Source organism: Anoplopoma fimbria, chromosome 9, assembly GCF_027596085.1.
Source record: "Anoplopoma fimbria isolate UVic2021 breed Golden Eagle Sablefish chromosome 9, Afim_UVic_2022, whole genome shotgun sequence".
Classification (NCBI taxonomy): Eukaryota; Metazoa; Chordata; class Actinopteri; order Perciformes; family Anoplopomatidae; genus Anoplopoma; species Anoplopoma fimbria.
Genome location: NC_072457.1, coordinates 25,555,215 through 25,624,643, shown reverse-complemented (window position 1 = coordinate 25,624,643; position 69,429 = coordinate 25,555,215). Strand labels below are relative to the sequence as shown.

Below are 69,429 nucleotides of genomic sequence, written 5' to 3'. Positions count from 1 at the left end.
CGCTGCTTCACGTCACACTCTCTTGGCTGTACTGCTCTCCTGCAGCTTCCTCAGCAACATGTTCACACCTATGATGTGAGAAATAGAAATAACCACCCACATCTCACACCTCATTTTCTTTATTTACCCATTCTTCTGGTATATAAGGAACATTCATTTACATGTTTATATGGTACCTTTCCCTTACTGTTTGTCTTAATTTCACAATAGCAGTGATTCAGGATGAAGTTATCTGAATTTTGTTATTTTGACATCGTTCCCTTAGTACAATGCAATATCCTTTCCGGTTGATATTTCGGATGTTAAACATAGATTTCAAAGTGTTGGTGTTTTTTTTAATATGTGCTACTAGAATATCATGGATACACAGTATTTTGGAGTTTATGCCAGCGGTATTATAGAACAATTTAGTCGTTTGTATTGAGGAGAGTGAATGTGAATATCCATTTTGTAACTTGACACATTTTTATGTCATTGCATCAGCCAGCAAAAAAAATGAAAGAAACAACTAACATGTAAAAACAAGAATTCAAGAAGACATAATGATCTACATTATGTGTCATGAGTTCAGTTGTCCTTCACACTTTTACATGTTATGTTTTTATGTACCTCCCTCGTATAAAGTTATCATTCATATAATCTGCACTCAAAGTATATCTGCTAACATTAAATGTGAACCACGCTGACCTCAAAGTCAGTTGGTTAAAAGAACTGCCAGCACGTCAGTGAGGCTGGGGTGATATGGACACCTCCTCCCTCTGGACCTGGAGCTGCCAGCAGAGAGCAGATCTGTTGCTCTGCCAGATATTAACAACCCTGCACACAATCCGTCGCCAAGTCAGCTGACGGATGAAAGATCAGCCATATTCTAGTAACTCATCTCCTACAAGTTTTAATTCCCTTTCATCTATCTGTCTTCTCTCATATGTGTAAAATGTGAATCCAAAAGGTGCTGTCGTATCTTTCATGCGACAGTGCTGTTGAAGTGATGAGGAAGGATGCTCCGCGGACACTGTTCTTGCTGGTATAATGAAGTTTATTACAAACAAGCAACACATGTCATGACGGACGTCTAGAGCGCCCGGAGGTCTCGAGTCGAATGTGAGAATCCTAAACTTTTGTGCTCCCACCCCACCTTATATGGGGTACATGTTATTTACATTTGGGCTGAAGTCCAGATCATGTATGGGGCCCTGGTGTCCTGCACATCTACTTCTTATCTAAAACAAAGAGACATGGGGCCTTCACTGTATTGTGTAAGACCTGAAAATATACCACAGTGCAAAAGAGCTCATCTTTTTTTTCATTTTTTCCCGTTTGTTGGTTTTGTTGGTAAATGGTAAATGGACTGTACTTGTATAGCGCTTTTCTAGTCTTCCGACCACTCAAAGCGCTTTTACATTACTAATCATTCACCCTTTCAAACCCATTCATACACCGATGGCACAGCCTTCGGGAGCAACTCAGGGTTAAGTGTCTTGCCCAAGGACACATCAACATGGACTGCCGGAGCCAGGGATCGAACCGCCGATCCTCTGATTGGAGGACGACCCTGCTCTCCACTGAGCCAGAGCCGCCGTTATCTTAATAGACAAGAAAGTTTTTTTGCACCATTTGTGGGGGACAGTTCATCCCATAAAATTAAGTTCTGCCCAGACATGCAGAATACAGTGGTGGAGGGGTGACGTGTATTTGTAGGCCAACTCCGGAAGTTAGCATCACAGTGGTTTCCCACTGCCAGAAGCCAACTGGATTTTTCAATGGGGTGTTGGATTATTGCAACAAATAAGCTCTGTGGCAAACACACGTTTATGATAGTTATACGTTTAGTTCAGCAACATAATCTTCACAAATTAAGCAACCGCCTTTTTTAAGACACGTAAAGCTTACAAATTCAGAGAGGGCTATCTACTGACATATTTTATATATCGTAGAAAAAAACATTGAAATATCTTAATAACCAAGCATTTCAGGCATCTAAACGAAAGCCATTAAAAAAAACAACTGACTTAAGTAAGAAAAGTGAAAAAATGATAATTTGTTGCCGTGTTTTAGGACTCATTCCAGCACTGCTGTATACCAGGACCTGAATCCGAAACAGCTAAATGGAATCCAGCCGGGATTAGTGTTAATATTTACACCTGTGCTTTTCCTACTGGGACACGTCAAAATATCTTCTGGCCCTTTGAAGCTTATTTAGAGACAAATCGATTGTGTTACATTTAAGCTACTTACCTTCTTAGCTTTGGCTAGTAAAATAGGTAGTTAGTCAAACTAGCTAAACCATCTTTGTGAACTAACATTACCTGGCTATCCGTATGAATTCCAACATAATGCTGTAGGTTTGCTATTCACATTAAATTAAAGTGTGTTGGGCCCATCGTAGCTATATTTGTAAGTTCCTCTGTAGTAACTATTTAAATGTGGATAATTGTTACTATATAGGCTTAAATATAAGTTGATAACCTTTTTACACATCTGTCCTTTTGCTAATCACATATCCAGTTAAGCTAAATTACACCAAAACATATACTGTACATGCCGTTCTTCAACCATCGCATGAAATCTGTTAATGTAAATGGGTTTGTAAGTTTTGCTTTTTAACGATGACACCTCTTCTCGCCCATATAATATTTCCTCCGCTGCGTAATGTACCCCTCCCACCTTGGCACCCCTTCTTCCCTCCATACTCGGACAATAAACACCATGTCTTTTCAAACATCCACTCGCCCTTCTGCCCTCTGGTATCAGAAGGAGGAGCACAGTACATGAACAGTTAATACTTGCTCCAGTAATCAAGCTCCTTATCATAAAAAACAGGCATAAAACTGTCGTGTTTTTTACGGTCAACAACTTAATTTGTTGTCTAACAGGTGCCTATTAACTGCTGTGGAGGGAGGAGGAGGAGGAGGAGGAGGGAGGAGGGTGCCCTGTGAACAGACTCTGGCTCTGTCCTTGCACTTCATGGTGGTCCATCTGCTGTGCAGGCCCGACCGCCTGACTGACTGTCTCTTCTTTTACTGCTCCAAAGTCATCTCCATGGCCGTCTGTTTTATCTGCCTGTCAGATGATCAGTGTGTCTGTCATCCGTCTGCTTGTCTCACCGCCTATCACAGACATGTGACTCTGGTCAAACATGTTACTGTCCCAAATGTCTGAGCTGGAGGCCCAAAGTGGTGGTGACTGATGGGTTAAAGGCTGTGAAGCAAAGGATCACTGAGGAGAGTGGTGGTTAAATGGGTATTTTTAAAAACATAATCTCATTCATAAAGTTCTACCTCAATAAGGAGTCTTTCTGACTGGTTGAATTGTATTGGCTTGCAGTGGTGGTATGTGTATATATGTTCAGCAGGTGGAGGTGACATAATAGACCCCTCAGCAAATAACAATACTCTGCAATGTAAGTGTCCCAGTTTTTGGTGTTTCCGTGAACACAGCATCACTCTTCCGTTGCCTGAACTTCTAGAATCTTCTGTTAGGATCCGTTATGACGCATCTCTAGGCAACAAACTGAACTCCACAGTTATCATGCGGGAGAAATTGCCAAATATCCCCACTTTGTTGTAATTTCCTACTTTTTAACTTTTTATTTCTATTAGTTATGAAGAATGAAAGCTTTCATAGGCTGTGTGTGCAGCAGGTTGTGTGCTGCATATTTCCTCATCACTACCCCTTAAAGGTGCGAGATTGGGAGCGTTTTGATTGCCTCTAAATGGCTCTCAACATGTCGACAGACAGTTTTCCTTTAACTTTAAATTGTGTATTTATCATCACAATCAAAGGTGTGAATAGATTTATTGCAAATTCTACAAAAGAAAATGTGAATGAATGCGCTTTCTCACATATTGCTCTTATTGATACACAAACCGTTCGAACCTCAGCCAAGCGTAATATTATTTTGCTGTATTTCAAGATTTTTTTAAAAATTATTTTTGGATGACTAGTAAGTATTGAAGTGGCAGCCATGACCAAGTGGAATTCTTTAAATGCTAATGAAAAGCCCTTTAATGCCTCCTTTGTTATGTAATTTAGCATATAGTAGACTGGACCATCCTTTACAAAAGAAAAGGAGATAATGTTCCACAATTCACTACAGCAGCAACATTTAAAGCGATGGCGTACCCACATCAATAAACTCTGCCCTAGTGATGGAGCCTAGTGCGAGTGCAGTTGGATTCTTTAGCACTTAGGTTTTATTTTCCTAAATCCCGTTCAAGAATATGCTTGCTAGTTATACACAATAGCCATTTAGGCCTGTGACTGTTGGGGTAAAGTATTTGGATAGACTTTTGACCCTCCAAGATTATTAGATTTCTCACAATGTGTTCAAAATAAGCATGAAGCTTATAATGAACATGCATGTAATTCAAAAGGATAGAAGAAATGCAGAGTAGGATTAAAATAAAAGAACAATACTATTGTTGACTCCAGGGGTCCTCTCAGGGTAATGTTTATTTAGCTGACAGCAATCTGCCTGGCAGAGGGACGGACATTAACCCCTGCTGGTCTGCCGTTGAGCTGCTGGAGCCCTGCAGGAGGCCCTGGCTCAGACTGTGTGGAACCAAAGGTCACCAGCCGATCTGGCCCCTGATTTTAAAACATGGCCCAAGCTGCTGGCCTGAGGCAAAGTGTGATACACTCAAGATAGATCAGTGTTGTTTTGATAAATTATTATGTCATCTACATGGGGTTTAACGTTCTCTAATTGAACCTGAATTGCTTGGAAATTTACTTTGACAAAAAAAACAACTGAAAATCTTTAGGCTATATTTACTCATTTCTATAATTTTTCATACACATGGCATACAACATACCACATTGTTGTTGTGTTTTTGCACTTGAAATGAAAAAAAGGCTGATCGTCGCAAGACTTTTGATAAACTAGGAATATGTTGATTAATTAGATAAACTAATATTCAAAAATATAACTTCTAAAGGCTCAAATATCACTGTAAGTGATTTCAAAATGCCTGGTAATAATACCTGTGTGGTTTATAAGTAAACAATTACTACTAGTGTCATTACGACAGAGGTTTTTTTTTCATTACTAGTTGAGTGCATTTTAAAATCAGAATTTCTACTTTCCTTTGCGTATAAGTAGATTTTTGAGGTGAATTTTACTCAGTAAACTTGAAAGGTGAAAATGACAGATAACTTATAGTCACATTGCTTTAATTTGATGATCTAAGTTTGCTGTAAATGTCTTTTCTATGACTCTATTATCTTAAATCAGTGAGGTAGTTCAGAGGCTGTATGTAGAAATGCCTACAGTCAGGATTCCACTTACTGGAAGCAACTGAATTTAAGTCAAGTAATAGTACTTCTACTTCAGTATACTGGTATGATACTCTTTTCATCCCTGACAGGAACTTCACCTGAGTAAGCTGTCTCTACTTGCTTTTGCCCATCAAAGGACAATTAAGGTAATTGTAAGGTAAGTGTGAAGTTGTAAATTCAAACTTTAATTTGTATTTACACGTAAAAGTTAGACGACTACTTTTTTTTACAAGTATCTGTTCAATCTGCTTTACAAGACTTGCCACTTAGTTAAGTCTATGAAATGTGAACGTGTTAACGGACTCCTTCCTAATCTCAGCTGTTTAAAGCTTCTCAGGTCTGGGACTAAATCCATTCTCATGAAAGTCGATGCAGGTTCCACTGTTGGTGTTAGGGTGGTTTAGGTCTATAAAACGTTAACTGTTTATAAACTTCTATTTTTGGCGGTTTGAACCTGGCTTTTTACCCTCTCTGCGCTCTGTAGAGCAAGTCACACACTTGGACGATAGCAACTCTGCATGCTGTGGCACGGCTTTGAGTCACTGTGTAATTTTAGTTCAACAATAAAAAAAATGCAACTGTTGTCAAAGGAATTTACAGGCTGCTGTCAGTGATTGCTGGAGCCTCATTCCTTTTTAAGCCGGTTTTATGAGGTCATATGTTCTGTGGATCCTCGGCCAAATGCTGATAGCTGGTCATAACGTCTCTGAAGTCTGGGCTTACCACATGGAGGCCAGTGTCTATGCTTCCATTGACGAACAAAGAACAAAGATGAACAGTTTTGACTGTGGGTTTGTGTCTTTGTCTTCCTGGTTGTATGCCCGTGCTTGGGTTGCACAGATCTGTAAATTGATCAATTTTCCTCTCTTGATAAAAGTGAAGCTTTGTTTCAAGTCAAGAAGCTTCATGACATAAAAAGCTGCAATGAAATCTGCAAGCCCTTTCATGAGATAGCAAGAACCCTAAGAATTTTCTTGGCATGGCATTCAGAGTGAATTTAAGTTTTCTGCGATTGTTTAAATAAGATAAGATAAGATAGACTTCATTGTCCTGCAGGGAAATTTATCTTGAAATTCTTTGTCAGAGGCTTTTGCAACCAGCAAAGTAAACGCTTCTGAATTCTTTTGAATCCGATGAAATCTTTCTTCTGTTTGACAAAAAAATCTATTATTTAAAAAGACGAGTGCAGTGGCCGGTCATAACGTACCCTTTCAGAACGGACTGAATACATGGTCTGTAGTGATGCTGCTTGCAGCTTTCTAGAGAACCACCCACAAAAAAAAACAGCTTCATACTCAACGCTGCGCTTTCTTGGGTCTTGAGCAATACACCTGCCATGACATAAATATGTCATAAACCAAAGTCACAGCTACTCCCGGTCAGACTCACCGGCGATATTCACTCCGGATCACAGGAAAAAACCACCAGGGGCTGACTTTACTCTTACCCTGAACTAAAAGGGCGAAAAATATTATCTTACTCTTCTGTAACTCAACTTATGTTATTTTTCTTTTTCATTGTTCCCTGAAATACCTTACAAAAGGCCCCAAAGGCACTTAAAAAGTATGGAACTTAACTGTATACTTCTACTTCAAAGGAAAACATTGTAGTACTACATCTAAAAACTCACCTCTTCAAGAAGTACTACCCTGAGCCTTCCACTTAGCACTTATTGTATTCGTATTAGTTTGTTGCACTTATTGTATTCGTAGTTTGTTGCACTTATTGTTTCTATTAGTTTGTTTCTGTACTTTTGCTCTGGTTTATGCTTTAGATGCTTGTTTAAGAAAGGAGATGCACTTATGACTTCTGGTGACTAGTAGTTCTCTTGAATACCTATGTTGAATACACTTATTGTAAGTCGCTTTGGATAAAAGCGTCTGCTAAATGACTGTAATGTAATGTAATGTAATGTATCTACCTGAACTGTACTACAGTAATCAGCCGCAGTCTGCCCGTACCAGACATGCCTTACCTGCCGAGTGTAAAGTAAATTTGAATCAGCGGTTCTCGAGATGAGACAGACGGACACACACACATAGACAGAGATTCTTTGCTTTTTTAGTTAGATATATGTTAAAGTGGTTTAACCCAAAACCAGATAAACACTATAGTATGTGTGTGTACGTTGTTGGTGATAGCTGGTGCGCCTGTAAAAGAGGCCTGCTGAAATAGACACCTTCTCATGCAATGACCATAAGCACTTATGACCTTCAGTGGGTGTGTATGTGTGTGTATGTAAGTGTGTCGCATGTGTTTGGTGAATGAATTTGTTTGCTTTGGTTTGTCACATACGATAGCCTGCTCAGTTCTCAACATAGAGGTCTCAGTCTAATGAGGCTAAAGGTAGAATATTAGAATGGCTTTAATTAACAGACTAAGCCCGCTTAATGGCTTCACACATGTCAGCTTAAACCCGGTGCAGAATAAATATTCCCCTCTTCATGGGAATGCTCAGCTCCACAGCGGCATTCTCAGCTGCACCGGGAGCGTTTTCTGGAAAAACGATCGCCTGGAAAAGGGGGTTGTTCTTACTTAGCACGGTCTCACTTTGGCATTCGGCCAAGGGTATGAATTGTTATGGTTGTCTTTGTTTCACTGAATTATTGTCTCACAATATAATGGAGATACTGATACAGAGAAGTTGTGGTGCCATTACATTTTTCTTCCGACAAGATTAGAACACGGGATAAACCATTTCCCTGTTCCCCTTATCGCCGTAAAACCAGAGACTCTCTAATTACCTCTTAATTTACTGATGATGACTGCATGCATGGTTACATATATATGGGCGGCTGTGGCTCAGTGGAGAGCAGGGTCGTCCCCCAATCAGAGGATCGGCGGTTCGATCCCTGGCTCCGGCAGTCCATGTCGATGTGTCCTTGGGCAAGACACTTAACCCCAAATTGCTCCCGCAGGCTGTTCCTGCGGTGTATGAATGTTAGTTAGGGTCCTGATGGTCAGGTGGCACCTTGCATGGTAGCTCCTGTCATCAGTGTATGAATGGGTGTGATTGGGTGAATGATTAGTAATGTAAAAGTGCTTTGAGTGGTCGGAAGACTAGAAAAGCGCTATACAAGTACAGTCCATTTTCCATTTACCATATACTACTGCTTTCAGATCCACACATACTAACTTGAGGACTCACAGTAAGCTTAAGCACAGACACACACACCCATATTCAAATACAAAATATCCTGTAGTACTGACAGAAATCTTCTCAAAATGAGATTTCTTCAAAAGACTAATTCCCACAACATTTAGAGTTCATGATTCTAAAAGTCTTAAACTTTTTCATCTATATATGCACCAATAAGTGAAAAACTGACACACATTAACAGACAAATAGATATATGTTGATGTATGATGAACAAAGTACAAGGGTAGTAACTTCAGTTAAATGCTTTTGTAGCTGAGGTTTGTGTCTGTAACACCTGGCGTCTCTGAGTGGTGAGAAGTTGTGACACAGACTTCCACACTTTGTCATTTGGTTAGTTCTCTGCAAAGCCTCTCGCTCTCAATCATCAAAAAAAATGACTTTTCATCACTCGGCTTTTCAACCGCAGCTGGCTACGACAACACCCAATATGATGGATCACTTCTCAGCATGTTCTCAGTTCACACAGATGCGCTAATGTTAGATGGCGAGGTGGGAAATGTGGTTTGACGGCAAACTTTTCGTGCAGTGATAACGCTTTAATGATCTTCAGATTGACTACAAATACCATTGTGGTTAAAGCCAGACAGCATTGTTAACATAGACGGCACACAAACGGGCACACACTCACACAGACTCGCTCAGGCCGCATGATTGTGAATTCTTTCACATCGATGTTAAAGGTGGGATTAGTGGAGCAATATCTTATGTGCATGTAAGTGTTCGAGGATGGTGATGTAGGGGAAGGGAACTGGGAAACAGTATGTACAAGAAACATCCTTTCAGAACATTTGTGGAGGTAACTATTGTTTTTTGGATGTGGAGTTTGATGGTTTTGAAAGATTGCAGGAGACTCACTGGACTAACAGCTTTATTTGAATGCTCCACATTGAGTAATTCATGTATATATTTGATGTATATAATCCATCCATCCTTTTTTATTTACCATCTTATTTGGTAACCTTTAAAAGGTGTCGCAATGTTTTGTAAATCCTTAGTCAAACAATCCTTTTTAAGCAAATATCTTGTTTTAAATTATTATTTTTCTACCAGCTTAATTGTAAATCACTACTGTTACCACCAGTCTCCACATTGAGTAATTCAGACTTGCACCATTATAGAAGCTACTTCAGGCTACAGTGGTATCTGCTTTCGCACAGGGCCAAAAATAAGCGGGGGGATTGTTGTGTGGAGTTGTCACATGGATAAATGCACATGCTTGCAAATGCACAATGCATAGCGAGTATTTCTTCGTGGTTGTCAGCAAGAAATCTGTCAGATATGTTTGGACTTTTGTCATTCATTGTTGAAGCGGACAATGTGAAGATGGAGAAAAGCATTCTCCCTCGGTTGATTAGGGAAGTGCCCTCTGTTTTATTATGATTCATGATTCATGATTTATAATTCAGGTCCTTGCGCACCACTGTGAGAGAAGCAGCATGTCGGCTGAGATTTAGGCTGATCAACAATATCCCTCTAAAGACAGCAACTCTAAATAAATGAACACACATTTTAGAAAGACCAAACACTTCAGACAGAATGCAAAGCAAATCTTTTTTCTTGCGTTCTTCGCTCGGAATTTGACTGCTGGACTGTTCGTGTGGTGGGATTTTATTTGCCCCCAATAGCCACTAGCTGTAGCAACATACGCACCAACTATTTGTTAGGTGGAGTCTGTGCAACAGCTCAGACTCCGACTGACCTCAGAAATTCCAGTACTTATCTTTTATTTCCTTTTTTTCCCCCTTTGTATTTAATAAATCATAATGTCTGATCACAAAATGTGAATGCTTGAGTTATGAAAATGATGGTCACTTTAGGGTTCGTAATTGAACATTATGTAAAAATCTGTTCATTGATTTTACACAACTTTTTTAGGTTAAAACAAAGAAGACAAATGTCTTTGTGTTGATAATGTAACTATCCTTGCTTTTATTTATATTTTTAATTTATCATTTTACCTGGTAACCTTTTAAAAGGTATCACAATTAATTGTAAATCCTAAATCCAACAATCTTTTTTTATGCTTGGGGACAGAGTTCCAGTTTCTAGAAATACCAACGCAGACTCTCAGACTGATCTTTTGTGCTCAGTCATAATATTTATCCCTTCGCCAAATTACTATTTCCAATCCAACAAAATGAAATGAATAATTAAATAATCCACCCTGGCAACACCAAGCTAGTCCCTGTCGCTTGCTTTTGAGGTGTGGTATATCCTTCAAGAACTGCTGATGTGCTCTCACTCAGTACTATTCTTCCCCAGTGGTAATTTATTACCAAACACGCCCAACCCTTTGGCTCACAGATGCGAAACCTCAGCCTGTATGACCATTACAAAATGTGAATAATCTGACACGCTGTTCCAGGGGCTGGAGACCAGAGCCCTCTGATGATTCAGCAGCTAAATTGATCCCAACACCTACTGAGTGACTGATTGCATTCCCAGAACCCCAGTGCATCCCTTCACTGGCCAGACTATGTGAGGGTTGCGTGTGTCGGTGGGTGTGTGTTTATGTGTAGAGGTGATAATCAGTTGTGGCAGGAGGGACTTTCTTGTCCCTGTTGTTGTGCCGCGTGGAGCTGTCCCCGGCAGGGACTCCCAGTTGGTCTTTTTACACTTACCCCCCTTCTGCCGTCCCCTGAGCCCACCTCTCCTGTTATTCCCTCTTAAACTTCACTCAGTCAACCTCCTGTTTCCCTTTTGAAGGGTCTGATCTGTTTTCCCCATGGTTTGACACTTATGAGCAGAGGGGAAGTGAAGGAACGTCTTGGAAGTGTACATTGTGAGGTTTTTTAGGGAAAGAGAGAGCTGGAGAGAGGAGGCTATAGGGCGCTTTGCTGCCTTTGCTGCTGTCGATCAGGAGTAGCTGAGTGGAAGAGCCCCTGCTGAAGTGCTTTTTCCTTCCTACTGACCTTTCTGTCATCTGTCCATACAGTAAGGCTAGAGAAAATCAGAGCGTGCTAGAGAGGGTTGACTCATCAGGATTGCTGTCTTGGGACTGTGGTAGATTTTTTTTGAGAGGGGTGTTTGGGGGAAGTTATTGGCGTTAAGGCTGCAGGTGGTGCTAGGGAGTTTTTTTAGCCATGCAGCAAGCTTGGGATCGGACGAGTGGCACTGAGAGTGTCAAAAGAGGCCATACAAAAATGCTGGGAAAAGGACAAAGTGGCGGATACCCAACAACGACAACGAATGAACTCCTGCAGAGGTAAGACAAAGTTATGTCCGCCACAAAATCAGAAAGGTGTTTACAGTACAAGCACGTGACTGCTGCTCACATGGCTGTATGCAAAATGAATTTGTTCCAGTGGGACTTGGGTGATGCCGTTCATAATTACACTGTAACTTCCAAGAGTAGCTGTTGTGGTGGGAAGTAATTCCAGAAGATGAATTGTGCTGGAATGTCCGCTCGCAGGAAATCTCCCTCAGTGTGTCTGGTCTGAATTATATTTCAATAAAACTATTATCTGTAGAACGTCTCAAAACTCAGTATTTGGATATTCCTACATGCAGATGTTTGTGTACAAGTAAAGACTGAGTACTCTTCCATAAAAGTGCAAGACAATTATTGCAGTAATATGTATAATACACTAATATTCATATACATCCTTGCAACTAACATGTGTCGTACAATTCGTTCATTTTATTCCTCTTATTAAGAACCTAAAATTTGTGACTTGCTTTTATGTCAACCCGTTAAATGTTAACTGGCTTTAAATTCTTTGTAAAACAACTTCATCTGCCACTGAATCAAATCGTATAAAATAAAATATAATATACATTTGAAATATAATTACTATGACTATTTTCATGTTACAAGCATATGTTTTTTTTACTCTTATCACATAAGGATTTAAAAAGGTTTGATATTTGTATATTTAAGTCTATTAACTGAACTGTTATCTATCTTAAAATCGGCATCCTTACCCGCAGGGGAAAACACTGGATTTTCTTAAAATAGTGATGTAAATAATTGAATATATATAGCATAGTTAAACTCAGGCCACCTTTTTAGAAGTGAAAACGGTTATCATACAAATCTGTTTCTGTTAGATAAATAGAAATGATTAGATCAAATATGTTTTTAACAATGTATTGCATACATAGAACCACCAAATCCATTTGAACATACCATACCTTTTTGTAAAACAGTTCAAATTTGGCTACCTTTCTTGAAACGTTGTTAATTTGAAATTGGGAAGTTTCTATGTAATGTCTCTAAAACAAAAGTGCATCTGGTGAAGTCATTTAAATCATGCCGCCTGTCTGTCTGCTCTGCTGTAACCTGCTTCTGTGCACTGGGTGAGGTTATAAGACAGTTCACACATCTCACAGCTAAACAGCAATCCAACAAAAACATTTATTTGCATCATTGTGTTTTAAGTGTGGACTGAATGGTTCTTTCTCTTCTTTATGAATAAGTATTGATATCTACATTAGCAAACGGTGATTGGAACAAGCACGTTATTTGCCTTAAATATTGAATATCAGATTTAAGTCCGTTTAGGACTACACTGTCTTAAATCTGTTATTCAGTCAGCCTCACTGTGTTGTATATTGTAAACTGGATGCTCCTTCATCTCCTGGAAGCCGACTCTATTGGTCAAACATTTGTCAAAGACCCAGGAGAAATAATGAATAAGATCAAATATTGCGTGCGTATATTCTGTTACTGTGTTTTTGTGGCAACAGTTAATTAGTTTACTTGCTAAGCCACAAAGTAAAAGGGTTCAGCTGTCCGTACATGGATTTTCAGTCTGCTGCTTATTTTAGATTGTCAACTAATTAGGGATGTACTGCCACACCTGATATCCAGAAGAGTTTTTTAAGATTTTATGTTAGCCAATCAGATTTCCGCTGAGAAATATTTTAGTTTGAAGGTCTTTAAATACACAACTGCTCAAAGCGGTATGCATACATACACCAGGTTACATGTTTATAATTGCAGATCGAAAAATTTAAAAAAGAATAGATCATGAATGCAGCTTAATTATTTTTTTATATTAATTATAATTATAAATTATCCTACTGTAATAATATAATAGGCCTAAACCTGTTTTTTTTCCACTTTCTAATATACTGAAGTTTATTTATATAGCCCAATATTTTTAGGCCCATGTAACAGTAACAATGGTACCTGGCCCAGCCCAAGGTTTCTAAGCAAAAATCACTTCAAAGAATAATGAATTTTGAAATAATAGTTTTATATTTTTAGGGAGAAACAGTGGTCTAGACTACTCAATGAGATATTCCCAACCTTGGACATTCAAGAGTGCTATAGGTGCTGTTTGTAGAAAAAGGCAATTACAAAAGAACTAACAAAAAAACCAACAGAACACAATTAACATAATAGTGTAGTGAGTCAAACAGCAGGATCATAGTAGGTCAAATTCAGATATAACAAAACTAATATAATAAATCTAATCTGCCGAGAGAGAGTAGTTGCATCGAACATAAGAAAGTCCAGTAGCAGTCCGCTTTCTTTTTTCAACACTCTCACTCTTACAGTTTTATTTTGTCCCTTTTTAAGTGAGTAACAAGAACCTTGTTGTGAGTTTTGATGTAATTGGTTGCCATCTAAGCACCTGTCCGGGTCTTTGCAGTGAGAACGATACAGGTTAAAGTTTTGCTCTTAAATTATTTAAAACCTGTCCTTTGTTGGTCATTCTCTGAAAAGGCCATCAAGTATTACATCCAAGGTGTCAGTTGCAGTCATTTCTGTACATATATAACAGATATACATTAATATAATAATTCATAAAATTCATTGTACTATGCAGAATATTAGGAAAATCACGTTATAGGATGTCTCCTAAGAAATACAAGGTAGTCACTTTTAGGCACAACTCCTCATATAGTCCTAACCTGTTGAACAAATTTTGATCAAAAAAAAAATATATATATATATTTATTTTATTCATTATTTTAATATATATATATTATATATATATATATATATATATATATATATATATATATATATATATATATATTGGCCATTGCTTTAGTATGTCCGTTTACACTTTGACGATTTTCTGTCACTGCTGAGAACATGAACAACTGTCTACACTTGAAAAATATCATTGAAAGTCATAAAAATTAAAAAAGACAAAAGCAAAAAAGAATTTAACCCCCTGGCCTTATACTGAAGCTCTGTATTTTGGACCCGGGCAAGCAAGATCTTGAAACTAGTCAGAGAACAATGATATGATGAATAACGACGGGAATGAAAGAAATGGCTTTGTAGAGTTGTAGTTTTTCTTTTGTTTTGGGGATGAATACGCTAATGGATTGTACTAGATTTGTAGTCAAAGAGATTAGTTAAGCAGGGTTAACATGTATTGTCTCATTAATTTCACATGAGCGATCATCCCTTCCCTCTTTTTCCTATTTCACTTTCCTCATCTTACCGCTCTTTCCCACCTGTTGGCTCTATATCACTCTGGCAGCATGTCACAGAAGGGAAAGTTGTCTAAGCAGATTTTACCTTGTACCACAGTCGCTGCAGATCTTCATCAGCACACCGACGTGTGAAAATGTCACAGGAAAGGTAAATCCCACTGAGTGGTGCTTTTCTGTCTTTTATTCAGCTTTATTGAGGTTTCACGCCTTGTGTTTATGGGGTTGAGTTTTATTTTTCTTCTTGAACTGTGGAGTTTACAAAACAGCAGCTACATTAAATGAAATAACCTAAAGGCACCAAACTTTGTTTAATTGCCTTTCTGACACTCAGGATTGTAAAAGGGAACCTTTTGCTGTATAGCACTATAAAATACATCCTTTAGTTGCCTTTTTGTTTTGTGGCTAATGTAAACACTGCAAATTATTTAATGTCACTTCTGTCACCAATGCCAATTACAACAGCATTTGAACAGATAAGTAATGATTGAGTATGGCCTTATATGAAAATATATATTTTTTTCAAATTCTTCATCCCGCCCCCTGGATTTATTTATTTTGCCAAGTTAATATATTTAACCATGCTGACTGAAAGCGAATATTGTGGTGGCATTGTCATTGATTTCATGGAAACAAGCTATTCATTGTGTGCAGTTATTCTATATATTCTTAAGCTAATAATATTTGTTAGTTGAATCTTGCACGTTTTAGGTTTGTTATCATGAAAGAGGATTTCCTGCTGCTTAGAGCAGGACTGTGTGTGTGTGTTTCTTTCTATAACTGATCTATGATCTTTCCATCTGCCTATCTATCTTTGTCTGTCTCACAGGGTATGGGGTTAAATATAAAAAATAATATTAGGACAAATATTGATAGCTAACTTAACCTGGCTGGAGATGTGAGAGTTAAAGTTCTAATCCACCGAAGGTCATTAACAAGAGCTAATCTTATGGGCTTTCCAGCGCCCCATTAGGCTCTGCCCAAATGCTTGTCTGGATGTGGCCATTGATTAGGAAGCCGGCTTTACAGCTCGGTGACACTGTGGGTCTTCTTTCTGAAATCCGTGGAATTTGTTTGAACAAGGCTGAGCAAAAGCAACGCAGTCGGTATTTGGTTCTGTTGTTTCAGAGAAGGACACAGAAGATTTGTTTAATCCTGCACCTCAACAGTGGTTGATAGTTGACCCATAAAGGCTAGTCAGTTGTTCAAAATGTAAAGCAATGGACAATCAATTTGTCTATTGCCTCCTACACAATGTTTTTAAAATTAGGAGGATGTTTGTGAAATAAACATAACATCCTCACAGAGACTAGATGGTGTCTCCTCATCAGCAACAATTCTTTTCAGAACATTTAGCTTCAGACTGCGTAGATTAGTTACGCCCTGGTTTTACTTGTAGGTGAAAATAGTTTTTTCTCCTTTTGCTTAAAGGAATATTATTCATTGTGTCACCTCCTGTAGTCGGACTACCATCAGCCTCCCCCACCACCACCTTAAGCATGTGTTCATTGCTGTGTTGACACGTGGCAGCAACTGTGGCTAATCTTGATGTTAAATGGCTGACAGTTGCATGGCACCAGGCTGGGGCCTCTGAGGCCTCATAGTTACCAGGGCCATGTTGGCATTTTCTTTTGTGGTGACACAAGTCAAGTATAGGGGAATCCTGTTATTGCATCAGTAAATCAGCATTAGATTGTTGTGTTAAAAAACACTCCTGAAATCAACCTAAATCACAACGTTGAACCGTGAGAAGAAGACTGTACCATTCCCTTCAACTTAGACAAAGTGAACTGATCTTATTTGTTCAAATCGTACCATTCCATGATTCCAAACTGTTAAACGCATAGATTTAAACCATTTTTCGTTCCAGTCTGTAAATGATCTCACATTATACCCAGGATTTGTGGAGACACCGCTCCAATGGTGAGAGAAAATATAAGAGAAGGTTGATTTCTTAAATATATATCTTGGCTATCGAGCTGTAAAGGTGCTGTCACTCTTTTGTGTAGATTGCAGGGTTTTCCACAGGATTTTGTGAGACTATGTTGATTAGATCTCAGACCCTCTAGTGGGGTCAGAGGGCGTGCTTCCCAGAAATGTAGTTGTTGTACATTTAAAAATTAAATTCATCAATCTGGTGCACTATGAGAGAAAAAGGGGCTAGATCTATGATGAACTTATGTGCTCTTGTTTAAGAATTGGTGGAATGTATTTTGAGGTAAATGTTTAATTGATTATTTCCATTTTATTTAACTTTATGCTTCTGCTCCACAATATCTCAGAGGGAAATTTGTATTTTTAAATAACTACATTTATTTGTCAATATCAGTTACTAGTTTGACTACTTTGGAGATACAGATTCTTAATATAAATCAATAATAAACTATGATTTATTATTAAGTAGTATATAGCCTAATAATTAAGTATATACAGTAGTGAATATTAGCTCCACATGAATGCATCAATAATTAAAATCCAATAATAAAGGCCTACCATAAATATATTATTTGGAATAGGCCATTCTGCATAATTAGTATACTTTTACTTTTGGTACACTAAGTATATTTTGATGCCAATACTTTTGTAATTTTACTTAAGTACCATTTTGAATACAAATGACAAAGTGGACTTTGGCGGGCAGACACAGTCCAAGTAATTATTAGGAGACAGTGGATTGGTTGATTGGTTTTGGTTGGTTTGTTGTATACATCAAATTTTGTACTTGTCGTTTGGCTTTCTTTTTGCTGTTATAACTTTGTGCAACCTTGTGATGTCAGATTTCCTCCTTAAACTTCCCGAAATATCCACTAGTACTGTAGATTTGTGTCTCTGGTTCCCATCCTGCAGCATACGGTGTTATTATGTCCTAATGGAGAAGGGTTTACAGGCGTTGAGTTGGTAGACTTAGCAGGGCTAACTATCTGGAACAATTGGAGTGGACAGAGTTAAAGAGGCTTAATGTCCTCATACACTGTATCAACATTAAAAGATAGCATTGAGGAAAGAGTGTTGTCAAATATTTCCATCTGGATATATTTACCAATGAGATTTGCACATACCTTGAACAGCCTTGAGTGGGATAAACCATGTAATCCTGAAATCATCACAGTTTTAGGGTTTTGTTCTGGGGGCGCCATAAACAAAGCTGTAATGTGACTCAGTTGCAAAAATGTCCGCTTGTACAATATTAATAAAGCTTTGATGTAATGTCTATAATGGCTACCAGAAAGCCGATAAAGATTAGCAGGTTTATAAAGGGACACAGTTACGGTATTCAGATTGTTACAGTTTTAAAGACTCTAAAAGCCAATAGCTTCAATATCTTTCCATAGAGAGTTTTACTGTATTGCACTGAAATCATCTGTCAGTGCAGTTGTGTCATTTATCATGGTAAATTAACTGTAAACACATGTTCTTTCTATCTCGTTTTAGACTGAAAAAGTATAATTACAGCTTTGGGGACAAAAAGTTAACTGTGACATTTTTACTCCCTGCGAAATCACGCAGGAGTTGACCTTATCTCAAACTAATGAACACGATCAATCAAGTCTGTAGGGATCAGCTCTTCCTCACTACCTTCCCAGTTCTTAATGCTTAAATATATGAGCTGGCAGAGTTTAAAGGTCTCGGTGTAAGCACATCTAAATTTAAAGGGTTGTTCATCTGAAACTAATGAAGTACACTCCCACGTGTGAAATATTAAGCGCCGGCTGCGAGACTCGTATTAAATGAGTCAGGGTGCTATTTCTTTTAGATTAGATTAGAAGATAGATCTTAAATTAATTTGTGTTTCTTTTGTAGGTTTGGTGTTTGCATTTTTTCTATGTGCATTAAATGATATAAGAAAATTCTGTACATTTTACACTTCCAAAATGACATAATGACGGTACGGATAATAGTAACAAAACCTTGTTATTCTTGTATTTAATTTCCAACTGGTTGACTTTTTGGGGGAAATAAAAGGGAAAATGACATCACTGTGGTCCTTCCCCCATCAATTCTCAAGGACATATATAATCCCATATTTTTTGTTCATTAATCATTTCACGGCCACCCCCTTGGACAGTAGTAGCACAAGCAAAAGACAAGGTCTTAGAAATGGCAGGCAATCATTTTGCACACATCCAAACCATATGGCGTAGATGTTCCTCACGCCTCATCCACCACGACACGCATTGTTTGATTAACGGAAACCAGAAGTCATTCTTTCCAGTAGAGGGTGAATGACAGACAGTAACAGACTAGTGTTGCCCATGTGGCCGCATCTTCGATACGTTGGATGACGGTAGCCATGCCTTAAACAAAATATTTTAACGTAATTTAGACAAAAGCAACCGATGTTTTTTACTATACTATGTTACATTCCATCTTTTTTTCAACCCATGATCTCATAAATAATCAATTAATAATCATCAGAACAAAGCTACTTAAACTAAGCTTTGTGGTTTGGCTATGAAATACGTGGTGACAGCAAGTTCTTGGCTGTCCAACTGATTTTTTGACCCTTCTGTCCTAATTTGTCAAGCCGTGAGCAGCTCTGCTGTGCTGCTCCGGGCGCAGGGATATCGTCAACAACTCACTAAAATGGTAGAGTTGTGAATGCAGCGCCAGTGTCAGTTATGACATAGTCAGAATGTAGCTCTTTATATTCTTATCATATAATGTCTTGAATGAATGTATGAATATATTTGTTTAGCTGAAATCAAAACTGAGTCCAAGGTTTGTACATGAAATGCTCCGGTGATGTAGTCTATAGAATTCTTCACCTGGAAACTCCTCCTCTTTCTTCTTTTTTTTTCCCATTTATTTGCAAGGGGGATCATTTTTTTAATTATGTAAATCTTGTATCATTACCCTAAAGCCTTAAAGATCTGTTTGTGAAAGGATAGAGTTGGTAAGCGATGTAGAAGAAGAAAAATATGCTCTCTCATAAAATGTCCATCTGAGTTTCTCACCATTCTGACGATCAGGTAGGCTCTAGGTAGTGTAGGTAGACTGGTACGTGGGCACTTTCTTTGAATTCTGAATGATTAATTCCCGCATAAGGTTCTATGAGTCATCATAAATGAGTCATTCACTGTTTTAAGCACTTGTCAATACTGCCACTGCTGCACTATTTTCGTCTGATGGGGCTAACATAAGTAGGAGGCCTCTTCTACTTGTTGTTGATCAGATGCTTTTGGTATTTGTTTGAGAGATAGTGAAGGGAGGGAAGAAGGAGTATTAAATGCAGCTGCTACTTTGCGTGGCACATAGAGAGTCGCTTTTTTTGACACTTCAGACAGTGTGAAAAAGTCCGTACTGACATTTTGATCGCTTTCCATAAAGGTAACCTTGCTGAGCTGAGGGAACAGTGTTAAAGAATAAAATGAGGAACACAAGACCAACCCACTATTTAGAGCCTTCTCGCTATGCAGAGCTAGTTATTTTTCTAAGCAGGGAGAAGTGTTCTGCATACAGAGACGTGTTCAACAGTTGGCGGGCTTGTCGGTACAGTCAGTGTGGTCACAAATTCAGTCCACCCGGGGCATGTGGGCATATGCAGATGAAAAAATCTCAAGCCCTTTGAGCTGCCAAAAATCTTGTGCCTAGATAGAGGCGAAAGTGTAATTTATTTATCATTTGCTGCAGGAGGGCAACTATGCCGAGTGACCAAATATACTAGAATTTAGATGTTTTATGACGTCCTTTTTTCTTAGCTCTCTTGTTATGTAGCAGTATATATTGCTAGGGTAAATGCCTTTGGAGAATGTATAGAAAGCAGTTGCCCTCCTGGTTTTTACAGTAAGAAAGTAGGGATTTCTAAGTGACACATTAACCCGCCCCCTGTTTTAAGTCTAACGCAGCCGCTCTGCTCTGTTAGGCTGCCACCAACAGCTGAGGCCGGGGGAGATTGTAGCACGTGTGCTCACCCCAAAGGCATTTTGCTTTTGTCCACACGGTGACAGGGACAGAACACAGGAAATCAAATGTACAGTTCCTCTGCCACACAAAGGTGCAGCACACACACATAGCATTGAGCAGCACCATGAATATAGATTTGTTTCTCAGTCTAAAGCTGGATAACTGCTTTATTTTCTCTGCACAAGTAAGTAAGTAAATGCAATAAAAACAATAACACATTAGAGCTTAGCAAATGATGGCAATTATGTGTGTTTATTTGAATATAGAGCGGGGCAGTGAGGTCCGATCACAAGTGGTACCCGAGGCGCATGTGAAGACGCATTCAGATGCCAGGTGTGAACTGAAACACACTTTGAGCTGTTCACTTGTGACCAGATCACCCAAAACTCCTATTAATGCCAGTCCTGAACACGGCCTTGATTTGCTTAATGACCAGTTGGGATGGGTGGCAGAGGAAGTTGATGGTTTGTTCCTGATATTCACCAAAACATGACTTGCCACTGTATGAGCATGGAGATTGTGTATTACTAATATAGCCTTATTTAGGAGTTTTATGTTCATTGACATTAACTAGGCAGGGGAGTGAGTGATATATTTCCCATATACGTTTGGCATATTGAGATAAGATAAGATAAGATATACTTTATTGTACTTCAAGGAAATTTGTCAGATTTTGGAATGAATACATTTTTGTTCCGAATTGTGACCAGATCGCATAGCAAAAGTAATAACGTTGACTGTTAATATAAACAACAACAAAACAAGGCATATACCAGTGATCCACTAGAACATGCCAAATTATACTGAAAACGATGTTTGTTGGTGTAGTGTTGTGTTTAATTGTGATGGTGTTATGTATGCTGGTGCTTGTGTTTGCTGTGTGTGTATGTACTATTGTATATCTGTAGGAGTCTTTGGTTGTAGAGGCAACACATTTTAAACAAATCTCGCACAAACTGGTACGAACAATACATTTGTATCACTGCGTGGTGATGATCTCTGTAAAAACAATCCTATCTCATGGCTAAAGAAATAATGACAGGATCGGAGGCAAAAGATAGAAGACACATGACGTAGATACAGTTTGTTATAAGTTAAGGATTTACTGTTAAGTTTGTGTTTAGGATTTTAAATGAGTTGGTTACATAAATCAAAAGAGCTAGTCTATTAGTGATTATGTTGAATTAGAGCTTAAATTCTACCGCTGTCAGGTGGCCCCCATCCCATCAGCAGGGCTGGCCATGTATAGGACCCTAATAGCAGAGATGCCAGGCTCAGCCTCTCGGCCCTGAAAGAGAGGGAATAACAGGCAGGCAGAAGTATGGCAGGGGTGTTTATTACCTCCCTATAATTATTCATAATCGCCTGATAAATGATCACTTAGTGAAATATGATTCATCCATCCTGACATCAGTAGGGAGGGAGTGGCAGTGCTTTATACCAGGGAGATGTTTATGTGTTTGTTAGGCCACAAAGCTTTTAATTATCCAGCCTTAGAGGAAAAGTCAGCTGGTCCAGGCTTTAGCCGCATCAGATGGTTAATATGATGTCAAGCCTACTAGTAACTTTGTCAAGTGTTAAGATGTTTGATGTGGTAACAGTGTGATGGGCTGCGTGCTAAGAACTTGGACCAAATTCAGTGATAAGGTTTTGCGCTTCCATCTCACACTGAATTGGATATTTCGTAGATACATTTGATAGATACAATGACACACACCTAACAGTACGACAGCCGGAAGTGCTTTTTTTTGGCTTAAGGTAAGCAAGTGATCTGTTTGTGGTCGGCTGGCCTTTAAGTCAAAGGAGTATGTGGCCCAAGGGTGAAGGTGATAAAACATTGTTATGTGACCCTGGTAGTATAATCTGGCCACAAGGTTAACAGTTCTATCCCCAGAACTTTGGCAACTCCTTAAACAGCAAATTCATAAAGGTTACCAAGCCATATTTGCATCAACAAGTTGATCCACTATCACATCGCTGTAAAAGAAAAAGTATTTCAAAGTGTTATGAAGTGAGATCTAAGCCCATTTGACCCCGGTCAATGTCATCCATCCAAAATAGGGTTTTAGAAAGTATTTAATAAATAGTATATCAATATAGTGGCCCCAGACCATGTGTGAATATTCAGGTTTTTTTTTTTTTTGGTTTTTTTTTTTTTACATGTATACCTTGTGTGTAAAGAACCTAAGCATTACCAAACTGACTTGTTTTTTTGTAAGGGCAGTAATGCAACATGTGCTTGTTCTAAAACAAGCTTTTATGTGTTTCGCCTTGCTTGTCTCATAGATCCAGATTTATGGGTCTGGGGTCAGCAGATCCATAGATGTCACAGGGACATATAGATGTTCTTTTCCATCACTATTACCACTGTTAGTCTTACTCCATTTAGTTAGTTGCCTGTATGTTTACACCAGATTATTACACCTTATGTATGAGAATGTCATAAACATGTAGCCGATGAAAGCTTATCACCACTGTTCACACTTCAATATGCTTTTTGACCATGTGTGGCAATGAGTGGCAGCTTAATGGAGCCTGGTGATTTGTGGCGGTATTAAGATACAGTTATACATGCATAGGGTTGGCTCAGGTTGCTTTTTGAGCTGTTCCTATTTGTTTTCCCCCTTCTGAGGCGAAAGGAAAAGCCGGGCTGAGTCAGTAAGATGGTTACGACTGCTCTCTGTCTGGTACATTCAGAAATGCTGTCCGTAGGGCACCAGGTGGGAAGTGTATAAATTACCAGACATGCCATATCCCCAACACACCCTCCAGCCTACCGCACATTCATTTGCCAGAAGGTGTATTTGTTATTCTAGAAGGGAGTTAGGGGTTGATATATAACTGTACAGCTCAGCAATTGTAATTGTAAATCCGATTTACTCCAATGGTAACACAAATAACTCCTGTCCACTGTGGAGTAAGGACCTCTGCCAACAGAAGAGTCACATTGTTGACGGTTGTGAAGAAGTGGAATCAGCACCATGACGTCACTGATTGGTTTGTGAATTACCTTTGCGAAGCCTCAAGTTATAGAGTATCTTTTAGTACAACCGAACGCTTAACAACTCCCTGACAACGCCCATTTTCGCAAAGATGTGTGTGAGTGTTCACATTCATATGAGGTGAGCAGTGAGCAATAATGGCCTTATTTTAGCCCCCGATTTTAGGACAATTCAGCAGGACAATGATCAGAATCATACACATAAGGCAAATATTTTAGGTAAGAATATTTTTAGGAAATTTAAGATTCAATTAAGTTAGATAAAGTAAATTTTACGTCTTTTTCAATTTTTTGAAATTTTAAAATAGATTCCTTTTATGTGCCAAAAACTAGAGGTGATGATGTATGACACATTAAGCTTACCTTGTAGTGTTCATGTAGTGTGATTACCTTTTTCAGCTGCCCCTCTGTAAATGTTGAGGGTTCATTTGACTTGTGTAGTTGTTTCTGTTTGTAAAATGTTGATGAAGTTGTCTGAAGTGTCTGTCAGTTGCTGTGGTGAGAGTATATTATGTAGCAATTTTAGTTTCCTGGATCGGGTGCAACTTTCGCAATAAGGAGCACTGCAGCTAGAGTTACACATTAACATAAGCACTCTTCCCTGAAGCTATTTCACACTTTAGCCACAGATTATACACCAGTGGGATCCCACAGAACTTTGGACCAGAGTTACATTCAGGGATTAGATTTAAATGGACTGAGCAGGACTCACATGAGACCACATTGCTACCAGTGAGAACCACTCAATCTGTCACCAAACCCACTTTATATTATCTTGCCTGTAATCAAAAACCTTTGCACCGTGCCAAACTCTCTGAATGCCAGTCGTTAATGAATATATTTTCCAAGAAAAAAAACTAGCTTCACAATGCATCCATTCTAACAGAGTTTAGCAGCTTTGCGTCGCACATGTTGTTGTGTTTACTGCCTTCAGATCAAAGAAAGATTACAGGTTGTTAGGAAATATACAGGAAATATATCTAACTTCAGTTTGCCGACCTCCATCACTTGCGAGAGTCTGATCTGTGATAAAACCCACCTCCTCCTAAATGTAAGTGCCATGTGTGTGTCTCAAGGTGTGGAGCAGCAGGGCTGCACATTTTGATATATTTTGGGTGTAGTGGTGAGTCATATAAAGGTTTGTGGGTCTGGAGGGAATGAGCACAAACCTTACATAACACTAAGATAGTTACTTTGGAAACTAGGACAGGTTATGCATCATCATTGTGTGGATGTAACAAGTTTGAAAGTCAAAGTCAAACAGATGTAGTTTTTTTATTTTTTTTGTGGAGGGGGGGGGCATAGTTATTATTATTAATATTACTCTAGCACTTTAGCTTTAATAGCAATTTTATAATTGTTCCTACGGTTCATTGGATATGTAGGTTAATGGAAGAGTCAGTGAAAGCAAAAAAATCCTCTTCAGTTTGTCATTACACTTGACTCATCACTGTTATTCAGCTCTCCTCTCTTTCAGTCTGTCACACATTGTTCTTTTTCCATCTTTTTCTCTCATTTTCTCTTCCCACATGTATCAAGATTTGTGTACTCATTGTACCCACACTGAGATAGATGAACGCGTAGAGGTGTGATCACACCTATTCTTTGGTCCAACCCATGCTGCAAAAGTTAACAGAATGTAATTGCTTTTTTGCATTTGTTTTGCTTTGCTTTTGGTTAGAAATTTTGGTTGGGGTGTAGAAATGATTCCAGTCCCTCCAACTTTAAGCAAACATGATGGTCATAAATTCAGTCCCTCTAGTCTTCAGATTGACAAGAGAAGTATATAATGTAACATTTTCAGACTGATGGACTTTGGCCAACATACAAAAATAATAACAACAGAAACATTTTTTATTTATTATTTTTAAGGAATTAGTTGGTGGCAACTAGTTCCAACCAACCAAACAACCTGACTTACACTTATGTACAGTATACTACACTGTTGCATCCATCCATCCATCCATCCATCCAACCACTCATCCTGTTCAGGGTGGCGGGGGGACCGGAGCCGATCCCAACTGACGTTGGGCTAAAGCAGGCTCGCCAGACTATCGCAGAGCTGACACATACAAAACAATTTACCTAAGCTGCATGTCTTTGGAATCTGGGATGAAGTCGGAGAACCCGGATAGAACACGCTGCCACGGGGAGAACATGCAAACTCTTTAAAACTCTCAAATTTGACCATGTTCAGTGATGTTGGGCGCATGGGTTTAACAAGGGAAGGTGACCGCGGACAAGGGCGTCCTCAGGGAGTTGAAGAGGTTAATGAGATTACTCCTTTATATCGTAAAGACAACTTTGCATTCTTGATCTCCATTTCCAACATGAACTCCTGGTGCTGTCTCCAAGATACAAACAACATCTATTCCTGGCCTCTGCTATCAGCCTCACTCGTACTGCTATCAGGGAGTGTCCGGGACAGATGAAGACATGTCTTTGTCTCTGTTATCCGGGGAGACACAGCTAAGGAAAAGAAGAAAGTGGGAAGGCAGAGAGGGGGGGGAAACAGAAAACACTTAAAATAGGGAGCGAGAGAGGTGTGTAGATGCATACACAGACAGAAAGAGAATATGATGCTGTCCTGCTAGGCAGTTTGAGGAACAGATTAGACATCAGGCATGCTAATTGGCAACCTAAAATACCCAGTGTGATGATGGAAGTGGCCTAGAAGGTCTCTGTTTGTCAGCACAAGGTTAAAACCCATGTGGAAGACCGATTTATCTCCCAAGTGATCAAGTGCACCTCAGGGAGTCGGGAGGGCACAGGTGGTGGCTACTGACTTCCCCTTTGAGATAGCCCTTATTAAGTAATTGGCTGTAATTGCACTGCTGATATGAATCTGTTCTCTCCCTTCCACTCTTATTCTGAGTAACACAATCTGTTTTTAGATAAAACCTGTAGACTCTGAGTGTACACTGCAGGTAAAATAAATTAAACTGTACTCATGTTTATATGTGCTGGTCTGGGACAGCTCAGATACAGCTGTAAAAGACTCCTCAATGTGCAGATAGCGGGGCAGTAACCTTCCTGCCTCCCCGCGGTGTTAAGATTATCCTGTTTCCCCCTTGCAGATAGTAAAGGGAAGATTAAACCTCTCTATCTCAGTTTGGCTCAGTGCTTTGTCTTGCACAGGCATTGCAAATGCCTTCCAAATAATACATCTCTTTCTGAGCGAGGTCAAATCCCACCATGTCATTTTTCTTCCCATCTGACACGCTTGCCCATACAGCTGGCAGCTCTGGCTTCCACAGTCTTAGACGCTGTGTGCAGAATAATAATACATTTGTAGTTTGGTTTAGAATGATCTCTGCATGAATTTAAAGCTAGATCCTGATACTGTATATTTTTAGCCTTAAATTATGAAATACAAAGTGACTTTTTTTTATTGTTTCTAATTTAATGAGTGTGTATTATGTCAGTGACTCGGCTCCACTGAGAAATCCCTCGTTGGTCATCACTCCATGGCATAGCCAACCCATTCTGTCCACCGGCTTTGAGGGGGATTTCTCACTTACACTGGGGTTTTTGCTAGACGACTTTCTCTTTTTCCCCTTCCATCCTGTTGTTTATTTGTCATTTTGGGGGTTCTGCCGAGCAGCTGTTGGAGAAGTTGCCGAGTTCACTTACTTTCGTTGTTTGGGTAATTTGCACAAGTGGCCATTTGATCAGCCTGTGATGTCAGCAGCTTCCAGTGGGATGAGACATGTTGAACCATATGGCTACAGTGCCCTCCCTGTCACTGTCAGACATTTAGTGTGTCCACCGTGTGTGTGTGTGTGTGTGTGTGTGTGTGTGTGTGTGTGTGTGTGTGTGTGTGTGTGTGTGTGTGTGTGTGTGTGTGTGTGTGTGTGTGTGTGGGTGAATGGCTGTTTTCCACCAAAATGTTTCACCCATCTGTTGTCTTCACTTTGAAGTCGTCGTTTTGGCCAGTGGTGTACATTTATCATGCTAATGTGATGGCATGAAACAGTATTTAAGCACTTGAGACAACCATAGTAATCGCTTTTCATAGCTAATTAATGATCATACACTCAACACAGTTTTGGTAGAATCCATTTTAACCTAGCAGTTGTCATTACTGGAATTATAGAAGTGAAATAAAAGTCCAGCAGATCCTCAAATATTTGCATTAGCAATCTATTGTTTACTCTATAATTCTCATGACCCCACTGCTCTTTCAATATTGAACATTAAGTGGCCTAAATGTGCCATATTTTGAATTATTTTTGGGAGTCAACAATAGGCCATTCATGACTTTCTTTGTCTTCCCTAAGACCTGTTTGCATGGGACCAATACTACCAATGCACATGTATAAAAATAGTAAAGACCGTCTACTATGTCATTTTCAAAGTAAAAGTTCAATGCTAGTCATTCTATTTTGTTGAACTGAGGTCCATTAATAATCCATAACGCAAATTGAACTCAGTGTACTGGAGATATAAAGTATATATAAATAGATAAACTATTTTATTAAACTTCATAAACTATTTTCTACCCATGGCATTATACATTCAAAAGCTCAACATCTTTAAATATTGATATTAGTTATATTGTGCACCTAATTTTGTTCTTGATCTCATGCAAATGTCATTTTTTTAATACAGGCTGAACATATTTTTCTAGTGGAGGAACACCACACAGACCTCCTCTGTGGGGTTTGACAAAACTTTTCCCCCTCACTTTGAATTAAGAAATGTTTTTCCCTCCACCCTGATTTGGTGCAGCCACCTTTGTGTGGATGTTTATCTTGGTTCACTCATCTTCACTCACACGCTTGGCATAAAAAGAGATTTGTAGGGATGAGTGATGCCACCCTGGAGCTCATGCTGTACCGCAGGTCTTACACTATGGCTCAGTCACATGAACATAATATAATGTGATTTCAACCTTTGAATTGTATGTTATATTTTAGGCCTTAATAAAGCACTCTTATTTGGTATTTATGACATTAAGCGGAAAGCCTGCTGATGCAAGGGTTTTATTTGCAAGTTTTTGTTTCCTGAACAGTCTCTTGAACCACTGAACTTCCCGTGGCAATAACGTTTAACAACCTGTCGCAGTGGCGCAGGGCTTGGACTGTTTGACTACTTTAAATACTTTAAATACTATATGTTTGATTTGACTGTAATTCTAATTCCACAAAAATATACAATATTATAAAAATAGGTTCCAGAAACCGTAAGGTTGCAGTCTGATAACTGCTCAAGTCAATGAAGTATGTTTTTTTGTTTTTTTAATGATGGGAGGTGAGATGGGGGTTGTGCTGCCATTAGCTAGAAAGTCAGTGAGTGAGGAAAACACAACTGGGTTTGATTGGTATTTGTTAGGATGACAGCAATAACAGATGGTAAAATGCAATGTTTGCTTGGGGGAGAGTGAGAGTGAGGTAAGAACGGAGAGGGAGAGAGGGATATGAGAGGAGGGCGAGAAGGAGGGGTTGTTGGAATCATCGCTACGTCACCTTGTCCACCAAAATAGCTCCGATGTTGCCGACCACTGTCGGGTGAAGACTCCAGTGAGGTGTCCCTTACTTTACCCTGCAGATGCTCATGAGTACAACACAGAAGTAGCGTGCCGAAAATGTATTGGTCCATTTTATACGTTTATATTTGGACCTCTGGAATTTCTTAAAGAAGAATGATAGACTTTTATTGTGCCACTGGACAGCTCGGCAGCAGCTAGTGAAACATAAATTTACTGTCTACACCCAGGCAGCAGCTATAAATAACTATTTCAGTGCAGCAGGAAAAATGGCTGGTGAGACTCAGTTGTCAAAGCCAATACAATCCCTCCCCCACTCCTCATATTACTTCACCTCTGAGTCTTGTGATGCTTCATGTGCTTAAATCACTACCTGGGACACATTTCTTTCTCTAGTCACATTCAAACAACATTAACTTTCTTTTTCTTTTTTTTTACCGGTTTTGGCTCACCTTGTTCCTGTTATTCTTCCTCTTATGTAGTTCAAGCACACTCAGCTTTTTGACTTACTGGAAAATGAAGGGACTGTTCTTTTGTCAAGCTTGTGGCAACTGTGTCAGGAGCTATACAGCAACAGCTTACAGCCTGTGCGGTCGCCATCCTTCTTTTTGCCGGCAGCAGCTTTGACAAGCCAGATGGTTCTCTGATGTCATTCTGTCAAAAGTCCAAGAAAACTGTTTCGGCGACACAGTCACCTGGCCCCCAGCTCTCAGCACCTAGTTTGACACTCAATGTCAGCGGATCCCAGGTAACTTGAGGGCTTTTCTTAGCTCTTGTCAGCACTCTCACATTAAAAACTGACCACAGAACACCTGATACGTCAGAATGTTGATAATCTGTCAGAATGTATAGTTTGCATTTGAAAGCTTTGCCAGTTTAGTTTAGAAAATTGCATTGTGAGCACAGTTTCGTCCAGGCAAGAAAAATGGAAATTGTGTGCTTTGCACTTTGTTCTTGAGTTTGGTTTCTATAATGGAGGTTTGTCATTAAGCTCACAATAATTTTTTTTGTCATAGCAAACGCCCCAAACAGGTGTCACTCCAAACTCCTGACGTGGGCAGGATGTCAGCAGATCTCTGAGGACTAATTGCAGATTTCCTGCTCGGGGACCAATTGTTTGGAATGCTTTAAAAGTTTCACAGTTGGGCGGCAGCTGTCAAGTCAGAAGGTCCCTTTTGACCTGCATGTTTCTCCGTGACCCCAATATCCCGTGTTACGTTGCCCTAATGGTTGTAACAAGATCACCTACAGCTACCATGTGTGTGTTAGAGAGAAATGGAGAAAACCGTTTCTCCAGCTTAGCTCTCTCAGGGTTTAGGTTCATGTCTCTGGGTCTAACGTGTGTTTGTGTGAGGCTCAGTCAAGGACTTAATGTCAGGCATGTAAACTTGTAGGTTTATTTGACAGTGATGGGCCAAGGCCGGGTACAAGCGATTCTAGTCACCTCACAAACTTAAGTTTACTTTGTTATACCGCTTCGTAAAAACCCTGTGACTGATCCTGGCCATAAATCTGACCATTTTACAAGCATCATCAGAGAAACACGGCATGATTCAAAGTGATGCCTCGCGGTGGACACTCCAAACCTTATGGTGGTCATGAGGGAAGAGACCCTACGTCTCTGTGGCCTGGATACCTCACCCATCATTAGGGCGCCGTAAATCAGGAACCGCCCCCGGTTTGCAACTGTGCCAAATGCGAAGTAAGGCAAGCTGACCCCGCTTCCTCACCCACACCTCGCCCCATGAAACCAGCTCTCATGGCATGATGGTGGCTATGTGTCTGATTTGTTGAAAAGTTAAATTAAGGCTCTGGAATGTCAGTAACTGTTTTCGCCATATTGGGAAGCGTAAGGGTTACAAGGGTGTCTGCTTGATTTGTGTCTTGAGTCTGAAGTTCATATGGAATGTATGCATAACTCTCTCTCTCTCTCTCTCTCGCCTGTGAATTTGTTGTCTGCAATGAGCACTCTGTCTATATCTAAGGTTTTGCAAACTATTTATAAGGAATTGGCAAAAATATCTCTTAAGCACTTGGATTTCAAAGGTGAGTTACCAAAGTAACATTGCATTATGAGTCACAGTATGTAAATCACAGCTTGTAAATGTAAGCATCGTGATGCCCATATTATCAGGCTGAATAAGAACTGCTGGTCAAAATACGTACAGTGCCCTCATATGGCAGGCTGATACATTCCTATCAGACCTCCTGGGGCCTTTTCTACCAATATGTGGCACCACCTAGTGGTCCATGGAAAAAGTGTTTTGTAAGACACCTACACTGTGTGTGTGCTTTTATTCCATCTTCCCATTATGATTAACTCTGTCCTATCCTACCACACAGTGGCAGGAAACAACAGACTGGCTTAACAATAAATAATATTAGACAAAAATAAATTGGTCAAATGTTAGAAAAAGGTGAAATCTAAAAGGTTGAACGTTTTCAGATAAACACCAGTGACTAGCGTGTTTCCAGTTGTAGTTTAGAATAAATACTTCTACACTCGCCCACCAACACTTACATGCATTTACAGATGTTCATCAAAGAAGGACGGTTTTATGATGTCATTTCATCTTAAAAAGTTCAAGTTAATCTAGAAAACGAAATAAATTAATAACTAAATAGATTTGACAAAACAGTGTGATTATTGTGCATTTTGCAGTAACATACAGTATTATGTATTTCATTTGCCTGTTGGATCTCAGCTCTAGTGAGATAACTTGCTGGTCTCAATTTGAGATGTCGTTATGAAAATATAACCTGGCATACATCATTATATATATTAAATCATATATTGGACATACAAGGTCATACATTTGAATTGCTTAAACATCAGTATTTGTACTGGACAGACCGTGTGGTAATATCTGTGAGCCCACATAAATAATGCCTCACTGGATTAGGGTTATGGGTTATCTGTATGGTAGCATATGTTGTTGTTGTGATTGATGTAACCCTACTCCTTTCCCCATGTTTGCATTAGTTCACTGCATTAATGGCGGTAAAGATAATATTAATAATGATAGTAATAATATATTCAGGTAATATTACTTTAGATTGTTGAAAAGCACGCATGGTATTGGCCACAGGATAAAAACCGACGTGTTCTCTCCTTGCTGTCTGGGTGTGGTGATGCTAACAGATGGACTGACTGTAAATCTGTCAGGCTGATACCTCCACTGGATGCTTGTGTGATTATGTAAAGCACTCATTTACAGTTGATAAAAATCTACAGATGGAGGCAGAAATAAAATAATTATTTATACAGTAGGTGTACATGTATTTTGTTGTAAGATATTTAGTTTAATGACTGTGAACTTTTTACTGCTGCAAGAGACTCCATTAGTTCTGAGTAATTCTTAATAACATTTATTTGCTAATGGGAGTACATGCTATAAAATAACAGAATTTTATTTTTTAATGAAACGAAAGAATTACATTAGATTACATTTTTATTTCTTTGCTATTTTTAATTGAGGTGTGAAAAACGTGAAATCCAACCAGCCCTATTATGAAATGGTATATTAAAAAGAGAAAATGTAAATTAATTACAAATATATGAAAACATGTTACATTATTATATTTTTATAATGGTATTGCATTAAAGTGGATATATATATATTTTTTATTTTATACACATAAAAAGGACGCAATCTTTTCAATCTGCAAAGAACATTTAATGTGCTTAACATACTCACCTAGTGCTTCACTACGGGACAAATAGAACACGACAACGCTGGTTGCTGCTAGTCGGGTTAATTTCTGGCATATGAAACAATTAGTTTTTTATTTTTAGATTTGTTAAATGTTTAAAGGAAAATTAACAGTTTAATGGATGGCAGTTTCTTGATACTTACAATTTTAAAAAAATATTTTTTCAAGGACAGGAAGGTCTGAACTGCACATGTTAACTTATAAAGTGGTAGCTCACATAACACCTCTCATTTCATGTTTTTCAAGTTAATAAATTTCACAGTAACTTTTTATTGTAGTTGTTTAAACCTATGAAGAGTTATGGAGTATATATTATGATACATGTATCCATCTGGGGACTCTTCTTCTTTATATTTTCCCTTGTGGAATAGTTGGTGATCATTCTTTACAGAAGAAGCCACTCGTGCAATTGAAAACTTTCACAGATCTACATAATCCACTGCTTAAAGCCTTATTGTTACCTAGTCCGCTGTGACTGAGATAAGTGTGGACATAAAATTATGTTATTTTTCTTTCTATTCCCCACGCACCCTCAGAAACAATGGAAATCTCTGCCAAGAATGAGTCCATCAAAATCATATACCTCAGAAACTAAATGGGCTATATTTGTTATTGGCATATTGTTTGGTGTTCTTTAAAGAAGATGTAACTCATACAGCTTTGAGAGGAGGAATTTAATTTAATATGTTTCATATGTTACTACAAAAAATTGGATGTGGTAGTAGATTCATAGTAATTGAGCTGTTAGTGTTTTTCTCCTACTCTGAACCAGACTGCCTACTATACATTAATCTTTATGTGAACCAAACTGCTGCCGCCGTAAAAGCAGCAGTTTCAGGACTGAACAGCAAGGCCTCCTCCTGTAAATACTTTCCTGTGTTGTTCTGCCCCAGTACTCTCTCTCTCTCTCACACACACACACACACCACTTGTGACTTTTCATCACATGCGTCTCCCGCTGCCTGTCCAGTGGTCAGAGACACAGGGGAGCAGCGTCCCTCACATAGGGTGAAGACCTGCTAGAAGGGATGTTATGCTAATGTACATGTGTTCGCATAGTCGTCATGTTAGTGGCTAGAGGCGTATACGTCAGTCTCAGACAGAGGTCAGGCTGCAGACAAGCAGTGCAGAGTCTGGTGTCAGAGGTGTAGCTCGGACCTCCACTGCCTGTCTTGTCAAGGTTGGTGTTCTTTTCAGTATACGCCCGTCGTAGTAGAGTGTATGAGGTGGTAAGTCTTGTCAGCTGCACTTAGTCGAGCGGTCGGCATTGAGGCATGATTTATGGCCGGCCCCGGAGCTGCGGTATGTTTGGACAACGTGGAATATTTTGCTGGATGTTTCAATGGACTGTTCCGTAGCTGGACTGGACTTGAATCCTTCCTCTAATTTGTTACTTCCTCCAATGAGGCTCTGTGAACGGATTGGGCCCATGTGGCGTTTTGTTGTGACTACGGAGCTGCCTCTGATCTTTGTGAAAGTGTGTGTGTGTGTGTGTGTGTGTGTGTCTTTTCTTTTGCTTTGCGAGGACAATGTGGCTTAGAATTAGACTTTCAAAACAGAATAGATTTGTTATTAAAAGTTGTTTTGATAAAATATACATATTTGATGCAGTTTGCTTAAAGAGTCATCATAACTTATATTGTGTTGGTTGGCCGCTGAGCAAACATTCGTTGAGATATACAAAGAGAGATGTTGACCTTTCTGATTAGTTGAATTAGTTTGCAATATTTTAGCATGTTTAGTTATCATTTTAAAAGTTGTGGCTTTCTATTGATATTGATGTCAGCTGTTTGTATTTCAAATTATTTTCTTTTTTGCAAACTGGATGATGCAGCAGTGGGTCACGTCTGTATTAATTGACTAGTAAATTGTTGCCATTAAATGTTCACAATTAATTGTTAACTGTTGTTGGTTGATTGTGTAGTCGGGCCTCGGGAGTCGACAGGCGTTAAAAGTCTTTTCAAATATGGCGGCCATTTTTACATGATATTTGATTATTAACTTAAATTGAAAATTAAGTTCCAGGTGTGTTTTAACAAATGTATCAGTAGAACTGCACTGGACAGTTAACAGGGAAGCCTACGCATTGTCACTTTAATTCAGTGTAAAATGTACACTTTCCCATGTTCATGTTGTGGATACTTGGTCAAAGTAAGAAGAAAAGTCTGGACAGGCATTTCACTCTGGTCAAATGACCAGAAAAGAAAGATATATATATATATATAGAGAGATACATTATCTTGATTTGACCTATAGTGTTGTTTCTGTATAAGCCTCATGCTGGTTAAAGCATTGTGAGCTGTGAAGGTACAAATGCAGCTACTCACTACTTTAATGTGTATGCCGTACATTCACTACGATACAAATATTGTATATTTTTGAAACCGAAGCTGTTCTTCATGCATTGTGTACCTTCTTACTTTTAAATTGTGAAACAAACAGACATTTGTTTATGTGCAGGAGTATTAAAATGACCAGATGAAGCTATTCTTCAGACTGAGCCAATAAGCTCTGTTCTGACATGGTTTTGACTGTGAGCGGCTTTTGTCAGCTGTCAGGGGTTCAGACCCGAAGAGCAACAGTAACACATGGAGAACAGACCGGCTTTTTATTTGAAAAATATATAACATAGCAGGGTCAAAGAATCACAGCTAAAAACAAGATCTATATATTATATTTTGATCTGATACATAATGTTAAGTAATATTTGCCACCGTTTTCAACAACAATGCAGTTGTGTAACAGGATTAAAAAGAATGAAAACTTACACACTTACAGTAAATAGACCTTGGTCCAAGCTCTCTGGTAAAACGTAGAGGTTTGTTGAATTTTCCACAAAGACTTTCTAAAAATAGTTTTTTAATTCTTTAAGATTTTTTTAAGTATTTTAAATTAAATGACTCGGAAATCTATTCTCTTCCTCATAAAACTGACTTTATTACTATTGATATATTTCATTCTTCAATAATTCGTTTTTTTCTGTTACTGAAAGCCTAAGTCAGCTCTGGTCCCCTGCATAACATAAATTAGTAAGTTTTCTTTAAAATAATCTTTCTTGGTTGCTCAACATTTGTTATGTCTTTTTAAGCCATTTGTGTTCCTAGTTTAAGTCCATATTAAAAAGAGTAGATGACCAATAAATATCATCTGCCCAAATGCAGAGAGCAAACAATGCTCTTGATTTAGCAGATTTCTACAGTTTTGCCCCATTTCTGAATTTATCAATTTGTCATTAACTAGAAAGAGCAACACATTTATTAATAAGGTTATATATAAATATATAAATTAGAGGTACTACACATATTTAGTTAATCTCTTTGATAACAAATATCCTGATAAGGCATTATAACTTGCATTTTTAAAAGTGTATTATTAATTAATAATAATAACAAAAGGTAAATATGTTCTTTCAAAGAGGCCAATTCCACAGCAGTTGTGGTAGGAACGAATACAGGCGGTGTGGACTGTTGCAAAATCAGATCATTGAATCACAGTAAGACACACTTTGAATAATGTTCCTCATAAGTTTATCTACAAGTTTTTCTCTCTGGTCATCCACCTTGACACCTATTGTCCCTTTCTTCATCACAAGATTGGTCTAAAGTGTCTGTCTAGCACGCTGTGCCAGCAGCCCAAGAGTCCATATTAGTCTATTAAGGACAGTGGGTGTCATGATGGCAGAGGGCAGCTCCAGTATTTATAGCTCTGAGTCAAAAGGGGGAATGGCGTAAGTATATATCTCCATCAGCATGCATGCTCACTTAAGAGTGTGTACAATCGGCAGTGAAACTAAGAACTGTCAATTGTCCCAAAGTCGGTCGGTTATCATAAATACATAAATGTAACTTCTTAGACTGTGGTATGTGATTGTAATATAGGTCTGTTATGTTTTTGTTATACAAATACATAAAACTAAATCACCCATTTGGTTTTTATTTTAACCACATATTATGATTTTATTTTATTTTTTCTAATAAGAAATAATAATACAACTTTTTGTTGTGTAAAGTTTTCTTAAAAAGTTACAAAGTGCTTAACAGGAAGAAATTCAAACTTAGCAAACAGATTTGAGTCTAAAAAATGTCTATAAGATGTTTTTGGGGAAAAAAACAACATAAGTACTTGAAATAGCATTTTAATTTATTTTTCATTCAGCTTTTAAATCAGGAACTGAACTTTTAGTGACTGAAGTTGCCCGAAATAAAGTTTTGATCAAATTTGTATCATGTCATTTGCCATGTGTGTAATTGGTGTAGCAACAGTAATGGATGTGTTAAACTGGTTCAAAAATATGTAACAGCAGCTTAGTGGATTTAATATCCACTGTTGCTCTAAAATATAAAAAAATATATTTTTTGTATTTTGTCCCGTTAGTTCTGAGTTCGTTGAGTTTTCATTTTCAATCTGAAGGGTTTGATTTCAGGACCATATGTCGACCGCAGGGTAGTTTATAGCTCAGTATAGCCTAGAGTATAAATTATGGTTGTTATATGATGAGTTTATGAAGTGACAATGTAATCGCAAAACCACATCAAAGCTACATAAGCCAGTAGGAAGACAGACCTGGAGGCGATAATCCTCTGCAAGATTCGGTTGCATAAATTCATATTTAAAAATGTCTCTTCTTTTCTCCTTTATTTAAAAAGGACAACCACAACCCCTTTTATTATAATACTTCTCTCGTCGTGTGCAGTACAACCTTTTAAGAAGGATCTGTGTAACCTTATTCACAAATAACCATAATGCAGTGCATCAGCGTCTCTGCATGCATGACTGATGAATCTTGTTCTAGAACAATTTGGGGTTTCACCACGTCTAATCTCATTGACCTGTCACCTTTGAGCAGGGTTGGTAGGAACACTTTCTAGAAAGGGCAGTGTCAGGTGCTTAACATAGATGTTGTGATGAATAGTTCAGTAGACTAAGTTTAGACAACTCGTGAGAGCATTTATCAGACGTGGACAAGTCAGGCAAACAGGGTCAAAGCACCAGTTGGTGATGTGGTTCTAAGTGGTTCTATTAGCAGTTTGGGTTGTAAGAACCTGGTGTACGGAATAATGTAGCAGTAGGAAAATGGGCGCTTCGGCAGCTAACCTATGATATGTGAACCGTGCTTTTACAGCTGTCCCTCTTCTACTTCAACCACTCTCTCTTTATCCGAGACATTTGAATTATGTTGCAGCACCAGGTCCATGGTAGTTGTGCTGTGAAGTTGAAATCCATCATTTTCCTTATATTGGTTAGAATTCATAAAACAATAAAAAATGATCGCACACTGAAAGTAGCAAGAGCTGTTGTAGATTTTGAATGAAAGTTATTTCCCGATAGTTTACGGATGCATTGCTTTATATGTATGTGATGGCACTAGTTTCAAAAGACAGCCAGAAAGCTAGAAAGAGCAACATGAACTAATTGTTGTAGCAGATTCAGCAAGTCTGTCCATGAAAATGTGCCAGTTTAGTCCCACAATGTAGTTTGTCTAAGTGCTGTGCTGTCTACCAAACTCTTTGGTCCTAGAGAAGAACTTCAGGAGGAATTGTCTCTTTCAGAGTTCACTGACCTCATAGGGGAATTTACTCGTCAGTAATCTGGACAATCACATCTGAAACCAGGAGACAGACAGACGTTCAGAAGCCTTGGATTTACAAATTTATGTTGATGATAAATTAGCAGAGCATGTGTACAGAAAATACACTATGGAATTATAAAATATAATATACTCTGGGCACAATGTTCTGCTTCCAAGCTGACATAAGCATCTTTCCCAGCTTCTGTCGTCAGCCTAAAGAAACGAAAGAAAAGAAAATACATTTTGCTTAAAACTGTTAGTTGAGAGAACAGCAGCCAGCTGTGTAAAACCTCTTGGCACTGTTTATTTCCTTTGGTTTATCCTAATCCCAGCTGCACTGACAGCCAGCTGATGGCTGTGCTCAACTCCAGCCCATCTGTTTGTTTATTTGCCTTATTAGCAGATGCTAGCTGTGGGGAAATGTGTGAATATTGGGAGCTGAAACTTTCTAACAGTTAATGCCAACAAGAAAAGAAAAACAGCGGACTAATAAGTCAATGTCATTTTGTAGTTCCATGATGAATTAAATTAGCCAATGTAATAGCTGCAAGTTAGCAGAGCCTTACATGACTGCCCATTAACCCTTTCAAACTTCGCAAAAAATTGTCATAGTTTGGTAGTTTTGTAAAAGTATACAATATCTGCATTAAGCATCAGCCCTATTTGCTCCCGCTGGCCTTGTCTCTGATTTTGTGTTCCTTCCAGTTTACATCAGCTGGAGTCATGCAACTGGTTGCGGTATATCAAACTCGAGTTGCAGACTCAGTCTGCTTTACACTATTTATAACTAGGTGTGGAGAAACGCCACAGGATCTGAATAACACTTTAGGAGCATGCTTTTGATCATAGATACAAACAGGAGCAGTTACCTTCTCAGCTATTCTGTGAGATCTAACAAGTCGAGCAGATTTGTCCTTTGAGATTCTTGAGGTATGTGATGTTTATTTTTTCCCCCCATAGCATCAGTGCGGTGCCTTTGGACAGCGCTGATAAGAAGAGCTTCCAGGTAGGCGGAGTACAGGCGGGGCCCCAGCTGCAGAACCAGCAGCTCCTGCTGACCCCAGCCAGCCTCCAGCTCGCTCAGCTCCAGGCCCAGCTCACCCTCCATCGCCTGAAACTGGCCCAGGGTGGCAATTCAGCCACTGCTGCCACTGTTCTCAATCAGGTTCTTTCCAATGTCGCCATGTCCCAACCCCTGTTCAATCAACTACGGAGCACTATGGTTGGGAACCCTCAGGGTACCTTCCCCACGGGGATGCTAGGTTTTTCCTCTTCAAATTCAGGGTTGGGAGCCTTGGTTGGCGGGGGATTCAACCAAAACCCAGGGAATGTAAGAATGAACCATCCTGGTGGAGGGGGCACCGTGGGCCAACAGGGTGCGGAGTATGGTAAAACATCAACGTCAACTTACCCTTCTGATACTGACAGGCGTGCTCAGTACAACTTAGTTGGTGGGACATCTGGAGCATCTACCACTGCTGGTGATGGACAGTACACGGTGATTAACACTCAGGCAAAAAACATGAACAATGTTGGTTTTCAGAGAGATTTCTACGGGCGCGATGTGCTCGGGCAACAAGCTGGGTTTAGTGTTAATGAGCAGAACATGAATGTTTATAACTCCACTGGGCATAAGGAGCAATGGAAAGGCCCCGCTAGCTTGAGTCACACTGGAGGGGTGGATAGGGTTTCTAATGCTGCCAATGTGTGGACAGCAGCTGGGCAGCCAATTCGGTCCAGAACGGAACTGTATAACCCAGAGGAGCCGACCCCTGACCCCAAGTTTAATCCCAGCAGTGGGGTTTCCTCTTTTGCTTCGAGTGGCTCGCAGGGGTTTGGGGGCTACCAGACGCTGCATGGAAATGAGGAAACCCTATCTTCAGGTACCAGGACACTTCAGCCCTACCAAGTCAATGATTACCATGCTGTCACTCCCACTCAACTGCCACATCAGTGTAGCATCTGTGACAAGAAGGTCTACAACCTGAAGGTGAGGGAACTGATCACTCAAAATATAAATGCTTCCATGTAAATGTATGAGGAGGTACTTATTCTGTTAGCACACAAGTAACTGTAATGCCTGAAACTATACAGAATGATTCACCTACAAGTCTAACATTTTTCAAATAGACAATAGAGATTTGAACAGGCAAGTTTGCCATCAAATTTAACAAGAGGTCATGTGATGTTCATAAGATTTTCCAACCCCTAAAAATGTTTCATATCCTGGCTTTAGTTTAGAAAAATTGGCATTTCAGCCTGAAAATAGCTAAAATTCTGTATCTAAATGTTTTGAGCAGCCGCTAACTAACCAATCCAAGATGTTGTCTCTTTAACTGCTCTCAGCCATCAGCTTATACAGCCAATATGTAAGACAGACCAAGCAGCGAGCTTCCAGTGTTTCCAAGCTGTCTGAGACTATGTTTGGATGGTGTGTGTCTATGTGTGTGTTTTAGGACTGGGACCAGCACGTGAAGGGAAAACTACACCTGCAGAACCGTACCTTGTACACAAACGACAAGTGAGTTGTTTGCTACTTTATAATTTATTGGACAGGGTTGAAAGTAGTTTGTGATTGCAAAATGTTCTCTATCATTTTGTTTTACTACTGAGTGACAATTTGAGATGTTCACAAAGCTAGTGGCATCACATGGGCCATTATGTTTTAAGTTGATGTTCAAATAATTATGAGTAAAATGTTTGCTTTTATAATTAACCTTGACCGTAGCTGGGTAATTTCCCCACTTGTTACCAGCTGTGTTTAAGTATGTTTGTTGTAGTTTTAGCACTATGGTGCTCAGTTTAGAGCAAAATCTCTCTGGAGTGTTTGAAGCATTTTATTTTGCTTTTCCTTGCTCTATATACAGCTGTCTTGATGTTTCTATGAATATGAGCTCTGTCACAAGATATGAGCGAGCGAGGCAGGGGAGAGGCAGCTAAAATCAGCCTTCTCTGATTGTTGCAGCTCAGCTGGAGCTCTTCACTACGCTGCCGGTAGGTCTTCTGATGGAGGCCTGAACCCTGGAGGGACGAACTCCATGGTCTACTCTGCTGCAAGTCAAGGTAGGGCGACCATTATGTCAAAACAATGGCCTCTGTTTGTTAGCAATGTGAGTGATGTGTGTCTGATCGCTGGAATATGTGAAACGGAGCGATAGATTGAGCTCAGGCAGTATTTTTAGAATTACGTGAGGGCATGAGGCATCATGTTTTTATAACTTGACAGTGTATTTTGATACATTGATCTATGCTGAATGAACATCTAAAATATGGTAGACCACAACACTAAGCCAAACCTTAAGATGTGATTGTGTGTATGTTGTTTGTGCACATTATAACAAATCCATAAAGCTGATGTCACTTGTCCAATGCTTTTCTACACAGAAACAAATTGAGCTCCTGTTTTCCACCATATCGACAGTATCTGTCCACCCCATATCTATTTCCATTTCTATATCACCTATAACTTATGTATAATTCCTTTATACATAAGCTTGAAAGAGCCTTTGCACCAAACCCTTTGAGCAGCCTTTGGATGGAGAGATTGTTTCTGTTGTTTACCTGTGCATATGTTACCTTTTGTTTATTCTTCTTTAAGAACAGTGTTTATAAAAGTTGGGTAACAATAGCTGTAAATAAACACAAATCCACTGCTGGGGAGAAAAAAACATTGGGTATAACTGAGAACCTAGTATATTCTGTAATATACTATCTGTAATAGTATATTGACAGAAGAGTATCAAGTATCAGTTTTAGCACTGATGCATGTTTTGTGTCAACCCAGTGTTTTTAATTCCATGATTATACAACAAAAAAATATTAAAAAGAAAAATAACTAATAATGATTTGAATGATACACTTTGTAAGTAATATTTATGACAATTTATGTCAACAAATAACTTTATCCCACACTCTGTCGACTGTATGCAGAGATTATTGAATCTAAATTTTAAATTGTCTCCACAGATGTATCCACAGGAGCCAATGCATCATATTTGCCAGTTGCAGCCATGACGACTTATCCCACTTCAGACACAGGATTCGTCTCACACCAGCCCGACTCAAAGGTCAGACCAATCTATGTTTTTTTTTCAGGATTAATAGAGATTGCCCTTGACGTATAAATCCGATTTTGTGACGGGCTTTGAAGAATGCTAGTGAAAAGGACCAGCTGTCGTCCTTGAACATGAATACGGCTATACCTTGATCATATCTTGTTTCATGGAAATGGATTGATGGTGATTAATGATATTATGATAATATTTGACCATAATAATGACTGCTGCAATAATAGATTTAGAGGACACTGGCCAGCTTTCATTGTTGTTCTTAGGTGCAGAGTAAGATGATATTTTATTATATTTTATCTCTAATTACGTTAAATACTGCATATATCCTATATACTGCATTTCTTCTCTGTTTCTTAAAATAATTTGTTGCTTAGCAGCAGGACATTTTTTACAAAGTGTGTAATGAATCGAGCCAATCTGCTGTTTCTTTTTTGTCTTTTTTTTTTCGCTCTGTGTCATTGAGACTTCTCTAATATTTCTCTCTTATTTTACTATTTAATTATTATTCAGCCCCTGGATACAATTCAAGCAGTAAAATTGGTATATATGCCAAAAAAAAACTGCCAAAATTAACTATGTTAATATTATTTTTAAATGTGTTGTTATTGCTACTTACATTAACTGATTCATTGGTTCAAAGCCACACAGTCTGTAAACTCAAATTTAAAACTTTGATTACAGCGGAAGGTGAAAATATAATACATTGTAGGAATGCCCCAGGGTACCAATAATGAATAAAAGTACATGGTAATTGCTTCACTTTGTCTTTGGCAATTAAATTTGAGTATTGTTAAGAAAAGATTTGTCACTGCTTGCTGCCCCACAGACGGTTAGCCCGTCCAAAAGTGTTGGGTCCTGTCTGGTATTGAAAAACTGCAGCTGTTGATAGGCGTCAATAACGAAGGCAGGTGCCCTGAAAATCTGCAGCAGATGAGCGAGGTGAAAATTAGCCCCAGCAAACCTGTGGAAAGCCATCTCCAGTGCCCGGCACGCAGCTTTCAACAGTCAGCGGGCATTACTTAACATACGAATACCTGCACACATATACACACTTGAAACATACCATACCAACCTTTACATAAAAAATATATATATATATTTAATATTAAGTAAGATTTGATTTAATATAAAAAAAGAAAAACTAAAAAGGTTTCTCCAGCCGATGGAAAAACACACAAAAAATCTTAAGCCAGTGTTTGGTTTGTCCGTTAAAGGCTGCTGTAGAAACATGACAGTCGGCTCAGTGAAGTGGACCCGCTCCTTAAGTAGATATAAATAGCTCATTATAATATATATATGTTTTTTTCATGCATTAGTACAGATAAAATAAAAAAAATGAGACAATGTAGAATATAGTAAAAAAAAGTTTGTGCGGTGAAGAGTAAGATTAAAATTCACATGAAAATGTGGGCCTTAAATTTATGATCTAAGAGTAAATACTTTTATGGCCGACGGGGGCTGATGCAGATACTGAGGGAGGCCTTGTTGTTTAACTTATATCCCTTCCACTGTAAAACCACTGCTTCCGTTCCAACAAACATGCGTGACTCTGCTGTTTTTGTATAAGCCATTTGTTCTTTTCTTCATTGCCGGGGGAGACAATTTAACAGGAGCCTGAACTCAGTGACGTGAAAGTCATATGCTTCATTGGCCGGTTATCGACAAAGAGTTTTATTGTAGCAGTGGGAAAATATTTATGGGCTGTGCTACATGAGCTAATGTTGGTAGCTATAAACACACACCTGTCGAAGCAGAACAGGTGGGTTTTACTGTTTTTTAAAGCCCTGTGTTGAGCAGAGAGCACTCACACAAATGCACACGCACCACCGCATGCAATGATCATTTGTGACTTTATTTATTTTTCATCTCTCAAGTTTTATTTATGTATGTTTGTATATAAAAGTTAAAATAAACCAAAAAATGAACAACCGTTAAAGAGAAGGTCACACACGTGAGTTAGCACATGCATACAAGCATATGTGTGACATGCTTGAACATACACAGCAGTCCTTAGTTTTGACTGCAGTTTTCCTCAGCCCAGCATGAGGTAACACAGTAGCTTTATGTGATAAGACAACTCAAACAGAGATAAACACAGGATTACAGCTAACCGCTGTGAGGAGCAGAGACCTTAAGACCCCCTGGTCACACCCCAAAGGCAGTGGTGTTAAGTTTCAGCCTGGTGGGATCTGAGGGGTCGGCGTGTGAGCACCCTGCGAAGGAGCGTGGGGAGAAACTGTGAAACCAGACTGACTATCTCCTCGGGATCCTCCAACATGGATCCTGCTTTGTACAAATAAACAAACATGTCCTGTGGAGAGATTCCAGCTAATGATAGTCAGCAGGCTGTCAGTGAAAACAGGAGAGCGCTCAGTGTGAAATGGTTGTTATCCATTTGGCCCTAGTTCAGTAGGTCATAGTGTTGAGAGTGTTTCAGCCACAGAACATATGGCTGAACACACTCTGGCAGGTAAAGCCATTACCTTTGTTGACTGTAGTGTCTGATTGGTAGATTAATGGAAAAGTGCATTTAAGGGAAGAAATTATGTATTTTCTTTCCCTTATTTTCTCTTGGTTAAAAATGTAATGAAAGTAAAATATAGATGTGATGAAGCAAACATTATAGAGAATCATTAATTACACAAGGTATTTTTCTATTCCCCACTTTTGGGAGCTGATCAGGTTATTTGGTCTTTATTCTTATATCAAATTAAAGTCAATGTGAGTGCATAACCTTTTAATAATAAAACCGGGACTTTTCTTTAGCTAAGGTGTTGCTTCAACTGAACGTTTTATTTTCTTCCCATGAAAGTTTTGTCTTTGTTGTTCCATATATTGAAAGTCCCATAATAGACCATTTAAGGACAAGTTGGCAGTGTGTGTGGTGCCTCCCTGTAAGTGGCATTGGCATGGCATAACTCTGTGCTGCTGGTTTGCTGCTAACAGAAACAGCTACTGTTTAAAGCCTGAGCCAACCTTGACTGTGACATCAATGCTGTGATCAAACTGTCTGAGCTTCCAGACACTGACAACATTTTACAGGCCAGACATTAGTGAGTGCAGTGAGCAAGACTCTTGTTCTCTCTAATATTCCAAGGACATAAACAGCCTATTCCTGGATCTGTTTATTGACCTCGACCTGCACTGACCTTTGGGTGTCCTGGTGCTGGCATGGAGCTGTTGATAGAGTTATTGCTCGTGTCATCTGCTGGCCAGAAACCATTCAGTTGGGGCATAGAAATTCAGTGATCTGGCTCTGGTTGTATGGATAGTAATATGTTTTTTTTCACAATTTCTGAATAGAAATAACTGCCTAAAGTGTAGAGTACCCGCATCGTGTTAGCAAATAGAACCCTTTTAAAAGAAAGTCAGTTTATTAACTACTAATATCCCATTTGTTTTGGATACAATTACATGTTAGGTTGTAATGGACTATTTGTGATCAGTGCTTCATGTATGATAGGAATACTGATATACTTGGCTCTGATAATGTTTCAACATGCATAGTAAAGTGACTTTGAGATTCTAAAAGATTCCCCCTCCTCCTCCTTTTACATTCAACACTTCAAGCTGTTAGACCCAGCGTGAAGTGTTTGTTAGTGTTGGTTTTTCCCTGAACAAATTCCCTGTAAAAACAGAGACCTGCTGGTCCAAACTGGTATTAGGACCCCAGTCTGTCCCGCACATGTAACTGTCCATCAGATCTATCAGCCAGAAAAGCAGCAGCAGCAGCAGCAGGAGGAGGAGGAGGAGGGGTACTGGAAAACTTGCAGTGGCAGCACAATGGATGCAGAAATAAGACTCCAAGATATGACTCGCTGAATTTACAACCGCTTTCCGCAGTGATGTTAGGGGAACATGAGGTGTCAAGTGGAATGTCCACCGGCTAGTTTAATGATGAATAAAGATAGACAAAGTCACTGGTACTTTGCCTTTGCATTTTTTAAGTTATAAATGTAGTAAGTGAATTGTTCAGAGGAACTAATGGGAAAGGTGAAACAACTACTAAAAGGTTGCATATAATACACACATACACATGCTCCCTTTACAACATCCTGAGTCCCTGCTATGTGTGGAGATAGTTATTTAGATTATATGTGTAACCTTCTTAGCATGGCTGTCTAAATTCTGCTTTGGACAGAGATGGAGGGTGAAAATGGAGGTTGGTGGTTTGGAGTCCATAGTGGGAAAGATTTAGGTAAAGAACAATCTGAAAAGAGAAAGAAAGGAAGACTAAACACTGTTAACATTATCTGCTTTAAAGATAAATCTATAAAAGTAAATATGATAAAAATAAAGCAATGGATTGTCAGAAGAAATGATAATACAATATCTAAAACCAAAGCAAGTTTCAATTTTGTTTCACCATCTCGGTACTGTCTCTATGCAGCCTTCTGTGTGTCTCCATGAAGAAAAATATAATTTACTGCTCATTTAACTGCTTTCCCTTAAGGTAAAAAAGCAATGCGAGTCGCTGTAGTTGGCAGCCCTGAGGGAGCCGTGTCAAATGTGTGAAATGTCTCGGGCCAGTCAGCTGACAAGTCTCTAAATCCAAACAAGTAAACTTTCATTATCACTGCTGCACTGCTGCCAAGGAACTATAAATAGATGGAATGAGGTGGGTTGTATCAAGGAGGGGAACTGACATGACATCCTGTGTGATAGTGATACACTGATGTTAGATAGACTAGTTACCTACAGTAGGATTGACTCTGATCTGCTCTATAGATTGTAAAAGATCCCACTGACACTTTTGGAAGCATGTATTTTTTGCTGTCAGGCCCACAGTTAAATGAGAAGATCAATATTGATTTAATCTCAGTTTGATTTCTGTGTACCCAGTTAGCTTTACATAATCACTAGAAGCAGTGGGGGAAAATGCTAGCTGTGTCAAAAGTGAAAAAAATAACAGGTTTAAAAGCACCCCAACTGTTGTAGATGCATGTTTTATCTTGTATAATTACCCATGAAGAAATAGAAAAAGGAGATGCTGTGGTTGGAAGTTAAAAACTAATTACTTGACCATACAACACGGTTCAGTGCAAGCAGGATCCCAGAAGGCCTGTCCTCATTATAGGGTTGGCAGGTTTGCACACTACAGTTAACAGTTAAAACACTAATATAACTGTAGTATATACTGGGCTAGTAACCAGATGACTAGCCCAGTATATACTGTTCATGGTGTTAATATTATTGTAAGCAGGATTTTGATATATACTGATGTACTGTATTTTTTACAATGGTCCGTGTAATATTTAAAGCAATATTTGTGGTTGTTATTGTTTTTTTGCAGCCATTTCCATCCAGAAAGGCCACATCTGGGCGAGTCGTCCACATCTGCAACCTCCCTGAGGGCAGCTGCACAGAGAATGATGTCATCAACCTGGGACTACCCTTTGGCAAAGTCACCAACTACATCCTCATGCGCTCTACTCATCAGGTACAATGATATTATTGTTTATTGGTCATTTTCTTTTTTTATATAGATCAATAAATATTTGTGTTTGTTTCTGTCCTGATGAGTCCCAAGAAAGGTGTTGCTCTTGTGAATATTTTGTCTTGGAAAAGATGTGTCAAAATGCAAATCAAATTGTCTGCGCTCATTTTTTTTTTTTCTGCTGCAGCTGTTATGTGATATCATGTACATTGTCATAACATACTGGCTGTTTAACTACCAGTACAACTCACTTAGGTTTCAGTTATCATGACTGAATTACACCATTAATATCACGCCTTTCAAATTTAAAGCATTCATACTAAAATGGTGGTATTGGTTTCAGGGACTAAAGCAACTGGTCTGATGGTTTGTTATGGCAATGAAATGTGATACCTTGAGATGATGATTTTATAAGACATGTGAGATGTGAAACATGTTTGTGAAGATGCAAGAGAAACCATATAACTGTCAGAAGGGGATTATTGTTTATAGAGATTCTCTGTTCTCCCATCAGGCGTTTTTGGAGATGGCGTATGTTGAAGCAGCTCAGGCCATGGTTCAGTACTACCAACTAACTCCAGCTATGATTAACAGTCAGAAACTTCTTATACGAATGTCCAAGAGGTACAAGGAGCTGCAACTCAAGGTAAGGCTGAATAAAAAAGTAAACGGCTGCTTAAGGGGCTGCGTTGGCTCATTACTTGACTTGGAATTTCTTTTCTGTATAGAAACCAGGTAAAGATCTCCAGTCCATCATCCATGATATCACCTCTCAGCGGGATAGGGATGAAATGCAAGAACATGAACAGTAAGGCAACTTCTGTTCTTCTTTTTTCGATTAAAATGCTTTTTTTGTGTAGCCAAGTTCTTTGAGGTACTAATTGAGGAAAACAAAATGGAAGTTTATTGAGGTAAAATCTACAAAATTACAACAGAAAATGCAGCTGTAGAGCATTTCTCCATGTAATCTGACCACAATCTTCCTCCAGCTACATGCCAGAGAGAGCACGCTCCCGCAGCCCGATCAGCCGCTCGCTGAGTCCTCATTCCCACAGCCCCAGTTTTACATCATGCAGCTCAGCCCACAGCCCCCAGGGAGCATCATGCAGGGGTCCGGAGAGAAACAGCAATGGCCTGGGCCCCCGCCGGGGCTCTTGGGATTGGTCATCACACTTAAGAAGGGGCGAGGACGAAAGGGAGAGGGATGACCCATGGAGGAATGGGGGCAGTGCGGATGACGATCGGCAAAATGGACGTGCAGTTGAACGTCGGAAGGCTTACCAGAAACCCTTGGATCATATCAGCTCTAGATCTGCAGATGAGCGAGGAGGAGGAGGAGGAGGAGGAGGAAGTGGAGGTGAAGGGATGAGGGGCACCAGAGACTGGCACCCACGAGGCAGCCCTCAAGGCATGTCCTTCAGCTCTTACAGGAACATGGACGACGATTTCTACACGAAGGAACAAATGTACAAGTCGGACAAGCCACCCAGACCTCCATACCAGAGGCACGAACCCAAGCCAAAGAGGAGGGATGGAGGTGACTACCACAGTAGGTCGAGGCATTCTGAGTTTGAGGTAAGTGAGGAGCCACTTCGCAGAACACAAGAAGACAAGAGGCAGGGATCACCAGGCAAAGACAGGAGCAGAAAGACAAGCCGGAGGTACATCACTGCGGAAAAACATGAGAAGGAAAACACTACAGAAAATACTGTGAGTAACCTTTGTAATATTATTTGTTGTTGTAAACTTTACGTGGCACATCTGTCCAGCTGCTAAGTCAGTTCTTTTTTACAGGATCGCAAGTCAAAAGAAAAATCAGTTTCACCTCAGCAAAGCAATATCACAAAAGAGTCTACTGAATATAGTAAAGAAAGAGAGAATGTAAGTAAACATTATGATCTTAATTACACATTTAAACTCCTCACAGGGGAACTGTAAACATCCTCTTTAATGCTCCAGGTTAGTACTACTGCAGAGTATTAATGGCTCTTCTCTCGATTCCATTTCCTAAGGTGAAGGAGTGGGTAAGTGGAGAAGACACAGATGAAGAGTGTTGGTATCCGAAGAACATGGAGGAACTGGTCACTGTAGATGAAGTGGGAGGAGAAGATGATTCCATAATTGAGCCGGACATCCACGAGCTGGAAGAGTATGTATCCTGCCCCAAAAAGTCGGCAGAGGAAGAAGCAGCGGAGGAGCATATACCACCACCACCTATCTCCTCCTCCTCCTCCTCCTCCTCCTGTGAGGTGCAGGAGACATCTAATGAGGAGTCCAACCAGGAAAAGCTCAGTGAGGATGCTGGAGACCCGGCAGAAACATCTGTAAATGAGAAACCAACGAGTGTTTTAACTGCAGCCAGTCCTGAAGACCAGACACTCAGTCCAGCGACTCCTGAGCAACCAATCGGTAACCTTTGTGACTTCCCCAGTGAGGAGTTCAAGGCTGCGCTGGAGGATACATGTTTAGAGGATAAAGTAACCAAAAGTGGGCCATCAGAGGAGCCAATGGAAAATCACATTTGTGTATTAGAGGACAGCAAAACCCTGGAAGTAGGACAGGTCACGGAAACAATCAATAATGGGGTTCAACACAAGGATGGCATTCTTAAAAAAGGTACTTTTCAAAAGAGAAGTCAAATGTTTGCAGCAGAACTGTGAGAGATTGAGCGTTCAGTTACATTAAGCATCCTAAAGGAAGGCTTAGATGTCCTCAAGTTTATCTCAATGGGATAGATTAGTCAATTTATCAATTAGTCGATTGTCCACAAAACTTTTCTGATAAACTATTAATCATTTAAGTATTCACGTTTTGTCCAAAAAAGGGATTCTGAAGTTAAAAAAAATAGGATGTGACAATATGGTCTGTAGTTAAGACACTAAGCTCTGGTTATTATTACAACTATAGAGTATATGCATTTCAGTCATTGTTGCTAACAGCAATGTCTTTTTTTTCTTTACCGAGGAAATGGTTTCAGATATTTCCTGCAGCTCTGTTATGTCCTAAACTTGTGTCAAAAAAGATATATTGTTGAGAAAAAGTAAATGCGTATTGGTGACTTTATCTCCTATCAAGCCTAAAAAAGCAGTTTGTATTGTATTGTGCACCCTGCCTTTCTTATAGCTTACATTCCTTTTACAGAGATCGAGGCCCCCTCACCATCTCGTGAGCAAGACAAAGCTGTCAGTGAACACAGCATCCCTTTGGGTAAGCATACGTTTCATTATCACTCTGAACCTGTTTTACAATTCACCTTAATGTAAAACTATACCCACTATATTTGGGATCCTATATTTTTTTATTTTGTCAGCAAATTTCAGGTTATGTAAAAAAGATTCAGCGGTAAAATAATGATAAAACTAAATCAGATTTCTTTGGCTGAGTTAAACCCAGTCCGAGAGTCTTTGAACTGGTCTATATTAAATGGTTGTCACGGCGATAAGTTCATTGAGTCTTGAGCTTGTGGTTTTAGTCCTAAAGATAAAGTGTTGTCATGAACACCATTAATACGTGCACTGACAACCTGTTGCATTAGCACTCTAATTGACTGGAATTGCTTGGCCACTTGCTGACCTATTTCTGTGAGCAGGTTGTGAAATGAACCCCTGAGAGATGAGTATTTATATTATCATTAGAGCTAGAATGACACCGCCGAGCACATGGCCAATGTTGGGCCTGCAGCATGGAGACTTACGTAAGGCCTGGTTCAGTATGACAACAATAGCCCACAGTACAGACACATGAGTTTGGCTATTCCTGTTGTATGATTCCCTGGGATTCCCTGGGAATGTGTGTGTGTGTGTGTGTGTGTGTGTGTGTGTGTGTGTGTGTGTGTGTGTGTGTGTGTGTGTGTGTGTGTGTGTGTGTGTGTGTGTGTGTGAGTGTGTGTGTGTCCAGGGCAAACTGTGTCCGTTGATACACTCAAATTTAACATTGATGAATCATGTGGTTGTTGTTGCTATATATTTTTTTTTTTTTTTTATTGTCACAGCCAGATATGTGTTGTTGACTCACCTGAACAGTGTGTTTTTAAAGGAGTACAATAACAAACATACTAATATATGTAACTTAGGTTAAGATAGGTCAATTATAAGCAGAAACTGTTAAGAGGTTAACTAAATTTTTCTTAATTTCAAATCAAGACCATATCTATTGACTCAATACGGTTCTCAACACAGCTGAGCCAGCAGCTAGAAGCTGACGGTGCTAACAGTGCAAACAACATCAACAGTGTTGAAAGAGCTAACAGTGTTTAATTGAGGGCTGTACCCGCTGTGTGAGAGCAGTGCAGAGCTAGCCAGTAGGGCACACACACATGCATGGCCGGCCGGGCTAGAGAAGCTCTGATTACAACAAACACAGAGGGAGAGTGACTTCATTGTCTGCTCAGGTAGACATGACTGCACTATGTCTTTCGATAGCAAATAGTTGTTTACCGCAATATTAATGCCTTGAAGGTCGTGCAGTAATCCTTTAGGTAAGAGAATAGTGTCCCTTCCTCTTTAATTCATCCATCAAAGTAAAACATTTAATTGTGCTGTTTTTATGGAAACTTTTCATGTGCAGTTTACATTACATTTTACATTACATTACAGTCATTTAGCAGACGCTTTTATCCAAAGCGACTTACAGGAAGTGTATTCAACATAGGTATTCAAGAGAACTACTAGTCACCAGAAGTCATAAGTGCATCTCCTTTCTTAAACAAGCATCTTAAAGCATAAACCAGAGCAAAAGTATAGTGCAGAGGCAAATTACTACGAAAACAATAATTGCAACAGACTAATACGAATATAATAAGTGCTACAAACTACTACGAATAGGATAAGTGCAGTAAACGAATATGAATTCAATAAGTACTAACATCCAATCTCATGGTTCCAGCATTTTTTGAAGTTTTTTTCATATACAGTACCAGTCAAAAGTTTGGACACACCTTCTCATTCAACTACTTTGAAGAATCTAAAATATAAAACATATTCTGGTTTGTTGAGCATTTGTTTGTTTACCACATAATTCCATATGTGTTCCTTCATAGTTTGGATGTCTTCAATATTAATCTACAATGTAGAAGAAAAAAATAAAGAAAAACCATTGAATGAGAAGGTGTGTCCAAACTTTTGACTGGTACTGTACAATAAATCTAGCTGTCAATGTGCGAAGTTTCCATCTGAGTGACATAAAATACTTAAAAGTATATTTAAAAGTTTTCATTTTGGTTTAATCTTTTCCGGTATGTTTCTATGTATCTAATTGAATGAAAAATTGTATTTCAAAAATGTTTATGTTGACTAGAATCAGTCAAATCAGCCCTGGTATTTTGAAGTTGCAGTGCAGAAGCAAGATGTGTAGTTAGGGGTTCAAGAGAGGTAATAAGTTATTTGTTTAACCCACCATTGGCAGAGGCATGCTTTAGTTTTTCTGTGTCGATTTGAATGAGTGAGAATGACAAAAAAAATGTATTCAGTGAATAAAATAAGCAGGTTATTTTCACTTTCAAAATTTGGATAGAGAGAAGAAATATCATTTTAATTTGAAGACAAAGTGCAGCAACTGTCACTCCAAGTGCTATCACACTAAATACCCTTTGTGATGACCCTCATTTGTCAGGTCCTTATTTCTAGGATTTTATTTTGAAGGTTGTTTTTGCTTTCTCATAGGAGTGGAGTTCATAGTGCCGAGGACTGGCTTCTACTGTAAACTCTGCGGACTGTTCTACAACAGCGAGGAGACTGCAAAGACCATTCACTGCCGCAGCACCGTACACTACAGGAACCTACAGGTACACGTGATGATGATGAGGAGGAATAACATGATAATCTGGGTTTTAATTCCACATCGTATTCATTCATTTGTCCCTGAATTATATGAGGATGCTTATTGTGCAAACACCCTGTATGTTCTGTAAGTACATACAGTACCAGTCAAAAGTTTGGACACACCTTTTCATTCAACTACTTTGAAGAATCTAAAATATAAAACATATTCTGGTTTGTTGAGCATTTGTTTGTTTACCACATAATTCCATATGTGTTCCTTCATAGTTTGGATGTCTTCAATATTAATCTACAATGTAGAAAACAATAAAAATAAAGAAAAACCATTGAATGAGAAGGTGTATCCAAACTTTTGACTGGTACTGTATATACAACATGTCTGCATGTGCTGTCACAGCTTCTATACTATCACATGTAATATCAAAAATTGAAATCTGTATTTCTGCAAAATTCACAAGATCACCACCTGTTGCTGAGTTATCGCTTCATATACAGTCAGCACGTGCGTGTTAAGTTTCTTTGCCTTTAGTCTTATGTTTGTCTTCTTTTAGGGATAAATCTTACTTTAAATCGTACATCAAATATGGTGTTTTCTAAACAGAACTGCAAAAAAGAGTGAATATTCACTCATACTAATAATATTGGTTTTGTTAGTTGATTTACTGTCTAACGCCAAAACTTAGCTGGATCCAGTTTCTCAAAATTAAGGAATATATGACTTTAAATGAAATATCTTTGTGCTTTATACTATTTGTTGGACAAACAAAGCAAATTAAAGAATTTCATACGGGTATTTTATTAACTAAGAAGTTAATTGAAAAAAATACTCCACATATTAAAAATAAATTGTATAAATGCAGTCAGATTGGTAGACAAACGAGCACAAACACATGAACGAACGTACACATTTCATGTAAACTTGCGAATGTATTAGGTTTCTTAATATTGGACACTCAGCACCGAGCCATCTTGCATTTCTCTCATCCCCGACCGCACAGCTGAGGCAAGTCGGAGGAACAGCGATTCAAACGTTTGATGGATTTACATTCCAAGAGGAAAAAAAAAAACAGTTTAAAACAGTTGTGCTGTCTGTCAAAGCTCTCTGTGTTTGTGTTCTGGTGGTTAATCTTTTGAATACATTTATGTCCAGATTTCTGTTTTTCTTTACTCACTTAACTACATTGTTCTACTCAAACACAGAGATGTACAGTACATTTACATTTGAAGATATTAGTTAATTATTGTTAACTTTGTTATCGATTTAGGTTAAATCCAAGACATCATCAGATGCACCTTTGATCAAAGTATTTAAATGCTGTACAAAAAGAAGAAGAAGAAAATAAAACAGCCTTTGATTGAGCGATTAATTAGCTTTAAAAAATGTTTAGTACATCCAATAATAAAACATCCAACATGCTGCTGGTGGAGACGATTGGCTAACTGGTTGTTTGACTAGAATGTTGACATTTATAAATATGCAGGTTTCTTGTCCTGACCTTTCTTGGATATATATCAGATTAAACAATTTTTCATTTCTTCCACTCGTCCACAGAAATACCTGTCCCAGCTGGCAGAGGAGAGTCTGTCGGGGGTTCTTGCTGAAACTTCAGCTGCACAGTGACATCTGCTTGACTTCTCATGTGTTTTACGGCGAACAGCAGAGGAAAGATTCATGTATGTGAGTGTGCTGTTTGTGCAAGTCTGTGGACAACTACAGCATTGATAATGTGACACATGAAAGATAGAGTATGTGGACAATTGCACTGGTTTTGATATTTTGGGAGAAGGGATGTTTGGATGTCTTGAATGGCACTGGCAACCAAAGATATCTCCATCCATCTTCCGTAACCGCTTATCCAGTTAAGGGTCGCGGGGGTCCCAGCTGTCAATGGGCGAAGGCAGGGTACACCCTGGACAGGTCGCCAGCCTATCACAGGGCAGACATATATAGACAGACAACCACTCACGCTCACATTCACACCTATGGGCAATTTCAGAGTCATCAATTAACCTAAGCTGCATGTCTTTGGACTGTGGGAGGAAGCCGGAGAACCCGGAGAGAACCCACGCTGACACAGGGAGAACATGCAAACTCCACACAGAAGGTTGTCCAGCCTGGGAATTGAACCCGGGCCCCTCTTGCTGTGAGGCGACAGTGCTAACCACTACACCACCGTGCAGCCTCCAAAGATATCTCAATTTTGTAAATACCTGATGCTACAGTATTTATTAGCTTTTTTTTTTTTTTTTTTTTTTTTTTTTTGGTTGATCAATTTTCTTACAGTTTATTTCATTGGATTTTGTGTGATAAAATGTATTTGTTATTTTTTGTAATGTGAATCTATTTACAATGATTATGAATTATTTTAAATCAATTTTAGCAACAATGATACATAACTGTTGCAAAATAAATTCAAATATGTGGCAATGAATGTTTTCACAAGGTTAAACAAGGATTCTCAGGTTTGTTGTATGTGTTTAATAGATGTATAGCTTAGTACACAACATTACATTTTTATTTATATTTGGGGGTTTAAAGGCTCTTTCTATTTTTCTGTCTTGTCATCAATAATACATGTCTATCAGGTAAAAAAAGTTTAAATCATTTGGATTAATACTGATGCAACTATGCAAAAGAAATATTTATTTTTCTGAAGTTTCATGTTGGATTGAAATCACAAGACGATCCCAGTCGTATTTGCGGACATGTGTGATGCCTTAAATATTGAAGACCCTAAACTGGACCATGTGTTTAATTTATCAGCTGATCATGCAAAGTTTCATGTTACAGGGATTTGTTCAGAGCGATTATCAAGCCAGACTCTGTTTTTGTATACTGTGAATACTGATCCTGTGACATCAGTGATTGTGTTGTTTTCTTTGACAAGATTTTCATATACTTTTTGATGCCAAAAACCTTAAATAAACATTTCAAACTTGTTTCAACAGGTATTTTATTCTCAAATGAACACTGTGTACAGTACCAGTCAAAAGTTTGGACACACCTTCTCATTCAATGGTTTTTCTTTATTTTTATTTTTTTCTACATTGTAGATTAATATTGAAGACATCCAAACTATGAAGGAACACATATGGAATTATGTGGTAAACAAACAAATGCTCAACAAACCAGAATATGTTTTATATTTTACATTCTTCAAAGTAGTTGAATGAGAAGGTGTGTCCAAACTTTTGACTGGTACTGTATATAATCTATATGCTATAAGGTTTGTAACGGCTATACCGCCATTCATCCATTCATTTTCTGTAATTTACCAGTTTATGGTAGGATTAGAGTGAGAGTGTTGTAAAAGAGCTCCCCCAAGTGTTGAGGCATAAAAACACATGGGTGCTTAAACTAAATAGTTGTTGTGATATTCTTGTTTGTTTGGACATTTAACTCTGAACATGTCCAAAATGGATGCATTTTTTTTTGTTTAAATGGCACTGTCATATATATATGTCATATATATATATGTCATATATATATATATATATGTAGTCTGCTTACTCAGACAGTAGGTTTACACAACATATTGTTTTTAAGTGACCTGATCAGGATGGTTAACATGCTTTGGACAAAAGAACAAATCATGATAATAACTAAGACAGTGTCAATCAATCATTATCATCAATATCACCCATCATCATTATTTAACCGATGTGATCATATCCCCAGAAATAGAAATAGCAGCTCTGCAGCCCAGACAGGCCGACAGGGGGCAGCACTTGCAAACCACATCAACTACACGGAACATGCGAGAAGAAAAGTCCGTGTTGTGTTTTCATTGGTTCTCTGCTTAAAACCCCGACACAACTCCAGCCAATCAGAGAGGAGAAACGCAGACCTGCGCGCCTGCGTTGCTGGGTAGATAAATCGAAAACAACAGGGTTGGTGTCAGAGTTTGAAGCCTGGACGCGACGGACGGTCAGTGATTTTTTTTAGTTATTGTGAGTTATCTAACAGACAATTCAAGAGATGATAGACATGCACTTTACATGTGTCGATGTTGTTTATGATTTAAAGGCTTTATGGGTGTTTTTTAAAGGATGCACGACGAGCTTTAATGTTATATTTCAACCTGTCGAGTCAGCGATACATGCCAATGGTAATAAACGCTGCAGACTAAGAGACAGTGTTGCAGCATGCATCGTGTAATCCGTGCATTAGATACTCTGTAGTTCAGGAGACATTACAGCCAACGCACCATAGCCTTTGTTTACCAACAGAGAGGCTGGAGGAGGAGGAGGGGGGGGAGGCTGCACCATGTCTGGGCATGTTATTGACCATATTTCTGCATGTACAATTTATGTTTTGCAGGTATCATTTGACTTTATTTTTTTTTGCAAACTGTTCAGCTGCAACATCTCTTTTCTACTGTACAACATGGCAACTGACTGCGCTGCCTGGCTGAACGCAAACCCCGTCGGTGAGTGTGTGAGCTGTTTAAAGGGCTCATTCCTTGTCTCTGAGGAAGTGGTTGTTTGCTCATTTTCTTGCACTGCCTGCAGGCTGTGTGATGTTGAATATGTTTTTGATGTCATTCTGCTGCACGTCCTCCAAACTGTAGTTGACTTCTGTGAGAATTTGACTGTAGTATAATTCAGTGTGATGTGAAGCATCTGTTCCTGGGTTCATTGTATTTGCACATGGCTCCTGCTTTCAACAACAGAAATATATGTATCAGCTAAGCTACTTACTCATAGTTTCTCAACATACAGTAGCAGTCAAAAGTTTGTACACACCTTCTCATTCAACTACTTTGAAGAATCTAAAATATAAAACATATTCTGGTTTGTTGAGCATTTGTTTGTTTACCACATAATTCCATATGTGTTCCTTCATAGTTTGGATGTCTTTAATATTAATCTACAATGTAGAAAAAAAATAAAATAAAGAAAAACCATTGAATGAGAAGGTGTGTCCAAACTTTTGACTGGTACTGGATAAACTCTTCCCCCATTTTTTTCTTGAAACCCAACAGAGGCGGATGACCTGAGTGACTCCCTGGTATCCGGAGATGAAGACAATGCAGGACTGGTTGTCAACAAAAACATCAAAAATGAGATCAATGGCAACTGGTTGTCCTCGTCTAGCAACAGCATCCACGAAGCACGACTCAAGGCGAAGGCCAAGCGGAGGCTGAGGAAGAACTCCTCCAGGGACTCGGGCAGGGGGGACTCTCTCAGCGATAACGGGGACGTGGTCAGGGGAACCTCGGTGGCACCGACCAGCCCTAAGAGCAAGCTGCTGGACAGGAAGTCCCGACTGGGCAAGGGCAGAGGTCTGCCAAAGAAGGGTGAGAAGATTTCAACATTTCAGTAATGTTATCATGTAACATTAGAATAATCAACAGATCAAATGTCTCTGTTTCTGTAATGTTCAAAGGATAACCTTTTGCTGGTCATTACCACGGCGAGCAAAAGTTAAAAGAGCCTCTGTGTTTCAGTGCCCAGTGCTTCAAAGGGAAGGTCTTCATCATTGTGTGACCTACTTGTTGTCACCTGTTGGTGCTCCAGCTAGCAGCCATAAACCAATTACCATGTACACAAATGGCTAGGTGATTTTAAGCAGGTCACTCCCATCTAAAAGCACCCTTTTCTTTTATAACATATGCTCAGCCAAGCCTTTCTGGAAATTTCCATTAGAGGTCAAATAATAATCTATGTGTTTTAAGTGTACCAGAAGCCTTTGATAGTGATAATCTGTCAATGCATTGGATGTGATGTGAATGTTTTACCTTTTTGGATTGCCATGTGGGCCTCCAAAAACAACTGGCTGCTATCTTTAAGGGAAATTGAGTTCTTATTGAGATGTGTTCTCTGTTTTAGAGTCACTGAAAGGCACAGTGATAGCTATGTATGCATTCTTTATTTTTGTTGGGGACCTCTCATATTGCAGTATTAGGCATTCAGCTAATGTTGGATAATTGCTCCCTTTCTTTATACAATTTATGCATCAAACCAAAGATGGCTCATCTGACGTGCATTCTCCTTGCCCCTAACTGTAATTTAAACACTGACACATCACATCACAAATGTATAAGTAGATCAGAATTTAGCAAGTGTCAACAATATTCGCTCTAGCTGTCTCTCACTATGGGTCCTTATGTAAGTATGCAATGCCTCCTTGTATGTCCCATTAGTCTGCAATACTCTTCAGATACTTTTTCTCAGTCACTTTGCTCCCATGGGCGGTTGAACTGGAGCAGGTTGAGCTTTTCTTGGCACACTGTCTGTCGTTATTTCTTTGGTTGCATAACAAAACCGTCACACCAGTGGAGCTCTGTTGTTTGAGCTCTGAGTTCTCCTGCATCAAAAGTCTGTTTTGCAGTATTTGTAATACAAATACAGTGGATGTGCAGAATCTCTGGCCTGAGTGAACTAGCATCCACCATGTTTAAGATGCTGGAGTGGAACGGTTTTGCACAACCAATGTGGGCTGTGCTAAATATAGCGGCATGTGCCACGCCACTACATTGGTTAGGACTAATGGAGGTTTAGAGCATGTCACACAAGCTGCTTGCTATTGGGCTTCTTAAACTGTCTTCAATCTGTTAGTGCTTACCTCGCACCCAGCAGATGTTAGTTTGTGTAACATACAAAGGCGTCACCTCCCCAGATAGAGGGATTATATCACAGCATGTTTGGTCCTTTTGGATAAAAACTGTAGCATGGGTATTAGTACAGATTAGCCCTAAGGATAATGTTCCATATAACTTCAGCAATATTATCATAACTATAGTACTACATGACCTTTTATGAAGTCTAACTTGTGCTCTAAACTATAGCTCAGAGATGTGTGCAATGTGAGAAAAGGAAGTCTATCAGAGAGATGGAACACAGATCATACAATGATGTTTTAAATATATTGTGTGGTTCTGACTAAAACACTGAGTAACTGACTGCACACTCGGTGTTAAGTTTAAGACCTACTGGTTGACTGTTTGTCAACCAGTAGGTTTGTCATTTTTCTTTACTGTTATTTCTTTCTTGAAGCTTGAGCTGTACTTGCACTTGAAAGCAAATAAGAGAGACTTAACACTACAAGGCCTATAATAAAAATATCAAACGCATCTGAAAACAAATCTGGAAGTCTCTTATGATGTTTGTAGGTCAGGACAACAAAATAACCAGTGGGGGTACTGGCCCTCTCACAGCGTGGGGGGGTCAGGCTCTTATTGAGCAGATTCTGAAGGTTGGTCTGAAACTAGCACCATACAGTTCAGCTCATAAGATTTAATCGGACAAATGATACGAAAACACTTGAGGTTTGAAGATGTTTCTGTGCTGTAGACCTTTTTAGGGTTGTAAATGAAAACATTCCAAATGTGTCCAAGTTTATTACCTGTTGCAGTGTATGTAAATGACATCAGCTGACCGGAAGTAAACAGGGACCCAAGCTGTTGCTTTACAATGCAATTCTGTTGAAAGGCCTATAGATGAGCATCACCCTTTCTGTTTCAGTTTGACATCATGCTCTGTAACCCTCACCAACACACCTCCTAATTGTGTCTGCGTTGTCAAGGCTTTGACTTTGTTTTTCAGGAGTTCTATTTCAGGGATATCATGTTCAGAGAACCTGATGCTCCCAAAAGCTGCAACTTAATTTTCTTTCTTTCATGTCTTATTTCTTCACTGACCTTTGTCTGCAGGTGGGGCTGGAGGAAAAGGTGTGTGGGGCCGATCTGGTGAAGTTTATGAACCGCAGGAGGTCGATCAGAAAGACCCCAACTATGACGAAGCTCAGGTACTGACTGTGGTGTTCATATTGTACGTCTTTAACGTATGCAGTGTTTGGATTAGCATGATCACTAGTATAATCTAATGCAATCCAATACACAGCCCTGCATTTATACAAAAAATGTGTGTGTGTTGCTGTTCTAACTTGCATCGTATTGTACGTTTTTTTCATTAAACTATAAAGTGGATAAAATAACAAATGTCATATAAATACCAAAGACTGTATATGTTTATGCTTGATAAGATTCCCATCATGTATTGCAGCTCATCCTTATTGAAGCTGTCTAACACTAGACCTGGAATGTGATTGTGCTTTGACAGGAAAACTGTGTGTATGAGACTGTGGTTCCTCCACTGGATGAGAGGGACTTTGAGAAGACAGTCATCCCCATAGTGCAAGAGTACTTTGAACATGGAGACACAAATGAAGTAGCGGTAAGTGTGCAGGAAACAACCCGTCAGTAAACCTGCTTATGCGTAACAGAAGCGGAAATCGACATAGAGAGTCCTCTAAAAAAATAACAAGAATTGAAAGACATGAACAGAACCATCAAGCACGTGCGTGAGTTAACGTCTGTCTCTACCTCCAGGAGCTGCTTGCAGAACTGAACTTGGGACCCATGCGGAGCGAGGTTCCATCGCTGGCTGTGTCACTGGCCCTGGAGGCCAAAGCCAGCCACCGGGAGCTCACCTCCAGGCTGCTGGCGGACCTGTGTGGGTCGGTGCTGTCCCGCAGCGACATGGAATGCTCCTTTGACAAGCTGCTCCTGGAGCTGCCTGATCTGGTCCTGGATACACCCGGAGCCCCGCAGGTGAGTCTCCTGAGGGTCTGGAGATAAGAATGTGTACACCCAAAGCTCAATTTTTGTGTTTGTGTTAAATTACCTTAAATTGAATTGTCAATTCAGGATGGGTATTAACTGAGAAATCCAAACTATAATACTGAAAGAACTGTTGTGGCTTAGTGGAGAAATACGCACCATGTTACCAGGGCGCTTTAACAAACTGACGTCAGTCCCATTACAGTAAACACAAGACTAGTCAGACTTGTTAGCTGAAAGCATGCCTCTGTTTTGGTGGTGTTTTTTCTACGCAGTCTGTGGTGGAGCCGAGGGGAACAACACTGTGGGTTCATGTGTTAATGTGTGTGTGTGAGTGTGTGTGAGTGTGAGAGAGAGTGTGTGTGCGCTCCCCTTTTCAGCCTGCACAGACATGAGATCTCTGTCCATTGTCTGTCTGTGCTCACAAAGTGCAAGCTCAGCAAAGGACGCTCAAAGGGTTATTGGTCGTCCTCCCCCCCCACACCCCTCCTGTCACTGTCTCATTGGGGCTCACAGCTCTCTGTGTGTTTAAAGGGATATTATGACTCTGCCCAGCCGCCACCTCCTCCCCTTTACCCCTTTCACTCTCTCTTTTTCACTTTCTCACACACACTGCACACTCCTCTCTTTCTCCTCATGTGCCGCAGAGTCTAGCCACAGCCACGGCTCAAATGAGAGCTGCCTCTTGTCTGTACAGGAACAATGATCAGTAATAAGCGCTGGCTTTGTCGAGGCCAGAAGAGCAAAGCCAGCTCTTTCGTTTCCCTACGTCACGTGACTACACTACTGTAAACAAACAGATGCACATGAGCCTCTGAGGCCCACTGTCAGTCATCTGGCAGTGTTGTTGTGGGACCAGTTCTTCAAACTGCAACTTCATGTGTAACAGAATTGTTTGTTTGACTTAAAAACATACTGTATTAAATCAATTAGATGTCATGTATTCTGTATTCTATTAACTGCTATTCACTGAGGACAGGACACTGATCCTTGAAGTAATTCACATTGTTGGTTTTAAATCTGGCTTTGTCGTGTATTGTCGATATAGAAACAAAATTAATTTGAAACAAATGAAATAGAAAGGAATTCCCAGATTTAAAAAAAGAAAAAAAAGTGAGCATACAATTGCTAGTGACGTTCTGAACAAATGTTCATTCCTCACTGCATTCTTGAAATACAGAAAAGCTACTACAGTCTACATCTGTCATCTTTTGACTTTGCAACCCAAGGATGCACAACTACATTCAATGTCAGCCCATTTGTAACACAACAGACACATGACAGACAAAACAAAAACAGTAGTACATTCTTGAGGTGTACTGTTTGAATTTTAATTTCTTTACACTTTTTTTCTTCCTGTGTTCATTTTCCAGTTGGTGGGCCAATTCATTGCACGAGCTGTGAGCGACCAAATATTGTCCAAGAGCTACATCGAGGCCTACAAAGGCAGAGTGGACTGTCAATACACAAGGTAGGCTGAGCTCTGCTGTTGCTGTGGTTTTAGTTTCCTGTTTTATTATTATCACCTCAGAGGTTATAGCAAATCCCTAAAGATAAGAGTATTCAGTCAATAATATCATACATATTGTGTGTACATATAAGATTCCTATCATGAGATGAAGCATAAAGAGTGGTCGGTTCAAGAAAAAAGGGAAGAGTGCAGGAGAATCTGGACCGTTCTTTGAGGTGTGCATTAATTCATGTAAACAAGAGTTAAAATGTATTAAAGGTAATTTAAACATATCTTGTTAGCATTCTAGATCACATATAGGAATCAAGTTCCAACCAAAGTGTTTTGCAGTAAGTGTAACAATGTGATGAACAAAAGTTTCTAAAACAATACAAGCAACTTTTGGTAAAGGGGCTCTGTATCAAACACCCACCAAACCGGTGTAACAAACATGTAAAACACACAATTTGTGTAAATCAGAGCAGACACAGTGTGATGACTTTCAGGTTAGAGAGAGTAGACCGTAAAGAAAGCAGTGATGAAGGACAGTGTTGCAGTGTGACAACTATGCCTGTATTTTACCCTGCAGAGAGTCACTGGACCGGGCGACAGTGCTGCTGAAGATGAGCATGGAGGGCCTACGCATAGACAACCAGTGGGGGACGGGCGGAGGACAGAGACCCGTCACACAGCTCATCAAAGAGGTAGATTACATAAAGCAGACTGGAGAAGACGTTGGTAGTCGACCTGTGCTTTATTAGCTCTCGTCTAGTATCTTCTGTTTATCCACTTATTTCAGCTTTTCTGACCAAAATTCAGTAGAATTATTATTTATTTGTGTGTCAAAAGTCATTATTTTGTGCTTGTAAAGCTTTCCAAGCTCAGTAAATTTCCCATCTGAAAGAGGCAACGTAGACAGGAAAGACATTTTGAATGCTAGGAAATGCAATGAAGTTTCCGTTGGTTTCAGTCTGCAAACTCACAGCAAGATGCCACCAAATCCTACACTCTGGACTTTTAACATGTATAACAATATCAATGTACGTGTCTGGGTAACAGTTATTTGAGGTTATTGGTTGTGATACCATGATTCATAAACTTTAATCCATTCTGCTTAGAGCCTTAACACATCCTCAAGTCCAAGAGTTCCCTACAGTTACAACTGATTGGTGCTCTTTTTCCAATTTTTAGTAGCTGTAAGAAAAATGTCAAAGGTTAATCATTTTAATTTCTTATTCTCTGTATTGTCAGATGAACCTGCTGCTGAAGGAGTACATCCTCTCTGGAGACAGCAAGGAGGCGGAGAGGTGCCTGAGAGATCTGGAAGTTCCCCATTTCCACCATGAGTTTGTCTATGAGGTAACGGCTTAGTATTAGTTTGAATAGATCAAACTCAGACTTCCCTTAAAGCCTAACATAACAGGTTTGTCAGAGGCAAAACATGAGAAAAAACCCCTCCTTAAACTGAAAGAGAAAGAAGAACATTTTTATTCTTTACCTGAACAGCATTGTGTGTGCAGATGACAGGAAATCCCCTTTTAAGAGCATGAACACCTCTTGGTCTCAACTAAAATAAATAGATAAAAAACGATGTACTGGAGTAAGTGCTTCTTGTAGATTTGCAGCAAATGTTTTTGAGTACTAATACAAGTCTGTGAATATTTCTGTGTCCCTCAGGCGATAGTGATGGTGTTGGAGTCCAAAGGAGAGAAAACATTGAAAATGGTTCTGCAGCTACTCAAGGCGCTCTCTGCGTCCTCCGTCATCACTGTGGACCAAATGAGAAGGGTAGGGCGCCACCTGGTGTTTGAATTATGAAATGCACATCATTATTTCACCAAGCATCAGTTGATTTGTTTGCTAGCCTTAAAGTATGATAGACAGCTATTGAGTAGGTTTGGTTTCAACATTGGTAGGGGCACATTTTAATCAGGGCGTTTTGGGTTCCTCCCTTGGACATTTTTGAGCGTCAAGCAATTAATTTCCTGCGTTCTGAAAAATGTTTCTGTATCCGTTTAAATATAAAAATATAATGGCACATAATGCAGTATGGCTCTTTGGCATTATGTACATTTTTTTTACTCTTCTGTAGATAAACTTTTCTAATTTAATGTTATCCCTGATGAGTCAAAACACCTCTCTTCCCTCCTCTTTTGTATCTTTAAACTCTTTTAATGTGCATGTGGCACCTGTTCACCTCAATGATAAACTAAAATATTTTTTTGTTTATATAACTGTGGAATTGAAAATCTTAAAATTTTGAGTTTAAAAGAATTTAAAAATGTTCCTCACATTCAAAACGTACCTCCACATATCTGTGTTCTATGGGAAGTCTGGAAATAGTTTTAAATATTTTGAGAAAAAGATTGTAATATTATTTATGGTAGAAAATGTCATTTCGCCCATATGCAAATCTACACCCTTGATATAGTGTCTTTTTTTCTTTTTCTTTCATAGGGCTATGAAAGAGTTTATATGGACATTGCTGAAATCAACATTGATGTCCCCCGTGCATACTTCATCATGGAGCAATTTGTTGATAAGAGCTTCAGTATGGGAATCATTGATGTAAAGTTAAGAGATCTTTGTCCCTGTCGGTAAGTGAAACACACCTTACACGCTTGTTTCCCTGTTTTTGATGTTTTTTAACTCTGGGTTAATATGTTCTGTCTGTTTTCAGAGGCCGGAAGAGATTTGTCAGCGAGGGAGATGGTGGTGTTGTCAAAGTTGAAAGTTACTGAGGAGCCCTTTTTATGTGCCAGATTTCCTTTAAAAAAGAAAAAGGATGAAGCTACTTTTTTACTTGCATATTTTTCAAAATAATCGGGTACATTTTTTCCCTTCTAACAGTCAAAAGAATGTAAAATTCTCAAATTGAAGTAGGGTAAAAAAACAACAACTGCACTTTTGCTTGAAACTGAAGTGGATCACTTTCGTCAAGGTTTTTCAATATAAACAATTACATAAGCTAACCCTTAAAGTGCCACACCTTGCAGTGTCAGTCATTCCATGTTGTTTTGTACAGTATAGTCTTGATTTCACTGCCACTCCTCTTGTGTTTTTGTAGAAAGCAGTGTTTGTACAAAGATGACTGGCTTGTGTCAAAAGCTTTATAAAGGGGTATAAAAAATTTAAAGAAAGGGGAGCACATTGGTTAATTGCAATACTGGCCCCCTAACTAGCTGCTGTTTCTATGCTGTGCTGGCTTTTTCTTTTTACCCTTTAAATTACACAAAGATGTCATTATTGAAGGTATCAAGGCATGAGTGAAGTGCAAAAAAGAAATACCAGTTGGGTAGCTTCACAAAATGGTGTTTAGAATGTTTATTTTTATATCTGGGGAATACGGTGTGTGAAACGTACCACGTATTGCTCCTTGTTTGTTCATTAAATCCCTATTAAATAATCCAAGACTGTTTTTGTGAATGTCACACAACACCAACTACATCTTATGACTTCTTTGATCCGACACATTCATTGCTCTGCCCTATATTCACTCAACAAATGAGCTGTTCAATTTCAAATGCATTAATGCCAAATTACAGACGCTATAATACAAAAGAGAGTAGAGTAGAAGTACACAGGTCTTAGTAGTCGACCATACTGGAAAAACTGGCAAGCGATAGATGTAATCCTTACTAATGAGAGTGTCCATGCGAACACTTCTATCAGTGTGTGAAAACTGGATCTTTGCCATCCATCTGAAGGAATTCTCTGCCAGTTTGACCATTCCTGCTGTTTGGAATAGTTCATTGGGTGGCTACTGCGACTGCTCCTTCATTGCCAGCTCCTGCTGCTTGACGGCTTCTTGAGCCTCCATCTGCATCTTCTCCAGTTTCTCTAGGGTGACTGATTTGAGTGGGAGCAGCTTTGGCTTGCACAGAACCATGGTAGGTACATCTTCCATGGAAAGTTGCCCTGTGGATGTTGCCAAATAAGAAAGGGAAAAAAATGAACTCAAATATATATGTTCTCATCAGCTAATCTTGGCTTAGATGCAAAGATAATGAGACTTGGCTGGATTGTTGTAATTTTTCACAAAAGCCTCTCACATATAAGAAGTGAGAAAAGTTCTATCTACGTACAATCTTTTAAATAAAGTACTGCTGCGAGGGAGTCACTTCAAAACATGTCTGCAGTTATAGTTGTATCATTCTAGTGGCTTGTAACCCCCAGAATTAAAAAAAAACCCCACTAACATCTGTGTATGCTCTCATTTGTGACTCGTTAAGCAGTCGCTAGCCGATGTTTTTAATTTCTGTTGCACTGAAGGTCTGTTTTTACCAATCACTCAATGCATGTAACATCTGGACATTTCACACACCTTTTTCTTCGCCCCTGAAAGAATTACACTTTTAACACCAGAACTACATCTAGCTCTAGTACTGTCCCATATTATATAACAGTTTACACAGCAACAATGTCTGCTGTAGAGACTGTAAAGAGTGAGCACATAACACAGAGCACCCACTGACTAATTTTGCAAGCTTTTGCACATTTCCAAACAGTTCTCATGTTGTATTGAGCACCACAAACAGCCTTTAGTTTGTAACTACTGCTGTGATACAAACCTTGTTTGGGCAGAACTTCTCTGAATATTGACTTGACTTCTGGCATGGTGTCCTCTGAGTGCCTGCTGAAAGGTACAGTAAACACATTAGTTTACTACATTAAACATGTTTATTAGACACAGACTGAGGAAGAGAAGCCAAAGATTTAAAACATATGACACTGTGGGCTCATCAGTATAGCTGCTAATGTTACTGGGTCTTTATTAGAGGAGAAAGGTGTAAATGGAGAGTTGACAGTGTTGGAGCCGTAAAGCGGAGGAGAGTGACGTAAACGTTAAGCTGTGGATGCAGTTGGAGGAGCCGTAAAGCGGAGGAGAGTGACGTAAACGTTAAGCTGTGGATGCAGTTGGAGGAGCCGTAAAGCGGAGGAGAGTGACGTAAACGTTAAGATGTGGATGCAGGCAGGTTATCAATGAGTACATGACAGCATGTTTATGAAATAACGACGAGCTGATGTATATGTTTGGTGTAATAATCGTATTTCGTATTTTATGACACATTATCCAGCTGTTAGCTCAACACAAAGCTAGCTAGGTTTAGCACGTTTAGCACGCGACAGAGGCTCAGTTTAAGTAAATGTTTATTTATTTAATCAACCAGATGAATACAGTTCACTGACAACACCCCGCTGTATCTGTTCAGTTACATTGGTTTTTAAATTCTGAATTGTTTCCAATCCCAGAGACAGATAAAACAACAATCCCACCTTCAGCACCAGGAAGAGCTTTAAACGGTTGTCAGGTCAACGCTTCCACGACAATCACGTGACCGTTTCCTGCGCTCGTATCTTCTTCTTCTTCGTTGGTGTTTTTTACGGCAGTCGCTTTCCGTTGTAATGCATTGCTGCCACCTTCTGGATTCAGACCGTCACTGCGCCCTCAGCCACAGTGCTCTACTGCCACCCACAGGCGGCTCACAGAACGACATTACTCAAAATCATGACCATGATGTTTGGTTTTTCAACTGTTAATCTGTTTAATTAAGAGTGTTGCATACTTGTTGTAGTAATACGTTTGTTTAAGCGAATATAGTAAGATGTATACAGTTTATT

At 39.2% G+C, this 69,429-nt stretch overlaps 2 protein-coding genes across 3 annotated transcripts; both read left to right on the top strand.

The window, feature by feature from the left end:
• The first annotated feature begins 11,520 nt into the window (after positions 1-11,520).
• On the top strand, positions 11,521-55,424 carry rbm20 (RNA binding motif protein 20). The gene is made up of 14 exons (XM_054605076.1): positions 11,521-11,642; positions 39,470-40,499; positions 40,966-41,030; positions 41,475-41,572; positions 42,476-42,576; positions 47,873-48,019; positions 48,531-48,662; positions 48,745-48,824; positions 49,006-49,726; positions 49,811-49,897; positions 50,029-50,632; positions 51,158-51,223; positions 53,677-53,798; positions 55,346-55,424. The coding sequence occupies exons 1-14, from the start codon at positions 11,521-11,523 to the stop codon at positions 55,412-55,414; spliced, it is 3,444 nt and encodes a 1,147-aa protein (XP_054461051.1). The 3' UTR covers positions 55,415-55,424.
• Positions 55,425-57,632: 2,208 nt separating this feature from the next.
• On the top strand, positions 57,633-67,219 carry pdcd4b (programmed cell death 4b). 2 transcript variants are annotated; one of them, XM_054604230.1, is made up of 12 exons: positions 57,633-57,721; positions 58,153-58,223; positions 58,779-59,093; positions 61,449-61,543; positions 61,858-61,971; positions 62,127-62,348; positions 63,731-63,828; positions 64,397-64,511; positions 65,059-65,166; positions 65,485-65,595; positions 66,265-66,404; positions 66,488-67,219. In XM_054604230.1, the coding sequence occupies exons 2-12, from the start codon at positions 58,181-58,183 to the stop codon at positions 66,546-66,548; spliced, it is 1,422 nt and encodes a 473-aa protein (XP_054460205.1). In that variant the 5' UTR covers positions 57,633-57,721; positions 58,153-58,180; the 3' UTR covers positions 66,549-67,219. The 2 variants fall into 2 exon arrangements, with proteins under 2 accessions (XP_054460205.1, XP_054460204.1); XM_054604229.1 differs by having other exon boundaries at positions 57,639-57,721; positions 58,115-58,223.
• The last annotated feature ends 2,210 nt before the right edge of the window (positions 67,220-69,429 follow it).

Coding starts and splice junctions, on each gene's coding strand:
- pdcd4b (XM_054604230.1), top strand. CDS start 58,181: ATGGCAACTGACTGCGCTGCCTGGCTGAACGCAAACCCCGTCG. Junction 61,544..61,857: donor CCAACTATGACGAAGCTCAG/GTACTGACTGTG, acceptor GTGCTTTGACAG/GAAAACTGTGTGTATGAGAC. Junction 65,596..66,264: donor CTGTGGACCAAATGAGAAGG/GTAGGGCGCCAC, acceptor TTTCTTTCATAG/GGCTATGAAAGAGTTTATAT.
- rbm20 (XM_054605076.1), top strand. CDS start 11,521: ATGCAGCAAGCTTGGGATCGGACGAGTGGCACTGAGAGTGTCAAAAGA. Junction 41,031..41,474: donor ACCTTGTACACAAACGACAA/GTGAGTTGTTTG, acceptor TGATTGTTGCAG/CTCAGCTGGAGCTCTTCACT. Junction 48,825..49,005: donor GAAATGCAAGAACATGAACA/GTAAGGCAACTT, acceptor ATCTTCCTCCAG/CTACATGCCAGAGAGAGCAC.